The sequence below is a fragment of the Littorina saxatilis genome, linkage group LG2 (genome assembly GCF_037325665.1).
Source record: "Littorina saxatilis isolate snail1 linkage group LG2, US_GU_Lsax_2.0, whole genome shotgun sequence".
In the NCBI taxonomy this organism is placed as follows: Eukaryota; Metazoa; Mollusca; class Gastropoda; order Littorinimorpha; family Littorinidae; genus Littorina; species Littorina saxatilis.
In genome coordinates, this window is record NC_090246.1 from 24,647,436 (window position 1) to 24,719,524 (window position 72,089).

The window sequence follows — 72,089 nt, forward strand, 5'->3', positions numbered from 1 at the left end:
ACGAATTAGGGAGGAGGAGTAGAGCCTAGTACTGGACAATTTTCATGAAACCAGGTTAGAATATGGTTCCCAGAGGCGGTCAAACTTATCTTCTGCTAATCCCCCCTTGTACTTTTCCAATACTTAGGCAAACTTAGCTTTAAAATAACACGCCGTCACATTGTTAAAAGTAAAATGTTGTGAAACAAAACATCCGTCGTTACATTTGTACCTATAGCCATCAATTCGCTTCTCCGTCCACACACAAACATCAACATGTCATGCACGAGGAACCACAATATTTCTGTCAAAGAACTTAAAGCATGACCATTTCAAACCCTGGTTACAATATTGATGGTATCTTGACTTCATAAACGCTTTCATACTTGCAGATGGCACAGTCATTTTGAAATAATCTGCATTTATTTTGCTTCAGAGTACTACTGTCCTTGCTTTATTTTAAGAGCATTTTCTTCATGTATTGTATAGAAACACATGTACAATTGAAATAATATGGGTAATATTTTCAAAACGGAGTCAACACGGATATATTTTAATTTTCTGTGAACAGGTAACAACACCTCTCTTGATCTCACCTCACGACAAGAAGATTGTTTATAGACATGTTCCTCAACTAAATCGTAAATAAATCAAAATTGATTCATTCTGTTCGGTGATACAGATATTATATTTTCCATGAGATCCCTTGGCAAAAGTATATGTAATAAAAGTGTTTTCTCAGTATCACATCACACCTTTTCCGTCTATTTAACTAGGACGTGTGTATTATACTGCTGTAAAAAGGTCCTTTCCCTTCAACAAAAAATATGACTAGAAAAGGCTGTTGGCTTTGTCAGTAAGAAGTCTGTAGAAAAGCCCTATTGTAGCACTGGTATTAAACGACAATATCAAGTTTACGACGATGACCTTTTCGCTGATGTCATGGTTTTGAAAGGCAAATTCAGATAATGAAAGACGTAAACAACACTCAGTTTCAAGTTTAATCTCGCGTGTGAATTCAGGACACTGAATGTCCTCAAGTCTTCGCTTTTTTCTAGGCACTCAAGCAGTCTCGAAAACAGAAGGGTGCTTTTCCTGAGTCTTTGAGGCTCTCAGTCTCGTTAACAGAATTGTTCAAGCACAGCATGTTTCGTGATAAAGAGTATACTTCACATGGTACTTATCGTATCTCATTGACTTGGGTATTCATTGTTGATTGTGCTTTTTTTAGGCTTACGTGATCAAGGAAGACCGTCGCTTTTCTCCACGTATAGATTAATTGTGGCTGTGTTTAGTCTGGTTTGGTTTGTATTGGTTTGGTTTTGTTGCGTATTGTTTAGTTTTGTTTGTGTTGGTTTTGATTGGGTGTTTTTTTCTGTCTGTCTGCCTGTCTGACTGCCCGCTTGATTGCTTGCTTGTTTTTGTTTAGTGCTTGTTTTTATGTTAGTTTGTTAGTTTGTTGGTTTGTTTGTTTGTTTGGTTGTTTGTTTGTTTGGTTGGTTGGTTGTTTGTTTGTTTGTATGTTTGTTTGTTTGGTTGTTTGTTTGTTTGTTTGTTTGGTTGGTTGTTTGTTTGTTTGTTTGTTTGTTTGTTTGTTAGTTTCTTCGTTTTGCCACAATAGCCCGGCGTGTCCAAAATTAGACAGTAAGTCCGTCAGTCAGCCTGTTTGTCAGAAGTCGCTTAATTGCTTGCTTGCTCGGTTGGCAGCTTGATTGTTTTATTCTTCCTTTCCGAAGTCGATTTTCTTGCTTGCTTGTTTGCTTGTTACTTGGCTTACTTACCTGGTAACTACAGCCATTAACAAAAATGATAAACGCAGCAGTGATACCTGATAACCCGCACACTCTTAGACGTAAACTGTCTTGCACATACCCAAAAAGATTACCCTTCTTTTAACAGTCGAATTTTCCTTCTTCAAGGACACAGAGATGCCGTGTTGCCCGTGGTAACCCCACTACCCTACCAGCACCGCATGTGAGCCCCATATCAGTCCCATGCTTTTTTACACATGTCTTCTGGGGCCAAGTTAGCCGATCTGGGTCCTATATGGGTAGCATCTGGGGTAACCACGAATGGAGTGGAGAAATACCGCCCACATTCACCCCATATGTGATCCCCACAGCAGAGCTATACTAGCCAAGCTCCATGAGGATCGGCAGGACTTCAGTGCGAGAAACTGAGACAGCCCAAATTCGTCTCCCGCACCCACACTGGACTGAAGTTGAAACCATAACGAACGCCAAGAAGAATACGACGATATGCAGTCAAATTCGTTAACTGATTTACATGGACAATGATACCGTTCGCCACCTGTATGTTTTCCATAAATCACTGCACACAGGAAGCATTTGCACGTTTGCCAACTTTTCAACCCCCTTTACATTTGTCGTTTCACTGTTGACAAAATGCTTTCCTTTGTCACGCGAATCAACTTGAAGTCTTCACTTCCTTGTGTATGCATGTTTTTCTTCCATTGTGTCTTTTAACAGCAGATGACGGGGTTCGTTGTAAACCACTGAACTGTAGTGGTCTGTAAGTTTCGGGTGCTTTAACAAACAAAAAAAGTATTGCTGCGTCTTACAATTATTTAGAACAATTGTGATGCGCAGTTGTTACCCTACTATTGAAAAGAATATACAAATGTAATAAACAAATGAACGAACGTCGAAAGTGAAAGCAAAACGAAAATTAAAAAAGTACACTACTGCGTCACAAGAGACAGTGCAAACTATAAACTTTCCCAAATCTCTACACTTCGACCCACAGCCACCCTATCCCAACCCTCCGAGTGACCTGTTTCCCTCGCCCTCTCCGCCTCCCAACATGAAGAGACATGGTTCAAGTCAGTTCAGTTGAGTCACTTGACCGGATCGAGGGTCGTTAGCGAGGTGGGCGTGTTTATGGATGAAGGGGCGGGGGGGGGGGGGGGGGAGGGGGAGAGGGGCATTAGTTTGAGGATGTGAGAGAGACTAGAGAGAGAGAGAGAGAGAGAGAGAGAGAGAGAGAGAGAGGGGGGGGTTGGAAAGGGGGAATAAAGCAGCTGCAAATACATTCAACTCCAAAGACTCCTCAATGTAAGACTTTTTTTCTTTTTAGACCTGGATTTTTCAGACTTTCTTTGCGCATGTATAACCTCTGTAAATTCATCTCCATTCTACGACTCCCTCCTTTAGTTTTTAACATTTTTTTTCTGAGAATGTTTAAATGTCTTTGTTAGGGGGTTCCGCTGAATAGACTACTCAGTTGCTGTATCCGGGAGTTTTGACACGCTGAACAAAGAACAAAGAGCCAAGAACAACTTGGCTTTTTCGAGGACATGTGACGATGGTATTGTTTTGACTCACCACATCTGACATCTTAGTTGATGATGTTTACAAGGGCTATAATGTCACTTTGACAATTGAAAGTAAATAACCAGGACAGGGTTGTTGGAGTGGGGTGGGAGGGTTGGATCGGCACGTACCTTATGAGACTGTGGGGGGGAAAAAGCGAAGTTGACACCAAAGAGCCACATGTGTGTGAGTAACAATACACATTTCGCAGTTAGAACAAAGTGCGACTCGTCAGTGCAGAGTCCGCATCTGTCAAATAAATATGACATTTTGATAAACAAATTCAAAATTGTAAGGTCACATGTGAAAATATCAAAACAAAACAAGTATATCTAAAATAGATATTCAATTGTGTCAACAACAAAAAAGCAGGGTTTTTACCATTTATTTTAACGATTTCGACAAATCTTCTTGGACCACAATGACATTTCATGGGACAAACGCAAGCTTCGTACACATTTCCCCCTTTCGTCGACTTGTTCAGAGATGTTTAGAAAATAACGAAGTTTTGAGGAATGATTGGCCAAATGTGTCATTAAACATTTCTGCCCACACTTGTTTGCAATTTATTTAAAATAAAAGTATGGACAGAAACATCGAACAAATATATTCTTGAGAAGAAAATCTCAAACTTTGTAATTCTGAGCCAGTGTTAATGTGTGTTTTTTTGTCCCACTCAAACACAGTCATATTGCATGTTTTGAACTAAATTTTATTAAGTTAATTTGGTGACCGATGATCGAAGAATCCTTCATCCTATTACCGTCGCAGTAAACCTTGTAAATTGATGAATCATTGTCTTCAAGCAGATCGTAATTAAGTGCGGTCCACGATACAACTCTTGGGTCGAAAACTGTGCACATCCCTTCATTCTTTACTGCTATACAGCCAGAGTTTTATAGAAAGCTAAGATACTTTTTTTTTGTTACAAATGTAGTTACTATGCCCAAATAATCAGTTTTTGTTTCAACCAAGTTTGACTCATTTTGTCCTTGGAAGTTTGCGGGTCTCTCTCTCTCTCTCTCTCTCTCTCTCTCTCTCTCTCTGTCTGTCTGTCTGTCTCTCTCTCTCTCTCTCTCTCTCTCTCTCTCTCTCTCTCTCTCTCTCTCTCTCTCTCTCTCTCTCTCCTTCACTCCCACACAGCCAAAAATCCCACCTTTCCAAACCTGCGTGCGTGTTACTGTTACAAAGTCGTGCCGCCAAAGGAGTAAACAGGTATATAGGTATAGCGACCTTTATGTCTCACGGTCGGCGTTACGAATTAGACACAGCAGGAGGGGATAAAGTACAGGTTGACGTAGGGAGCACATGTGACCAACTGCGTCACTAAAATCCCTCACGCTTGTCACAACATCTATGTCATGGAATATGTCACGCTCTCAGTCTCGCGTGCCGCCGTTTTAACACCAAAAGCGTGACTCGGTGCATTCGTATTTCGTTTTATAGTCGTGTTGAAATCGTTTTGTATTGCCACGCAGACAAATTATACTTCGACAGAGAATTGTGTGTATGATTGAAAGACAAAAAATGTTGCACAGATTTAAAACTAAAGTGCGTTCTGTCTCTGTCTCTGTCTGTCTGTCTGTCTGTCTGTCTGTCTGTTTCTCTCTCTCTCTCTCTCTCTCTCTCTCTCTCTCTCTCTCTCTCTCTCTCTCTCTCTCTCTTTTGACTTGAAAGGAAACAGGAGAAAAGTAAAAAGATTGTTGTTCAAATGAAGAGAGAGTAGTACGTATTAGAAGATTGTCAATCCAATAACATGAAGGAGAAAATGATATAAGTGTTCGCGGATTATTAATCAAAGAGAGAAAGGCAGAATAAGAATATCAATAATCAGTCTCGAATTCACAACGACCATGTTTGTTTCTTTTTGTGTGAACCAGTGGTTGTTCGTGTGATTCAGATTTAATATTTTGCCAGTATCAACATGCCTTTAAAGGCACAGTAAGCCTCCCGTAAACCATCACAGATACTGTTAGGCTTTTACACACAGTACAAACACCCTTTCATTTGAACGCTCACCGAACGCTCACCGAACGGGAACATCCTGGCTGATTTCTGTCGAGAGTGAGAAATTTTCAAAGAATTTATTTTTGTGGACCGTCTGTTCTGCAATCAGGCGCCTCGTTTTGGCGCTAGAACTAACTTTTAAAATCTAAATAATAAATTGACAGCTTGTACGTAACACAAACATTCTTAAATCATAAAAGATTTCTTTTTTCAGCAAGACAAGATCAGTACAATTCGAAGTTTTGAAAGTTAAAAAAAAAGATAGGCCGGAAGCAGGGTCACGAAAGGTCGTGTCTCAAAGCAGACGATTTTTCTGCATAGCGCTCGCTTTCTTTGAAGCCAGCCGTCGCCGACAATTTCGTGTGACTCGCAGCCGTTTGTTGTGTTTTAGAATTAGAGGTACACAATAACGTGCTATTGCAGATACAGCCTGTTGCATTGAAATCACAAACTGCCGACTAAATTGTGAAAAAAAGGAAAGTGGATCACACGGGTTCACGATGGCTCAGGGGTTAGATAAACCACGAAATCTGGTGTGTGGCTTAAGCGAGCTAAATAGCAATGCAAACGAACTGTTTCATTTGATGCTATTAAATGCTATTATTGCAAGTGTTAGAACTGCTTTTTTTCATTTGAAGATTTAAATCGTTTTGTAAACCATGTGAGACACACTGGGGCTTTAAAGAGAGATAAACATTGCGCATCCTTGAAAGTACCCGACCACTATGTTTCTTTTTTGTCTGAAGATTTTCAGATTTCTTTCGAGGTATACCAAAACAAGCTACACTGTTTACATGTTGGTTTACTTAGTTGCTGTGCTAAATGCTCCAGGATGCAAACAAGACGGAAGTTTATTGATGTCTTGTGACGATTTTCTAAAGGCCATCGGCGTTTTTTTCCACGCTTTGTGGTTAGCGCACGCAACACCACGTGAACCAAACAAACGCGGATGCTTGCTCACTAAATTCACCCGGAAGGTTTGTTTTGTGCACTTGTTGTTTTGTTGTTGTTATTGTTGCTGTTTATCAAGGAAAGATAGCCGCGGGATAACACTTTCTGGTGTTTAAAAAAACAATGGCCATGAAGTATTTCTAAGTTGTTATTCAGTTACATTAGATGGTAAACTTAGACTGTCACCAGATGTTAAGTTGTTTATTGCGAGTAGCAATTCAAACAGATGTTTGGTTATCGATTTATCTATTTTGATTATTTATTTATAAAACTGTTCATTTACGTATTGATATGATTTGTTATTATTGTTTTTAAATTGACTAATTACTTGATTAATTAGTTAATGTATTTATTTATATATTGACTGGCTGTCTGATTAATTGACTGATTTATCAGTGTATCCTTTATTTAACGGTTAGATTCTTTCTCCCTTTCTTTGTTTTTACCTTCCTTTCAATCGGCCTTCCTTCCTTCTTTCCTTCCTTCCTTCCTTCCTTCCTTCCTTCCTTCCTTCCTTCCTTTGTTTTGACACGAATATTTGACACATCTGTCTAAAATTATCCTATTTATTTTATTGTATGTACTAATTTAATAAACTACAACTTTCAAGGACTTTGCGGCTGTGTGACAGGAAAGCGATTTAATTGTCTAACACTTTGTTGATTTGAAACAATCTTTTTAAAACGTTTTATTTCCTGCATCCTGTATACCATGGGATACTCATGGGATATCTTGTGTGGGGGCCGGGTAGCTCAGGTGGTGGAGCACTGGACTTGTGATCTTAGGGTCACGTGTTCGAATCCCGGGACGGACACGGGTCAACTTGATGTGCAGACTCAGATACGGTATCCATGTCCCATCTCCGTGTCACCACAGTGGCACGTGAAAGACCTCGGTAATTCTGCCGTAACTGAGTAAGTGCAAGTGGCTGATACCACTCTTAACGCACACAACTGCGTATCGAAAGTCGGGGTAACATCCGGGAACTTGACATGCCCCTAACGGTTGCAACGTGAGGACGTAAAACAACAGATATTATCATCTCGTGTGTCTGCATGGAGTACAGAAAAGAACAAGAAAAAAACACAACACACAACCGAGATCACGTCATTATTTTTTTGTAAATGTGAAAAGGCTGATTACAGTCACAGTTTTGGCAAGCAAAGCTAGAGTGGCAAAATAATTATGTACATGATTGTACTTGACAAGTGTTCACGCTAAACATCTCACAAACTGGTCAAAAGTAACCAGCGAAGGACACTTTAACTATGGCATCATCATAAATCAGTCACATGATGTCAGGTAAAGTCAAAACAAGGCAAAACAAAGCAGTTATATTTGCAGGGGAAAAACTGTCAGTTGAAGCAAACAATGGAACACCTTACCTTTTCATTTGCGATATTTTCGTATCTAACCGGTAAAATACCGGACATTTCCGGTGATACAGGCAATCCTCGCAGGTGAATATGCCAGTCACACCTCAACACTGAGTGTGAATTCAGGCTAAAAGCTTGATTCTCTGATAATGTACGTATTATAAGCAAACATTAATATTCCTCTCCTCAAAATATTCAAAGGAAGATTGGGCTTTATGTGTGTCTGTGTGTGTGGGTGGGGGTCGTTCGTCAGCCAGTGTGTGCATGCGTGCGTGCGTGCGTGCGTACGTGCCAGCAGCTCAGTTACCAGCCTACGCGTTTGCCGGTCTTTTCAAGAGCTGAAAGACACTATGGAATGGTACTTTCGATTTTGCGACTACCCGTTTGACAGCTTGGTGTGGTGTTGACACAGCGCCCGTTCTTGACAACTTCTCGAAGTTGGTGAGTGTTAGTTTTGAGTTTGTTACTTAAAGTGAAAGCTTAGTCATTTTTGTTTGTGTCTGAGCCTCATGCGTTCGGGAAGGGGGTGCAATAAGCGACTTAAAAATTAACTTGAAACTGAGCGAATCGGCAGTGCCAGCTTCCATGGTTATATTCCTTGTAGTGAACTACTCGTTGTCATGGTACAGGAGTAGATCGACCAGCGCTTTCATACAAGCTCCTGTGATAGCAATCTACATTTTTATGTTCTGTATTTCTTTAAATTAAGAGAAACATTAAAGTACCAGAGAGTCCAAAAGGCCGATCAATGCAAGCTAAGCTGTGCATATAGATCCTATATATAGGTCATAATTTTTTGTTCACCGTTAATGATAATTGTGTCGGCCTCTTTTAATGAAGATTTTACGGGTAACAAATGACACCGTCTTCCTGGCTCCGACAGGGTAAAAAGAAAGAGCGTGTACACACGGAAGGAGGACATTTCAGGACAATGCCTTTCGCTCATGTGTGTGCCCCCTTCTTTCTTGCAGATAATAATTATGTGTGCGCTATCATACTTTATTGTGGGTCGGTTTGCAGAGTTCAAGGCCGTCGATGCTATCTATTGTGACCCCTGCTACTCCTACTCCATGTTGGAGTGTTACAGTGGAACCCCCCTTTTAAGACCTCCAGAAATCTGTGAAATTCAGGTCTTAAAAAGGAGGGAGTCTTGAAATGGGGGTACATTGACAGAGGCTATGAACAGAAAGTCTGAAAATAGGAAGGTCTTGATTAAAAGAGGGGAGTCTTAAATGGGAGATTCCATTGTATATGGCGCTGTTATCTGTTATGCCTCCTCCTCCTCCTCCTTTACTTTATCCTCCTCCGCCATCCGGGATGTTCCCCCTGACAAGATTTTTAACTTTTGAAAGAGATGAAGATTTTTAAAAAGATTTGAAGTACAAAATGTGAAAGTGATGACGTTTTAGAACTTTCTTTTTACAGTGAAAGACCTGGTTGTAAATTGTTTTTAAGCATCGAAGTTACCATGTGAACTGACACAGGAAACAAACTTGCATCGGTATCGAATAGCATTAACACTGCTGAAGAGACGATAAACAATAATAACCAACCAACCAACCAACCAACCAACCAACCAACCAACAAACCAACCAACCAACTTCCTCCTCCTCCTCCTCCTCCTCCTCCTTCTCCTCTTCCTCTTCCTTCTCCTCCTCCTCCTCCTCCTCCTTCTCCTCCTCCTCCTCCTTCTCCTCCTCCTCCTCCTCCTCCTCCTCCTCCTCCACATCATTCTTTAAAATAATCAACACATTCTGCTCGTGCTTGTCAAGTGTCTGTGTGTCTGTGACTTCTCGCATGTCTGCTTATTCAAGAGTGTGTGGGTGTTAATGTATATACATACAAAATCCTTATTGGGAAACATTTCGCCACATTGTCATTTATCAAACAATGGTCAAGAGTTGTCACACAAGCTATATTGTCAGTACTTGCTGACTTGCATCATTCTTCATTGTTTATGTCGGAAATGAAAATAAGAGCTCAAAATATGATCAATGTTCTCGCTAGTTCATGAAAGGGGTTACATTAAATTGTTCAACGTATGTGTAGGCGTTAGACAAGCACAAGGAGATGATGATTTGAATTGGGTTGGGGGCCGGGGGGGGGGGGGCGGGGTGGAGAGAAAACCAGCAAATTAGTGGAAGGGGAGAGGGGTAGGGGTGGGTTGGTTTGGGGGGGGGGGGGGGGGGGCTGGACGCTGTTGCAGTAATAACTATGAAGCAAATGTTTTGGCCAAATAAAGATTCTGATCTCTGGTCACACACACAAACCAGAAAAAAGTCTTTCTCTTGAACAAAAAACAAAACAATTGTTCGGTGGCTGGATCCTGATGCAGTAGATAATTATGTTGAAACGTATATGCTAACTGATCACAGGTCAAACGCGGAAACCAGAAACCTTCCTGTACGACAAGAAAAGGGAAGGGTGGAGGGGGGGGGGCGGTCGGGGGGGGGGGGGGGGCAGGATGTTGATGAATTCACGATTCTTTCCAACTGATGTAAACCTTTTCGCAAATCACTATTTGTCCAGACTTTTACGTGGCGTTAGAGCGCCCTTATCGATTGTCATTGGAAAATCAAACAATAACGAGACCAAATTGTCAGCTAAACAAGTGGTTGATCAATTGTCAATACGAAAACAATAAACCGGAAAAATCCGGTTCTTTAAAACCATGAAAGTCATTGCCTTTAAAACCACAAAAGTCATTTCCTGTGAACGATGCAAATTCTTGTCTTTATCGATCGCACCAATGGATGCATGACGTTCGTAGTGTTCCAAGCGGCTGACAGTTCAGAACAGATTTACCTGCTGACTCAAGCTGCTGTACTGTCATTATCTCTCTCCACAACGTCAAGACACATACACATGTATGTGCTTAATGTTCAAAGGGGTCCATATCATTTGTCACTTATCTTTTGATACACAGTGCTCATCATTGCAATAGTTGTCCTTAGCTATTCTAACAAACAGTAAAGGATACTTGCATTGCAAGAGTGGATAAACATCAATTTTCTGAACCAAGGTTTCCTCAAGTGCACGTCGTAATGATATTTGAATGATGCAATTTATGATTTCATTTTTGTAAGACATGTTCCTCTGTGACCGGTGATACTGTGACAATCATAGGGAGCATGTCTTATGGGGGGAATATGTATTTTAAAAACTATTCACACACATACACACACACACACACACACACACACACACACACACACACACACACGAACAAACACACACACACACGCACACAAAAAACCACACACACACAAACACACACACGCACACACACACACACACACACACACACACACACACACACACACACACACACACACACACACACACACATACTGCTGGTTCTATACAAAATAAGATAAAAGTCTAGGAAGTCGTGCTAGGGGCAAAAGCGGGAAGTTACTATTCAGAGGGAGTAGGTATTGAGAATAAGGTTCGCGATTGTTTTCACTCGGTGCTTTAGTGAAATCAGTGGAAGCGAAGATGACAAGGAAGCTAAACATACTAATCAATAATCAATGGTCTTGGCCACATGCCAAATGGTTTTCCTCCAACGACTCATATGCCGTGCTGTTTCAGTTTAAAGGGGTTAAGCTTGTGGCAATAAACATTCAGAGAAGCTTTGCGTTGTTAATTTTTTATTTTTTTATTTTTTAAGTGTAGGTCGTGTTTTACTGGTTCTGGCGGGTTACCATGCTCTCGTGGGCAACCTACACACACCGTTATTTTTTTTAAATAAAAAGGTATCCTGTTATTCCCGTGTTCATGATGAACTAGAAAAGAGAAAAACAAAGAAATATTCAGACTGAACGACAGACAACAAACGAACCAGACACTGTCACGCAGATACATGCACGCAGGCACTCACGCACGCAGGCAGGCTGGCACGCACGAACACAAACTGAACACGCACGCATCCATAAGTACACACACACACACTAACACACACACACACACACACACACACACATACACGCAAACACACACACACATACGCATCACAGAACTAAGCTCAAACTGCGAAGCTCCTTTAAATCGCCATTGTCATAATAATGTCCTCGTTTAAATGTATCATCACTTCCGATAAAAGGCACGATCTCTTCCCTTCCAATTTTGGCTTTAGCAGACTAGAATACTTTGATCTGGGCTGCGTATATTTTATCACACTACCAGGAAATACGTACGAGGAAGAAAATCCCATGTTAACTTTTGCAAACGTTCGAACATTTCGAACAAAGTATACATACCAACACATTCAATATCAGATGCAGAAACCAAAGGCAGCAAAACTTAGTAGGGAGACTAGTAGTGTCAGATTTTTGAAGGAAAAGAGTGACAAAAATACAAATAGAACTTCCAGGTAGAACGATGCTTTAATCATAATAATGTGGACCACTTGTAGTGAAAAGGTGACAGATTCCAGTTAAAAAAAAAAAGAACCCGGTGACGGTCGATGAAAATTGAGTAGTATCGTCAGTCTTAAAAGTGAAAAAAAGAATAAGAAAAAAGACGCAAAACATCCTTGGAGAATCTTAATAATGTGGACAACTTGGCGTGAACATGTGACACATTTTCCTGAGAGCGAAGAAGTCTGTGACGATAGGAGAAAATCGAGTATCACTAGCAGTGTCAGAATTTGGAGGACAATAATGACAACAAGAAATTAAAAATCGAAGAAGAATAATGCTTTAATCAAAAATTATGTGGAACCCTTTGTGTGAAAAGAAAAAAAAATCCAGTGAAAAGAAAGACAAAGACAAAGAAGTCTATGACGGTCGCAGAAAATCGAGCTATGGGCAAAACGTGTTCGCCACGATGCGTAACAAGTATGACAAGATGATCAAGCGAAAAAGCAAGCAGCTGACAAGATCCACATCCATGCTCGTCATCTCTCAACAGCGAAAGCAAGTGAGTACAATTAGCATAAATTGTAGCAAAGCAAACACACAAGCCAGCAAGTAAAGAAATAAATGAGCATCAGCGCATCATCAGCATCATTAACATCATCGTTGTCATCATCATTCATGACTGATCATCATCATCATCGTGCATCATCATCATCATCATTATTCATCATCATCATCATCATCATCATCATCATCATCATCATCATCATCATCATCATCATCATCATCATCATCATCGTCGTCGTCGTAGTCGCATATGGTCGTCGTCGCATATGGTCGTCGTCGTCGTCGTCATCATCATCATCATCATCATCATCATCATCATCATCATCATCATCATCATCATCATCATGACTGATCGTCATTGACATCGTCATCATCATCATCATCGTCGTCGTCGTCGTCGTCATCATCATCATCATCATCATCATCATCATCATCATCATCATCATCATCATCATCATCATCATCATCATCATCGTCGTCGTCGTCGTCGACGTCGTCGTCGTCGTCGTCGTCGTCGTCGGCAGCGGCTGCGGTGGTGGCGGCGGCGGCGGAAGCGTAATGATCATAACATTAAAAACAAATATATTTCAACATAAATCTCTTTTGGTGTGTGTGGGTGTGTGTGTGAGTGTGTGGGGGGGGGGGGGGGGCTGTGGAGGTGGTGGTGGGTGATGTGTGTACGCACGGGAGTAGTGAAAGATTCGGCTTAGCTTCGACCTCAAAATGTGCGTTTTTGTGTCCCAGACTAACTAACTAACTAACTAACTAACTAACTAACTAACAATTACTATCAAGATGCAATACTTCAGGGATCTTAGTCGGCACTGTATTATGTAATGACAATTCTCGTCTCTTCTGCACGAAGTTGTAAACATGCATATGTACGAACTGCTCTGATGTTTTGTTTTCAATACTTATTTTCATTTCTCTGTATTTCGTTGTGGTGTTCATTTCGTCGCCTGTGAAGTTTCTTATTTTCTCAATGTGTGAATTACTTGTCTTTTGTGAGCTTCAAAGCCGTACGGGCATGCAGCCGAATACAACTCTTGAAACCTTAAAAATTTACTCTCAGTGCCAGTGGTCGCAGACTACAGGGGACATTTTCTGATAAGGTCACATATTCGATCACCTTCAACTTTAATGAACGACCACGCTATGTAACCATTATTAGCGACACTCATAGACTCATTACGATCGACACTATTTTTGACAATCCTTGATGCGAGCTCCTTGTTACATTAGTTCGGATTGAACCGATTTACCCAAGAGAAATATTCGATGACGCAACAAAAATCAGTGCAGAAGAAAACCTGTTCAGTTGTTTTGACTAAAATCAGAAAAACTATAACACATTCGTGATCGCCCGTTATGTGAAGGATTTTGTTATGTATTGTATGTATGTAAGTTTCTATTTGTGTCCCCAGAATAAGTTTCTATTTGGGACATGAAGTGGTTATGCGCTAAGACTTTGTTATGCCGGCATCGCCCATTATGTAGTCGCCATGCAGTTGCGGGTTTGCCCGTAACGGGTACCAGTGAACGAATTCGCCCCCTACAGCTTAACCCTTACACTGGTGCAATTCTGTAACACATGTTACATAGCCACTGGTGAATGAACAGAGAGAAAAATAACCAAAAACAGTCATATAGGTTTTCGCATCCATGGGAGGTAATCGGAACCGACCAAACAGACTCAGCCAGTAGCGCGACATATGTCGTGACAACCAGGTGACAGTATACGTAGTAAAGTAGCGCGACATATGTCGCGACAACCAGCCTAAGGGTGACGAATTCCGGAAATAACTCTGTCTGGTTTGTCTCGTACGGGCTGTGAAAGAGTGAATACCTTTGCTTTTTATGAGACATACAATCCACGGACCAAAACGTGACACTAGCCGCGAGGGGTGTGTCTGAAATATATATATACCCACGGAGCAAGTGTGGATTATTTGTCCTATTTACTCTTTCACAATACATACAAACCCGACTGAGTTAAACTGAAAAAGAAGCTGTCGTGGCCGGATAAACAATTAAGAAGCCGACACAGGACAGGAAAAATGCTCACATAGATATGCATCAAACAATGTTCTGTGCCTGTGGCGAGAGCCGCTGGGATCAAGTAAGCTGTCAAGTCACAGGACGGACCTCCTCAGTTCCCGTCCTTGTAAACAATTCGGCTCACCATCTCTGACTGCTCTGGCCAGGCTTTTACATGGGATAAGACTATCCAACCCCTTGGACACGTACACAAAATCAACACCCTGTCTCATTTCTCTGCAGAGTGGGATATTTTTTTATGAACTGATTTCTTGTAAGTCACTACTGTGGTTGCCGCTTTTCAAAGAAATAATTTCACTAATTAAAAAAACCCAACTGTTTTGAAGCAGATCTGAGATAGTGATTAGAACTATTTTCACGAGAAGGATTGTGCCATTAAGTCGCGAAATTTCTTAACATAGCTTATTGTCAGTCATCTAAAAGCTTGTGTTAAACCACTTACGCTAACAGATAAGAAGTACTCCGTAGCTGAAATACACTCAGAGCTGCCGTTTGGCAATGCTGAGAACTTTGACCTTCTTAGACTGATTGACCGCCTGTCCTTTTGCGGCTCCTTAGTCCTTCCTGGTCTGATTGACCGCCTGTCCTTTTGCGGCTCCTTAGTCCTTCCTGGTCTGATTGACCGCCTGCCCTTTTGCGGCTCCTTAGTCCTTCCTGGTCTGATTGACCGCCTGTCCTTTTGCGGCTCCTTAGTCCTTCCTGGTCTGATTGACCGCCTGTCCTTTTGCGGCTCCTTAGTCCTTCCTGGTCTGATTGACCGCCTGTCCTTTTGCGGCTCCTTAGTCCTTCCTGGTCTGATTGACTGCCTGTCCTTTTGCGGCTCCTTAGTCCTTCCTGGTCTGATTGACCGCCTGTCCTTTTGCGGCTCCTTAGTCCTTCCTGGTCTGATTGACCGCCTCCCCTTTTGCGGCTCCTTAGTCCTTCCTGGTCTGGGATAGACCTCTTTACATTGCATTGGCTGTCATGCTGCGAATACTGAAGTATGTGTATAATATATAAATATGTATAAGGACTCGGTGGGCGAGTGGTAACGCACTTGCGCTCGGAAGCGAGAGGTTGCGAGTTCGACCCTGGGTCAGGGCGTTAGCAATTTTCTCCCCCCTTTGCTAACCTAGGTGGTGGGCTCAAGTGCTAGTCTTTCGGATGAGACAAAAAACCGAGGTCCCTTCGTGTACACTTATTGGGGTGTGCACGTTAAAGATCCCACGATTGACAAAAGGGTCTTTCCTGGCAAAATCAGTTGTTAGGCATAGAAAAAAATTTCCACCAAAATACCCGTGTAACTTGGAATAATAGGCCGTGAAAAGTAGGATGTGCGCCGAAATGGCTGCGATCTGCTGGTCGATGTGAATGCGTGATGTATATATTGTGTAAAAAAATTCCATCTCACACGGCATAAATAGATAAGACTTCATATAACATAACATGTTATAGCACCCTTTATCCCGCATACTCAGTGAGAGACAAAGATCAACTAAGACTACTGAATCTCAGTATATCTACGCTACGGTAGTCTGATAAGCGTACGACTCATCGCAAGACGTCTTCAGTCTGCGCTTCCCGCTGTTCTCCTGAGATGACTCAGTGTAATTACCAAGGCGAGTGAACTGCCAAGAACTTATTCGTCAGTTGTGTGGTTGTTAGGAAACGCTACCGTTGCTGAGCTTTGGTTCAGTTTTGTGTGTTGCATGTAGTTGACTTATTTGTACTTTGTGGGAAGGTACCGATATTATATTTTGTAAACACAATATTTATGCTTGGACGAGAATGCAGGTGAACTTTCTAGTCCTGTCAAAACAAGTTGTTTACCATGCTGTTTTAGTGTGAGTTCGTGGCGTTCGATCGGATTAAGGGCGTCGGCACCTTTTGATGTACGTCACAGAGAACGTCACCATTCTAGTCCATGGGCGGTTCGCATATAATGTAGTTGTATCATGTTCGGTCTGGAATATTCTCGAGATTGAGTATTTACTATATATGCCAGCGCGATTTGAATGTTAAAAAAGCTTCTATTTGAGTTCTGCTACGATGTGCAGTTGTATGTATGGAATGCTAAATAAATCCTCGAACTTGTTTTCTGTTGCTGCGAAGACGGGCGACGTAGAATAAAAGAACACAACTATACGACGTTTGAGAACTTGTGGCAATCTCAAGTGTCGTGTAACAATTGGGGGCCAAGCCAAGGATCTACGTTTAACGCCAAGGGTTTTCCAGCAACAAGGACCAGTGTCAAGACAGTCACAGGAGGTAGCCATCAATCGGGTGTATCCTGAGGGATCAGTATTGAGACTACGGAACCGTGGATTCGGTGTGACTGGTGAAGAGTTTGGTAATCGCCGCAGCTCGGTACGGTGAGCGACGCCGGAGTGTATCGGGATTACAGAGGTTAGCTGCCGTTTGGACGAGACGGACTTCGTCGCGGAGCTAGTGCATTAATACTACGAAATACGACTGAGGTACGTCGTGTACGTATCGTGAGCAGAGTGCGCCGTCACGTTAGACGAGGAGGGTGGCAGCCTGCGTCCACGAAGGTGAACAGCGACAAAAGAAGCATCGGAGGTGCAGTAGAGACTGTGTTCTTTTAGAAGACTACATTCGTCTACGTTCGTGGCTGTGACAGAATACAGACGAACGCACCGGAAAAGACCAGAATGGCTGAGTTCTGGGCAAAAGGAGTTGAACTGGGACTGAAAGGCAAGCAGCTGACGGAGTTCGTCGAGTCCCAGACACGACTGCTGGCGCAGCGTGAAGAAAGACAAGCGCAGCGTGAGCGTGAAGAAAGACAAGCGCAGCGTGAAGAAAGACAAGCGCAGCGTGAAGATAAAGAAAGACAAGCGCAGCGTGAAGAAAGAGAAAGAGAAGCACAGCGTGAAGAAAGGCAAATTGAGCTGAAACGCTTAGAGCTCCAGATAGAAATGGAGACGAAACGCTTAGAGCTTCAGACAGAAATGGTGCGTGTTCAAAGTGAGCACGAGGCACCACGCCAAAGAGATAACCAGCAGCAAATGTTACACAGGGCACCGAAACTTCCAGCATTCGCTGACGGGAAGGACCAGATCGACTGCTACCTTGCAAGATTTGAGAGGTTCGCTGAGAGTGCTAGATGGCAGCGCGACGACTGGGCGATTCAACTCAGCGCACATTTGACTGGGGCAGCACTTGAGGTCTACACTAGACTCTCAAATGATGACGCCAGAGACTATGATGTACTGAAGGAAGCTCTGTTGCGTTGCTACAACTTCACTGAAAGGGGCTACCGTCAACGCTTCCGCGAATGCCAGCCATTGTCTGGAGAAACACCGAGCCAGTTTGTGGAGCGCCTGTCGTCATACCTGCAGAAGTGGGTGGAGTTATCAGGTGAAGAGCAGTCATACGAGAGTCTGCGGGACTTGATCGTGAAGGAGCAGTTCCTTAATGCCTGCCCGAAGGACCTGGCGACCCGCTTGGAAGAGCAAAAACTGCGGGGTTTGAAGGACATTACTGATGCTGCTGAGCGTTATCTCATTGCTCATGGAAGGACCCTGGGGACGTCAAAGTCATCGAAACCTTTCCAGAAGAGTGGGAACCAGGGAAACCAACCTGCCAAGGGACAAACTGAGTCCGCACCATCATCCAATGAAGGGCAGAACATAACGTGTTTCCATTGCAATGCCAAGGGCCACCGAGTCGCCAACTGTCCCCAAAAGAAAAATAACGGACATGTCAATGACAAAGCGCAAGAACATCGACGGAGATATTACGACAACAAGAGGCAAACGAGTGGCTCGAACCAACAAGTATGTGCGAGCAGCGTCATACTCCTAAGGGCTGCCGAGCAAGTGGATACACCATCGGACGTGGAAGAATGTATATCTGATGGCCAGCTTCTACTCGCCAATGGCAGGTCAATCTCTGTCGTCGCCAGCGCAGCTGTGTCAGTGTCGAACATGCCCGTGTCGAAGGGATTTGTTGAGAAGCAGGAAGTGACTGTTCTCAGAGATTCGGGCTGCAATGGAGTCATTGTCAAAGAGGATCTGGTGCCAACAGAGAAATTCACTGGTGACTTCAAGTGGACGCTCATGGCTGACAGCAAATGCGTGAAGGCACCAGTGGTAAAAATCCAGATCGATACTCCATACTTCACCGGTGAAGTTGAGGCCGTCTGCCTGAAGAAGCCCTTGTACGATCTACTAATTGGGAACATTGGGGGTGCGAGACGTCCTGATGACCCTGATGTCGAATGGAGAATGGGCGCAGCTCAGCCTGCTGTTGAGGAGGAAGACCCACTGCCATTCGCGAATGAAGATATCAGCGAACTGTTACGAGATGACAGAGCAACTGTGCATCGCCGCGACCAGCCGCAGGTTGTAAGCGCTGTGACGACCAGAGCCCAGGCGAAGAAGGACAAAACAACTACGCCACTCAGGGTCACCAACAGTTCTGCAACTGCTGTCGTGGACAGGGATCAGCTGATTCAGCTACAGGAAGCTGATTTGACCTTGACAAAGTACAGGAGTCGTCCTGTCAAGGTGATGACTAAGGGCGAAGGCACTGTGCACTTTGAAGTAAAGGCCAAGATCCTGTACAGAGTGTTCCAGCACCCGAGAGTCAACGGTGGGAAGCCATTACGTCAAGTTCTGGTGCCTCAACCACTTAGGCGCCAGGTGATGGAGGTGGCCCACGACTCTATTATGGGAGGTCACCTGGGGGTCAAGAAGACATCGGACAGAATCCAGGCTGCGTTTTACTGGCCAGGACTGCATGCAGATGTGACTCGATTCTGCCGATCGTGTGATATTTGCCAGAAAACCATACCTCGAGGAAGGGTCCCGAAAGTGCCGTTGCAGAAGATGCCTTTGATCGACCGACCTTTCAAGAGGGTGGCCATTGACCTCATCGGCGAGATCAAACCGCCAAGTGAAGCGGGTCATCGTTGGGTACTGACCCTGGTAGACTATGCAACCAGGTACCCAGAAGCCGTGCCTCTGAAGAAAATTGACACCGAGACTGTAGCCGAGGCACTTGTGGACATTTTCAGCAGAATTGGGGTTCCTGAAGAGATCCTCACAGACCTGGGGACACAGTTTGTCTCTGAATGCATGGAAGAGGTCAACAGGCTGCTGAGCATTCGTCACTTGACTACGACACCCTATCACCCGATGTGCAATGGGCTGGTAGAAAAATTCAATGCGACGCTGAAGTCCATGCTGAAGAAACTATGCAGTGAGCAGCCAAAGCAGTGGCATCGCTACATCAATGCCTTGCTGTTTGCATACAGGGAGGTGCCACAAGAGTCCACTGGATTCTCCCCGTTCGAGCTGATGTACGGGCGGACCGTGAGAGGCCCGATGCAAATACTAAAGGAATTGTGGACGAAAGATGTGGACACACCTGAAGTGAAGAACAGTTACCAGTACGTGTTCGAGTTGCGAGAGAAACTGGAGGAGACTCTCGAGATTGCGAGAGAAAACTTGAGAAAGTCTCAGGATAGTGGAAAGCACTACTACGACCGCAAGGCCGTAAACAGGAAGTTTACACCAGGTAACAAAGTGCTGATACTGCTTCCCACTGATCACAACAAACTACTGATGCAGTGGAAAGGCCCATACGAGGTTGAGGCCGTGGTAGGGATCAACGACTACAAGGTGAATGTCGGCAAGAAGTCCAAGATCTACCACGCTAACCTCCTGAAACTGTATGTGGAGAGACCTCCGGAAGCAGTACAGGTCGCAGCAAGTGCGGAAGAACCAGCCGAACTAGACGAGTTCGATGGTGAGGAACTACTGGAGTTGGGAGACCTCCACAAGAAAGAGGGAGTGGATGATGTCAAGCTAGGACCTGACCTGACAGAAGATCAGCAGAAGGAGCTGCATGATTTTATGGGCGACTTCACCCATAGGTTCTCTGATGTTCCAGGCTCTACGTCCTTGGTCGAACATGAAGTCCACCTCACATCTGACGTTCCTGTTCGGTCAAAACCATACCCTATCCCGTTTCAGGCTCGGGAATCCTTGAAGAAGGACATCGACAACATGTTGAAGATGGGGGTCATCCGTGAGTCATCATCCCCTTACTCATCTCCCGTTGTTGTTGTCAAGAAGAAAGACGGTACAAACAGGGTATGCATTGACTTCAGGAAAGTGAATAAGATCACCGTGTTTGACCCTGAACCAATGCCGACGGCGGCTGATCTGTTCCGACGGTTGACTGGCAGTAAGATCTTCTCGAAGATCGATCTCAGCAAGGGATATTGGCAGATTCCTGTGCGCGGAGAGGACATACCAAAGACCGCCTTTGCAACTCCAGACGGAACGTATGAGTGCCTGCGGATGCCTTTTGGCATGGTGAACAGTGGTGCTACCCTGAAGAGGGGAATGCGAAAAATGCTCAAAGAAATGAAGAATGTTGTGTACTACTGGGATGATCTGCTAGTCCACACGGAGACCTTTGCGGAGCATCTGGAGACTTTGAGGGAACTGTTTTCCCGCCTGACAAAAGCTAATCTGACCGTGAGACCCAGCAAGTGCATTTTGGGGACCGACAACGTTGACTTCATAGGTCATTCACTGAAGGAAGGTCAAAAGGGGCTTTTGTTGGAAAACGTCACCAAGATCCTCAATGCGCAACGTCCTGAAACCAAGAAGCAGGTGCGATCCTTCCTTGGATTGGCTGGGTACTACAGAGAGTTCATTCCAAACTTCGCCGCCATAACGGCTCCTTTGTCGGACATGACCCGAAAAGGATGCCCCAACCGAATACTCTGGGGACCAGCTCAGGAGAAGGCATACCAGACCGTGCGCGACCTGATGTCACGAGACCCGGTGCTACGCCTTCCTGATACCGCCAAAGAGTTCATCTTGCGTACAGACGCATCGGACGAAGGGATCGGCGCCATGCTGATGCAAGAGCATGGAGGTAAACCGTTTCCGGTCAGCTATGCCAGCAAGAAGCTGTCAGGAGCCGAGAAGAACTACTCGACCATGGAGAAAGAGTGTTTAGCCATCGTATGGGGAATCAAGAAATTTGAACTCTACCTCCAAGGGGTGAAATTCGTGCTTCAGACTGATCACAAACCCCTCACCTACCTGAACTCTGCGAAGTTTGTGAATAATCGTATCATGCGGTGGGTGATGTACTTGCAGAACTTTGATATGCGAGTGGAATCGATTAAGGGTTCAGACAATGTTGGAGCAGATTTTCTCAGCCGAGTATGTGATTAAAACTGTGTTCATTCTCCAATAGACTAATGTACATACCTGGATTTCAATCTGTTATGTATACATAACATGTGTACAGGTAGCGTTTCAATGATTGAAAGAAATTAGGTAAATTTCTTCTGGTGTTGGGGGTAATGTTAGGAAACGCTACCGTTGCTGAGCTTTGGTTCAGTTTTGTGTGTTGCATGTAGTTGACTTATTTGTACTTTGTGGGAAGGTACCGATATTATATTTTGTAAACACAATATTTATGCTTGGACGAGAATGCAGGTGAACTTTCTAGTCCTGTCAAAACAAGTTGTTTACCATGCTGTTTTAGTGTGAGTTCGTGGCGTTCGATCGGATTAAGGGCGTCGGCACCTTTTGATGTACGTCACAGAGAACGTCACCATTCTAGTCCATGGGCGGTTCGCATATAATGTAGTTGTATCATGTTCGGTCTGGAATATTCTCGAGATTGAGTATTTACTATATATGCCAGCGCGATTTGAATGTTAAAAAAGCTTCTATTTGAGTTCTGCTACGATGTGCAGTTGTATGTATGGAATGCTAAATAAATCCTCGAACTCAATTTGACGAGTTGTTTTCTGTTGCTGCGAAGACGGGCGACGTAGAATAAAAGAACACAACTATACGACGTTTGAGAACTTGTGGCAATCTCAAGTGTCGTGTAACAGTGGTGAACAGAACAACTGCCAGTTTAGTTACTCTGATTGAGCGTACTGATCTGAGAATGTCAGCACCGTAATGCATGACTGGCCTCAGTATATGTTTTTCTCCAAGGAGAACGGCAGGAGTGGCGCGCGCGCGCGCGTGTATGTGTGTGTGTGTGTGTGTGTGTGTTGTGTCATTGGAAACAAATAATTATTTTTGTTTGGCCACAATGATCTAAACATCTAAACGGCGCATCCCATTCATTCTTATTCTGTATACGTTTCCGGCGAAGCACTTGTATCAAATCAGTAACATATTTTTTACTTTCTTATTACTATGTAAACGACTCGTAGCTTATAGTGTTTATCATCAGTCGATGTTACACCCGAGACTATACATATCACAGCTGTACGTCTGGGCCGGGCGGCATATGTGACCCTTGGAAATGTATGTAGCCCTTCACACTAATGTGTAGGCTATACCATGTCTATTATGACTTCAGTCTGCCAAAGTGTTACCCATATGGTATCGGACATACAGCGGCTCCTTTAGTGTACACGTAAGAGGGCGAATCTTATAATTATATCCCACTTACTACCAGGAAGTACAGTACAGCGCATTGCATTACCATGGCACAGTCTGTCTATAGGCTATCAATGGACTGCTTGAATAAAGGAGGGTGTAGGCCTATGTGTGTGTGTATGGGGGGGGGGGGGGGGGGGGGAGAAAAACAGAAAGACGGAAGGAAAGAAAAACCCAGTGTGAAAAGCTACGGTCCGAAACCGGGAAAGTCTGTCTTTCTCACTTTGAGAGGCACCGTGGCACGGCACCTCTGGTAGTAAGATGTGAAGGGTGGGGGTCTGGCCGCATCTTCATGTAAGCTTTAGGACATACAGCGGAACATCTCAACAACTCATCATTTAAACCTCTTTTGCTATGTTAATTAGTCCTAACTAGCTCTCTCTCCTTCTCATTCTTTTTCATTCTCGCAAATTTTCATGATCAGCTTTTGTCGGATCTCTCACTTTCTCTCTCGGTCTAGTCTCTGTCTGCTCTCACTTTCTGTCTTTCTCAGACTGAATCTCTCTCGCGGTGTCTCTCCGCCGGTCTGTAGTCTCTGTCTCACCGGGTCCCTCCCTCCCTACCCCCCCCCCCCCCCCCACTTCTCTCTCTCTCTCCCGCCAGCTCTGTGTGAAGTCCCCCTCGTATCTCTCGATGACGAGTCTCTCGCAACTGAGCCGGTGTACCCCCGGGTCCTGCGGTAGCCGCCACTACCACTGTGGTGAAGGGGGAGGGGGGTGGGGGTGGGGAGGGGGTCTTGAGCAAAACAGTATCTTTGTTATCTGAGTTTGACAGGTCTCAATCTGGCCCGACAGCATTGTGTCTTTTTCTGGTCCCTGAATTTAAGTTTATTTCTCCAAAACAAGTGTCATGTGCCTGTTGTTCGGTCACAGTGATAGTCCAGGACTGATGAGCCACGGTTTTTAGTTTACGGATCTAGAAAAGAGGAAGACTATTGTTGTTTTTCTATGTCCATGTTTACTCCTCAGACACGGAAGAATATTCAAGGTTTGGGGGGCAGTCACACACATCTGTGTCCACATGAACCACCAGTGGCAGTGTATCTGTGTACGTGTGGGAATAGCCCATGTGCTATAATTAGCTGTGATTATATTCGCTTTTTCATTGGTTACGCTTGTGCTGTTAAATGTGTCCCACACTCTGATTGGTTGGTGTCGAAACCTACTTCTAACTTATGACAGAAATCAAGCAGACGACACAGATGTGGTTGGTGTGTCAACAACACAATTTTGGAGTTTACTTTCTCATGGTGTAAAAGCGCGGGCTTGATTTGATTACGTTTTGATGTCACATCACCAGGGTAAGTTCAGTCACACTATTTGTTTGGATTTTTGCTTCACTGACACAGAAAAAGAGACTTTCAGGAGGGCGAGAGGTAAGGGGGGCAGTCATTGTGTCCGAGAGATCTATGCGGGGGAATTTGGTGAGTCAGTCAGCGCGTCTTGTGCAAGCAGCTGATTCAGCCATGAAGATCAAGTCGCGGCAGCTTGTTGCTGGCTCGTGAATGAAGAAATTGGCCAGTTGTTGAGAGGCGTTGGGATCGTGAAGACAGAAGTTTGTCCCCAAAAAGCGTGTAGTTGTTTTGTCATTATCATAAGGATAAACGCTTCCAGAATTAAGATAATCAGGGCAAGTTCTTTGCGAATGGTCAGCAATTGAGAAGGCAGGGCTGTGCAAATCGCAACGGGGTAAGTCAACGTTTCGATTACAGACGAAGATAAGCTTTGTTTTGACTTTGTGGATAGACTCGATCAGTTTGGGTGAACGAAACTCGTAAAACTTCCTTGTGAGATGAGAGGAGAAGAACCGGTGGCATGCGACACGATTTTTTTCTTCTCCGAACCCCTTTGAAGCAGGGGGCGGCCTCCTGCGTGTTTGACTTCAGCCCTCAAAGGGACTCGTCGTCACGCGCTGTTGCTTTGTCAGCTCGCCGGCTTGTTTGGGAGTGCAGGTGGGTAAACAGAAGCAAAGGAGAGAAGCTATGCTGTAAAGTAGGGGACTGGTAAAGAGAATCCAGGAAGGAAAAGACAGTCTTCGGAAAAGGGATTACGTTTGTCTGCTCATCAGTCTACAGGTATTTTAGACATGCCGTTTAGGATCAGTTTGTGTGTCCATGCTGGGGGAGGGGCAGTACATGTGTGTGACCTCCGCTGAAAACTTCGATCATCTTAGAGAAAAAAAGCAAATAAGTTCTATCGACATATTTTCACAAACGATTATAATCATCAATCACCTGAGTAAGGAAAAAGTGATTGAATGAAAATGTGATAATGTCGGCGTGTGTAATAATTAAGCACTTCTCCACATGCTATGTATCTTAATGTTTTTACAAAAGAATTAATCACCTGAGTAAGTAGGAAAAAGTGATTAACTGGGAAATTACTGAAAATGTCAATCATGCACTTTTCCCTCAGGTGTTCTCTTTTTAATCATTTTTCCCTCAGGCTAATTAACTTGTGAGTCGAGTGTACTATAAATAGATTCATTAAATGCTTTTGTTGGTTATGAAGTATGTTATGAAATAAGTTCTGAAAGGGAAACCAAACTAACATAAAACATGCAGTAACTTGAGTGTAATTAATGTTGGGACTCGAAAGAAGCAGTACTCATGGTTCAATATCCTAACATTATCATGACACATACAGCTTTAAGAGTCAGCGGCAGCCTGTTATGTGTGATTCTGACAATCTTGCTAACAGTTTGACTTCTTTACTTGCAGCATTTCAAGTCACAGAGCATAATGGGTGTACGGAGCGAAACAGCCCAGAGCAATGCCATCGCCTTCATCCATGCCCCCGACGGCGAGTCCTGGGCCAGGTTTCTGCAAACCAAACTATCGAGTGATGCCTACAGGATAGGGTCTTTTTCCCAGCCCCCTCACCTGGAGGACATTTCTTCGTTGATTGCCAGTGCTCAGACCTGTGCTGTACTTGTGTCTCCTGGGCTGCTGGATCAAGAACACAACTCATTCTGGGATCGTTGTGTGGAACACTTCCACCACCGCACTGTGATTCTTTTACTGGGAACAAACACAGATGACATGAGGCAAAACCTTGGCATACCCCTTTGCAGGAGAGTGCTTTCTAATCGGTGGCTGGAAGTCGACGGTTCGAAAGAAGCTGTCACTAGCGCTTTGGTTCAACTTATACAAGCGTATGAGTCTGTAGAAGGTCCTTCTGTGGAGAGGTTGTATGAGGATAGTGCGGCAACAGGAGTTGAACTTGAAGAGCAGGGGGACAAGTCTAAAGATGACGAGGATATTTATGACTATCCTCCTCCTGCCCGCCAACACAACAGGATACTGAGGGTCATACCAACAGTGCTCTATGAGGTATGCCTACAGAGAAGTCTAGTGCTAGAATAGAAACAAATGTTGCTTGTCAATATTTTCACATTCAGTAATGATGTTGATAAGCACACTTTTTTGAAAAGTTCTATTAAAGATCAAGTCATTGAAATGTATCGTTTTATTATTCATTCAATTTCAAGCTGGGAAAAAAATTAGAAAAGATATGAACTGATGAAGAGATCATATGAGGAGATCATTAACTACTTGAAATAATGTGTTAAATGATTAAGTCAAGTATAGTCAAGGACTATAGTAATAATTAACTGTTTTCGTGCAATCATTTCAGTCCGTGATTAAGTTCATAAGCGCAATTTGTGTTTTTGATCCTGTGGTGATAGTCTGATTGATCATTTTACTTTTTTTTAGACACTTGAAAGAGAGCCTAGATGTTGTACATTTTTAAGTGTTTTTTTTTTCAGAGGCAGGGCTGACACTTCTACAATTATTCAGTACAACAAATACAATTACAAAATGTTGAGACTGGTAATCAATCATAATTTATATAATATATATATCCCTTTTCTCTTCATTTCTTTTTTCTTGCCCAACTATATATTAAGGCTGTTTTAGTCATGCATGTAGTATCAAGGATGTTGCAAAATTAAGTTATTGATAATTGATTATAATTAATCTGTTTCAGCACAACAATCGGGAAGTGCTAATACTGACAGAGAGAGATGCTGAAGAACCAGTGATCATGGTGACAGAAAGTGGCTGTTTTCCTTCAAGGCACATCTCAACAGAGCATATCACCTCTTCTGCTTATGTTGCCAAAATCCCTGGTAAGTGTTTGCATGACACTGTCACTGTGCATTGACATTATGATTAAGAGAAGGTAATACAACTTTAATGTCCATTTTGGTTATTGCATAAAGATGGACATTTTTTTCTCAGCACCGAATCACATCAATCGTGGGGACATGCACAGTACACAAGCAACAATAAACAGTTTGTATCCTACATCTGATGTCTCAGAAATGTGTCTCATTCGTCAGCGTGGTCAACTATTCAAGCAGAACCTTGAATGTCTTGAAATGGAAGCATGTGGAGCCAAGAGCTAAAGCGATTAATGAAAAGAAAAGAACCCATCAACTTTTGATGCATGATAAATTGTGTGGTTTACTGCTGTGCTAGTTTATACGTCAGTCTTATAATAAGTATACTCTCCACGTTAACCATAGATTCATATGAGATTATAAAATGCATCCTGATTCCTATTGGAAGTTTGTGGTCTTTAGCATTAGTGTTTATTCTTTTATATGACAGGTTCATGAAATTGTGTCGTGTTAACGCTAGTTTCATGTATATGACTATTTATTCATGTTAGACTTTTGTCATATATATATTTTGCTGTTTTGCAGACAATCTTCATGGAGAAATCAAGTTTACCTTGTTGGCTGGAGAACATAACTTAGGTCACGCTTCCTTGTGTGTTTACTCACGCACGGACCAGCTGCAGCACATTCTGAAAGCAGAAACAAGTCCCCTTGCGTTGCTCTCTAACTCTTTGGGACTTCCAGGTGATTCCAAAGTGGCGGAGCTGGATTCCGTGCTGGCTCAACGTTTGAAAAATTGTAATTTCCCTGCAGACCTCATGACTGTCCTGACTTCCGAAGATCAGACAACAGCAGGTTAGTTGCATAATTCAGCCTGTAACCCCTTCCAGTTCCACTGTCCGTTTTTGTAGCCACCGGCTATTTATAGCCCGGCTGGGCGGGGATGTAGCTCAGTCGGTAGCGCGCTGGATTTGTATCCAGTTGGCCGCTGTCAGCGTGAGTTCGTCCCCACGTTCAGCGAGAGATTTATTTCTCCGAGTCAACTTTGTGTGCAGACTCTCCTCGGTGTCCGAACACCCCCGTGTGTACACGCAAGCACAAGACCAAGTGCGCACGAAAAAGATCCTGTAATCCATGTCAGAGTTCGGTGGGTTATAGCAACACGAAAATACCCAGCATGCTTCCTCCGAAAACGGCGTATGGCTGCCTAAATGGCGGGGTAAAAAACGGTCATACACGTAAAATTCCACTCGTGCAAAAAACACGAGTGTACGTGGGAGTGTCAGCCCACGAACGCAGAAGAAGAAGAATAGCCCGGCTATACTTGTGGTTGTTTGGTTGTTTAGTTGATTGTCCAGTGAAGAATGGGGACTGTATCTCTGGTACTCTGGTTTTGCTAGATTTATGCTTCCTTTCCTGTTAATTTGTGTTAAGATAATAGTGACTTTCAATTAAAAAAAATCTTGAAAGACTCCTTTTTATATTTAGTCAAGTTTTGACTAAATATTTTAACATCGAGGGGGAATCGAAACGAGGGTCGTGGTGTATGTGCGTGTGTCTGTGTGTGTGTCTGTGTGTGTGTGTGTGTAGAGCGATTCAGACTAAACTACTGGACCGATCTTTATGAAATTTGACATGAGAGTTCCTGGGTATGAAATCCCCGAACGTTTTTTTCATTTTTTTGATAAATGTCTTTGATGACGTCATATCCGGCTTTTCGTGAAAGTTGAGGCGGCACTGTCACGCCCTCATTTTTCAACCAAATTGGTTGAAATTTTGGTCAAGTAATCTTCGACGAAGCCCGGACTTTGGTATTGCATTTCAGCTTGGTGGCTTAAAAATTAATTAATGACTTTGGTCATTAAAAATCTGAAAATTGTAAAAAAAAATAAAAATTTATAAAACGATCCAAATTTACGTTTATCTTATTCTCCATCATTTGCTGATTCCAAAAACATATAAATATGTTATATTCGGATTAAAAACAAGCTCTGAAAATTAAATATATAAAAATTATTATCAAAATTAAATTTTTGAAATCAATTTAAAAACACTTTCATCTTATTCCTTGTCGGTTCCTGATTCCAAAAACATATAGATATGATATGTTTGGATTAAAAACACGCTCAGAAAGTTAAAACAAAGAGAGGTACAGAAAAGCGTGCTATCCTTCTTAGCGCAACTACTACCCCGCTCTTCTTGTCAATTTCACTGCCTTTGCCATGAGCGGTGGACTGACGATGTTACGAGTATACGGTCTTGCTGAAAAATGGCATTGCGTTCGGTTTCATTCTGTGACTTCGACAGCTACTTGACTAAATATTGTATTTTCGCCTAACGCGACTTGTTGTTGATGCCCTACAAATTTAGAACAATAACAGACCTTTAAAGAAGGAAGCATCTTAAAGTGGAGTTAAATTACAGACATCATGAACAGGAAACCTGTGAATGAAGATGGAAGTCTTCCACTAGAGGGTGACTTCTTGGATGGGGTGGGGCATTGTGATAGTTTATCTTTACCACTGTATCTATCGCAAGGATATATATATATTTCTTGAGACTCATAGTTCTGGAACAGCATGCTTAATTTAACAAAAAAACTAACTAAAATGTCCAGCAGAGTCAGCGAACGTCCAGTGGCCAACGCTGCTACACTTCGCTGCCGAGTTCAACATGGCAAAGGTGTGCGAGGAGCTGCTTCGGTTCCCAGGAATGATCCACGCGGCATGCATGGAAAACAAGGAGGGGCGGTTTCCTTGTCAGCTAGCTGAGAAGAACGGGTACCGCGACCTGCAGAAGCATCTTGTGCAATATGTCGAAGATACGAGTGAGTTGTTTAGTTTTTTATAATCAGAATATATATATACCGTATCAAGGGGTTGCGCAGGGTTGTGCATAAAGTATTGCATTTTTTAGGTGCTGTATGCATTTTAGCCATATGGCTGTGCAAAATAGGACATGTATGTTTTGCATCAGCCAATGCCAAACACTCAGATTCAGCTGGACCCATGAAGTCTCATTGATTAGGCGGATGGCTCACAGTGTTTTATTCAATGTCTAGTACTATAGACATTTAGTTGTGGAATTTTGGAGCAATTTGGAAATGACAAGAGGCTTTTTTTCATAGCTGGTTCAGTTATGTTTTACAGTGGTCTGAAACGTTTTGGCAGCTAGCATCTGCTGAAGGGACATTAAAACCCAAAAACCAACCAACTGAAACGTTTTGGTCTCCTCTTGTGTGGGATTTTTTTGGACTGAGATTTTACATGATAATATTTGGCAAAGCAACAATATCAAAGCTAGTATAAGTTGACTAACTTATCCCTCAGTTCATACCCATTCTTGTTTTCTGGTAATTTTGTTTTACACCTTTCATTGTATTGTCATTTCCTTGCACTATTTTCTACTCATTTTGTTTAATCTGTTTCTTTTTTTCCTCTTTTTTTTCTTTCTTTCATATATCTCTTTTTTTCATTTTTTTCTCCCTTTTTACATTTAGTCAAGTTTTGACTAAATGTTTTAATATAGAGGGGGAATCGAGACGAGGGTCGTGGTGTGTGTGTGTGTGTCTGTGCGTGTGTGTGTGTAGAGCGATTCAGAGTAAACTACTGGACCGATCTTTATGAAATTTTTCCTGGGTATAATATCCCCAGACGTTTTTTAATTTTATGGATAAATGTCTTTGATGACGTCATATCCGGCTTTTTGTAAAAGTTGAGGCAGCACTGTCACACCCTCATCTTTCAATCAAATTGATTGAAATTTTGGCAAAGCAATCTTTGACAAAGGCCGGACTTTGGTATTGCATTTCAGCTTGGAGGCTTAAAAATTAATTAATGACTTTTGTCATTAAAAATCTGAAAATTGTAATTAAAATTATTTTTTTATAAAATGATCCAAAATTACGTTAATCTTATTCTTCATCATTTTCTGATTCCAAAAACATGTAAATATGTTATAATCGGATTAAAAACAAGCTCTGAAAATTAAAAATATAAAAATTATGATTAAAATAAAATTTCCGAAATCGATTTAAAAACAATTTCATCTTATTCCTTGTCGGTTCCTGATTCCAAAAACATATAGATATGATATGTTTGGATTAAAAACACGCTCAGAAAGTTAAAACGAAGAGAGGTACAGAAAAGCGTGCTATGCAGCACAGCGCAACCACTACCGCGCTAAACAGGCTCGTTAATTTCACTGCCTTTTGCACGAGCGGCGGACTACGGTCATTGTGAAAAAATGCAGTGCGTTCAGTTTCATTCTGTGAGTTTCACAGCATGACTAAATGTAGTAATTTCGCCTTATGCGACTTGTTAATTTTTGTTCTTTTCTTTTGGCTGTTAAGTTTCAGCTTAAAGCGGATCATAGTTAGAACTCTTTGTTAATCTGTTGGACAGGATTGCGTCGCAGTGCAGCAGACAGTGGCATTTCATTTTCAGAAAACATGCCTCCCCCTCAACGACACCGTTCCAGCAGCTTCAGTCACTACTACGTCAATTCCAGTGTGTCTGAAGATGACAATGGAACTTTCGACAATGATTACATCGACATGAGCAGCTGTGTCTGTGAGTATTCTGAGTGACTGTTAATCTTGGCAGGAAAATGGTTGAAATTAAGTGATCAGGGCATTACGGTATTAGTCTGAGCTTTGAGAGTGTGGATTGACTTTTACTTGTGTTACGCAATGCTGTAGACTTTGCCTTTTCTTCACTTCTGCTTCCTGTTTTGCAGTGGTCTGAACTTGGACATGGTTATGGTAATATAATTATATGAGATAAAATGTTGGCAAGTTTAATGACTGATATAATTTACGATAAATTTGAATGCTAGCGCTTCTTCTTATCTAACATTTAATTCTGTAAAGTAAATGTTGACAAATAGGAACAAAACAGACTGGAGCAGTTACTGAACTTGCAGTTAAATTACTATGCAACCAAGGGGCAAAATTATCATTCGCATACATTTGTGTTTTCAAAACGTTAACTGTATTATTGTTGCCTTTTTGTGCTTCAACTGCTAAGGATCATGTAAAGCTGTACAAAGTGATCAAGATATGGTGCAATTTAGACTTTATCAGTATTACCATTTTAGTTATCATTCATTGATTAGTAAGAGTTTGCTTCACTGATTTACCATGAACCCTTGTGGTCACGTGTTCTGCTGTATTCTGCTTTTCTTTGATTTACTTGTCTCACTTCAAGGTGGACATGGTGTACTTTGCTTTTCTTTCAACTGCTCATGGCAATTAAGTTACTAATAGTACATTATGCTGCTTCATTACAGTGAGCTACTTTAGTGAAATGCAGTTCACTCTAATCTGCAGTTAGCAGTCTCATATTTGTGGCGAAACCCCTTCTCTCCACTCCAGTTATGGTTTTTGTTCTCAAGTTTTAACAGATCTGAGTGTAACTTAGGCTGAAGGGGTCTATATCGATCAAAAGAGTGGTATTCCCTGTAGATAGAGTTCCTGTAGGCATTTTCCCTGTATACAGGGAATCCCCACGGGTGGAGTTCCTGTAGGAAAGTATGATACCGCTCAATCTCGTGCCAAGCGTTGACTGCCCTAAACTGATTTGAATTACCTTAGCTTCATGGGTGCAACCTGGAAAATTCCAAAAACTGGCAAAAGTTGGGGTCCAGCTTTTTTAGTATTTAAAATGCCAAAAAAAAACTCTCCTGGAACAAAAACATCGGCAGCCGATGAAACCAAAAACCGGCTGCCGGCGTGTAGCCGGCAGAGTTGCACCCATGTAGCTTTACTTCCCCTTCCAAAATGGCGGTTGGACAGGACAATAATATTATGTTAGAATTCCTGAATTCGCATGCGGCATTCAGCCAACCAAACATGCTTCGGCAAGAACAACGTATAACTCGAAAGGATTTGGTTAAGGCAACATCGCTCCATCAGAATGCCTGGAACTCTCGTTCATTGAATCACTTTCACTTTCACATTCGTCAGCTTGAAGTAACTCTATGGCTTCAAACGGAAGTGAAATGACTATTGAACGCTTTGCAGTATAAATGTCGTTATTGTGAGTAATTTATTTGAGCTGCGTTTTCTGTTAATGTTATTGAATGAAACTTTTTTTCAATAACAATTGCAAAACAGAATCAAATTTCTAAGAAATACCCCAAAAGATTTAAAAAAACAAAACATCACATTCTACCGATGTCGCTAAGCATCACGTGAATTTCAACCAAAATCAGCAAAATACTACAGTACTGGAACTCCACCCGTGGGGATTCCCTGTATGCAGGGAAAACGCCTACATGAACTCTACCTATAGGGAATTTCACTCTTTTGGTCGAAATAGATCCCTTCAGCATAACTTAGCTGTATATCATATAATCATGTCTCGAAATCCAACTAATATCCAAAGCAGAACTCAGAAGACATTGGTCGTAGGCCAGCAAGCTGCAAAACAATCTGCCCGATACATACTGTAGAATCAGAAATCTGAAAATTAAAAGTAAAACAGATTAATAAAAGATGACTGCTTAAACTTAAAGCAGGTGTTGTAGGTTTTAGTTCTGGCTTCAACAAATATTAATATATATGTCACGGTAGAACCAGCGATCTGGCAGAATCGCCCATTCTACCAGTAGAAAGTCCGATCGCTGGTTCTACCGTGATATATATATTCAACTTTCTGCTTTTTCAGTGTTATTGCGCTTTAGATATTTTTATGTCTAAGCTTTATATTGCTTTGCTATTAGTATTAGTTATCTTTCTTGCTCTCAGCTTCTCCCAGAGGGGGTCTAGGGGAGATGCAGACGCTATCAACTTGCCGTGAAATATCTGACTCAGAGGACACATTCACTGTAGAGCAGTCAGATCACCCTGTGTCTCCACCACCACCAGTTTGTCATGCAAAACTTCATGGTAAGGCTGCGGAGACGAGCCTGTGCACGTTGTGGTATAACTGCTCAGATAATCTAATAAAAGTTTTACAGCAAAAGGACATTTTTTTAATCTCATTTGTGTTTTTGGCTAGATATCATGTCAGAAGGCTTGTTTTTCTAGTTTAAATTTTCTCTTGCTGGAATATATTTACTGCTTTGCTTAAAATGTAGCTGCACACACACACACACACACACATACACACACACACACACACACACACACACACACACACACACACACACACACACACACACACACACACACACACACACACACACACACACACACACTAAATTGGTAATCATATATATATGATTATTCTTTTTTTATCACCAATAATAACTGTTGAAACAGTTGTGGTGTCCATTGTTCATGTACTGATGTAGTAATATTATCTAGGAATACTTTGACATTGATGATGATTTCTTCTTCACACTGTCGAAGTTAAACCGCAGTAGCAGACACTTCTGCGAAGGTGTTAAAATTATGCATCAACATTTTACAAACTAGCAATGAACAACAGAGCTTGTGTTGGCATCCTTTATTCCAAAATCAGAATGTGTTTCAGATGGGTATGCCAAACCACGTTCAAACTCTGAGGGTTGCATCAAAATCCCATTTTCAGCAAGAACACCTTTAGGTAAGTTATACAGTGCAATTTAATGGGAGGTAAAATATTGTGTATAAGCAATTCTAAATCATTAGAGTACTTTTTGAAGATAAATCCTATGCTGCATGCAGTAAGAGATAATTATCATTGTGCTGGTTGCTACGAAGTCTAGTTTTGTGTGTGTTCAGGGGAGATAAAAGCACATCATTTAGCAGTCATGTTAGGCTTCAGAGGGGTTGGTGAGGTTTTAGATATTGTTGGTGTGTGTGTGTGTGTGTGTGTGTGTGTGTGTGTGTGTGTGTGTGTGTGTGTGTGTGTGTGTGTGTTGAATTTGTGTGTGAAGATTTATTCTGGTAGATAATCGATAATATAAGTAGCTAGCTTGCAGTAAGTTAACTTTTGGTTACGTAAAAGTTGAGATTATTTTCTTTCATTCAATAATTTGTTTGTTAGTTACTTGGGGTATGTGAACAGCTGACTGCAAGAAGGAGGATGAAGAGTACGTGAAGGAGACAAAAAGCAGTCTTCATGCTACATTCATTTGATTTATTCTTAATCTTATTCTTCCATTCCAGGCGAAAAAATCCCTGAAGAGGAGGTTGACAGCAGTGAGCCACCGCCACTCCAGCCCAAAAGATCCAAATCATTAGCCAGCGAATGCATTTCATCCAACTTTGTTCCACCTGTTAAACGACGACCAGATTCAGGTGACTCGCAGAAATCTAATTCCGGAGATAAGGAGGCGTCAGAAAATTCCAGCAATCCTTCTCCGAATTCTGTATCCAGATTGAGTGCAGCTGGAGGGGCAGAGGAGAAAGTGGAGGCTGTGTCGCGGGAAAGTGGGTGGCAGCTTGGCCCTCAGTCAAACAGCCGACCAACATCCAATGCTTCCTCGTCATCGTCGCAGTCAGATTATTTGTTACCCGCGGTGACAGTGCCGCCTCCTATTCAGCCTGAGGTAAGTTTGTGCAAAAGTTAAAAAAAACCAAAAAAGATTAAGTCTATCGTACGTTTCATTTTATTCAAAATGAAACATACACAAGAATGTATGGCAAAGAAATTATTTGGTTTCCGGAACATGTAGCTGCATACTCTTTGAATTTCACTCTCTTACAGCTTTGTTAGCTTTCATAAGGCCTAAAAAAAAATAGGTGTGGTTACGGTAACCCGACCTACCCTATTTTTAGGGGCCGATCCTATAACTTTTTATTACATTTGTCAAAACAAAAACAAAAAAACAAAAAAAACGAGTGCAAAAAACGCAATGAAAGCGAAAGCGCCCGAGTCGCACACTTATTTCCCTGTCAAGTAGGTTTAATTTGTACACATTAGAAAAAAAAGTTTAAAAAAAAAAAAGTGATTGCCTACCTACCTACCCTATTTTTTTGGGCTATGTTACCGTAACCACACCTATTTTTGTTTTTTTGGCCTAAGGTAAACAAAAAAATAGTTGAGTGGTGTTAAGACTCGCCCAAACAATAGCAGAATTTGGTGAATATTGTGTTTTTTTAAAAATCCAAATGATTGTTTGTGGAAGATTTGCCTGAATGAATGAAGAGAGAATTATACAACTGACAGCAGCTGTGGAAAATAGTTTCTTCATTGCAATTTGTAACTTTTTGTTCCAGGATTCGCCAAGGATGCGAACCAAGGAAGGCAAGCGAAGGATGTCTGTGCAAGACAAGATCTCTCACTTCTTCAGCAAAATCAAGTCGTCTTCAAAACGACACCAATCTGCAAGTGATGGAGATTTGCCTTCTACCAGCAAGGGACACAAGGTACATATGGAGCAATTCTGCTAAGCTGGGGGTAAAGCATGTTGTTATAGGACTTAAAGATGCCAGTTATGGTAAAAGTAGCTGAGCTTTCAAAGTTGGCCACGCCATGCAGCGTGTGCGCTTCTCAAACAAAGGTCAGCACTGCAATGCGCTTGTGGTTGTTATCATCGTCGGCAATTTGCTAAATATTTAACTAAGGGTTGAATCTCCAGCAGAAGCACTTGTAGTTCCACACTTTTGGATTTCTTCAGGCCGACAAGCCCCTAGCTATGCTTCCTCAAACTGTTTGCTCTTTCATTTGTTTCCTCTGATAGTGATGGTATTCACCTGTATTTTATTTTCAATATGTGAAACATGTACCTGCACTTTCTGATTCAAAAATCATCCTCGCACATGAAACAAACTCCCTGATCCTCAAATACTGCATTTGAACTATAAGGCAAGGGAGAGAGAATACCAGTTAACTTGTCATGATTTTCTCCCCTCTAACTGTTCTATCATTTGCAGATTTTATGAAGTAAGAATCTGAGAAAGCAGGGTGTGAGACAAAGGGGGGTGGGGGTGGAGTGTCTATCGAACTCACAACGCACGTGTTCGATGGTATGGGTTTATTAGCAAGCAGCCATGACAGAGAGAGAGAGCAAGGGAAGCAATCCCATTAACAAGACATTGGTTATTTCCCTTAGACCATACTGACAGTGTCTGTCTAAATTTAGGTGTCTGAAAAGGGGGCTCCCTCTATTCAAAGACTTGACATGGAGTTTGTATTTGCGTGTTTTTATCCAGAAACCCATCGTATACACCAGACAGTCGACAGTGTCCACAACAAGCGATCCTTCAGGCTACCAGTCCTCAAGCTTGAGTAAGTCCGCTTAGAAAATTCTTATGCTGCAAAAATGTTTTAGTATTACAGTAGTACCTGCAATGTGAGACCCCTCCCGTGACAGGACACCTTGTTTTGCTCCTGAGAGGACACCTGCACTGTAGGGACACTTTTGGCTGGGCCCAAGGGTGTCCTTTCATCGCAGGAACCACTGTACTTGTTTTGAAATAGATTGAAATGTTGAAGATGAAAGTTGCTTGTTTGTTTTAATGCTTGTTAATTATTCCCTCAGGTGCCAGGAGATTGGTTGGCATAACTCTCATTTATTCTTGTTGCACATGTCGGCTACATATAGAGCGCTTAAATCCTTTTATATGTTAGATATTATTTGACATAGCACAGGTCCTAGGAATAATTATACAGTTTCATTTTTGAAGCAATGGTTTGTTTTGTAGTGTAACTGTAAAGCCTGTCCTTAACTGGGCGAAGTCGACTACACGAAGTATACTTGGCGAAGCTGGCCGCACAGAACTTAAGCACTGCGTTTTTGGTAAGAAGACTTGGCAAAGTCTTTGCGTAGTCGACTTGGGGCTCAATTAAGGACAGGCTTAAGGGTACAGGTATCTGGAAATAGTAAATTATGAACCAGAAGAAAATAACCTTGATTCATCTGTAAAGTCAACTGGGTCATAAGAAATAGTTATTAGTAATAGCTAGAGTATTAGTAAACACCCACGTCCGGTTTATCGCTGAATTCACCAAATTGCAGCTCGTGAAGAACACCTCACTTTCTCATACAGCTTGCTTGCTCTTGTTTTACACAAAGTATCCCCAATCTCCCCCCTGCCTCCCCCCCCCCCCCCCCCCCCCCCCCCCGAGACTACCTTTGCACTCTCACCACCCACCCCCACCCCTTCCTCGCCCATTTGATGTGCAGCAGTGCACAAAGAATAATGTTTGACTTTGACTGTTTGTTGCAGGGCTTAAATCTCAGTCGTCATTTGGAGAGAGCGAGCGAGACAGCGGTGCTGTGTGTGATGAACCGGGCTCACCAGTGAGTACCTGTTGTTGTGTTTGCTCACTTGGCATGGATGTTTGCACTGGATCTAGCAATGGGCTGTTCTCCTAAAGTCTGTTTACTCAGAGTGTCAGTTTGCTTTCAGAACACAGTGTTTATGCAGGTTTCAACTGTGTTCAAACACAGCTGCAACCTTGTTTGGGTTTCCTTCTTCTTCATAATCTGAACATAGTTGTCAAACCTATTATTTTGGCAATAGAGCAGAAAGGATTCGTCCACATTTTCAAACAGATTTTTTTTTAAAGTTGAACATTGATGTGAAAGAGAGGACAAGTAAAACAGAGATAGTGAAAAGTTAAAAGTCAGTATATGCATCAAAACCACCTTCTACTCTGCTTTAAAAATATATTAATTCTGATATGTACGGTGCATGTTGTTAACCTTTAGATGGAGAACAGCCCATTGTAGTTGATCTTGCTATAACATTTTGCTTGTAGCTAGTTATGGTTTGTTGCAAAGAGTGTTTGGTTTGAAACTGCTTGACACATCATACTAACAATAACATTGTGTGGAGCTTAATTCAGTCTAGGCACCTTTCTTTGGACGGTGTGTGTTTGCATTCTTTGTTATTTGCTTGTTTGTCTGTTGACCTGTTTCGTCTATGCCAGTTTACACAGAGATATCATAAATAACAGCAGATTTGATTTGAGGGGAATGTGCCGTATATTGTTTTTAATTGTTTCTGCAAGAGTTTCATAGTTCTGTAAAGTTTTGGTAAGGCACTAATTTATCTGTGTTGGATTATTGTATCTGTGTTGTTCATGATATGTAAACGCTGATTTATCTAGTTTGCCAACACAGAGATACCATACACTCTAAATACAGGTCCCTGGAGATACTAACCTAACAGTGAAAATGATTTTAAGAAACTTGCTTGAAATGTGTAAGCACTTTGGTTTGGCTGTATGCATTTATTACTTGTAGCCTCTATAACAGTTTTTCTTGCCAGTAGTACACTTTTTCATGCAATTATAGCCTGTTTGTATATATTAAAAAAACCAGTTGTTCAGTGATGTTTTTTGGACCCCTCTCTATATATTCCATTTCTTCTCTCTTTTCTCCCTGCAATGTAGTGATTTAATTAGATAAATGCTTAGAGATCATCGCTTTTGATTAGAGCACATACCATTCTATCCCTACAGGTCTTATTGCGTGGCAAAAGCAAGAATTCCAGCACGCCACGAAGCTCGGGTAAAAGGAATGGTGCATCCCTGGTATGCATGTTCTTCCTTTTCTTTAAGTATCTTTCATGGTTTTCCTGCTCTGCTTCACATGTAGCTGCATTTCTGTACAGCTCCTTAAATTTAAAGATATTTAACTTCCTTCCCATGTTGTGTAAACCACAACAGATTTGTCCAGGCTTTTATACAATGGATAAGAACATCCTACCACATAGACAAACAATCTACATCCTGCCCTGATCGTTGTGCAGAGTGAAAAATTGTTGCTGAATTGATTCCGCAAAATGAAGTAGGTGTGGAGTATAAATTTAATTCAGAAAAAAATCCCACTCTGTATGAACACAGACTTTATTTTTCGCATGTGTCAAATTCTTCTTCTTCAGTGTTCCAGAATTTTTTTCTGGTTACGTATGAGCTCGTTTGCCCATTTGGGTTCCCCACACTATACTCTGAGAGCATGGTCAGCTCACTCCACTTTCGTTGAGTGGGCATGCTGGGTATGTTCGTGTTTCCATAACCCACCGAACTCCGACATGGATTACAGGATCTTTTCCGTGCGTACTTGGTCTTGTGCTTGCGTGTACACACAAAGGGGGGTAATTTTAAGTCACTAGCAGGTCTGCACATAAGTTGACCTGGGAGATCGGAAAAATCTCCACTTAACCCACCAGGCGGCAGCGACCGGGATTCGAACTCATGACCTCCCAATTAGGAGGCAGACATCTTACCACCACGCCACTTCGCCCGTCACGCATGTGTCGAAGTGGAAGGATGCTCTTGTAATGTTACTTTTGGAAAATTGTCGGCATCCAACACAGCTGTTTTTGTTATGTGTGTGTTCCCTTTGTATAAAAGCCATAAGGTACAATTTCCCCTGTGGTTATATTCAGGAACAACCTGAGCCCTTGCTTTTGGCAGTTTAGGCTGCACATTCATCCGACCAAGTAATCTGTACACTTAAATGATCTGGTAGTACAAAAGGGTACAAAAAGGTATAGATGATAAGAGTTGCATTTGAAGGTATTTCTTGTGTACATTCATGCACATAGATACTTACTCTCTTACTTTCTTATTCTTTCAGTCTCTGCATGTATCTCTCTGTCTCTCAATCTGTCACCCATCTGTCAATCACTCTCTCTTTCTCTATCTCTAACTCACGCACATACACACACACACACACACCACACACACACACACACACACACACACACACACACACACACACACACACACACACACACACAGTCGCCATTTAAGACATGGAGGAGGTAAGAGTGCACATGCATTACTAAAAACAGAACAGGAAATATCCTAAATAGCAGTTTCCTCATATCCTGCGTGATTGAATTATCTGAGACTGTGAGTGCACCCTAATCAACGCATTTGCTACGTTTTTTGCGCCCTTCCCCCTCCCCTTCCTCTGCCCTCCCAACCCATACCCCTATAGTTGCTCCAGCATTTTCCTGTCACTTGTTTAATTTATATTACAAGAAGTGAAACACTACTTTTAAGAAACCCCTCCCCACCACAACCCTTATAATTAAGACCCATTCAACTTCCACAGATTGTTTTGTTCATCAAATCTGTAAAATTATCTTGATTTTAGGAGTCACCCTCTCTTTAAATGACTTGACTTTCTCTGATTTCTGGTGAGTTAAAAAAAAAAGGTTCCAGTCTGTCCCTTCAGTTTCTTGCTTTTACTACTATAGTTTACATTTTGTTTAACCCAAATAAACACGTGTATATATTGCTATCCTCCAACACCTATGCTTACAATTGTTGTTACACCCTGTAAATTAAGCTGAATGACATGGGCTTGAGCATGACAGCAGATTTGATTCTCTTTGAATAGTTCAAATCATTTTGCATTGATAGTTTGTGTAAATGGTAGTAAGCTTTTTTTCCCCCTGTAAATACATGTACTTTTGTTGAAGTGGTTAATTAAGCTGTGTCAATCTCAATATCACGTAAAAACCTCCCGTATTCAGTCAATCACAAAAAGTCCTCATCCAGGAGGTACGGTCATGATCTGTTGCATAAATTCCCTTTTGTTGAAGTGGTTAGTTAAGCTGTGTCAATCTCAATATCACGTAAAAACCTCCCGTATACAAAATAATACTTTCGGTGTTGCCCGACTGAACATGTTTGGAAATTTGTAAATGTACTTTGTGGAGTCTTGTTTTTAACCTTCTGTCTAAGTTAGGTATTTTCATAAAAGAAAACGTTTAACTTTAAAAGTTTAACTACTTTAAAGAGTTTTAAAAAGTTAAAGACAAATATATGGCATGCAGTGTCATTCAGGTACAATTGTGATTTAAAGCTATGGTAGTTGGTGCTGACATATTTAAACTAAGAGGCTGAGAGGCAGAAGAGGATATTACTGTCAGTTAAGAATAGATCCCCCCTGGACCCCCCCCCCCCCCCCCCCCAACAAAAAAACACAAAAAACTGAAAAGAAAAAAGAACAATACAAAAAACAAAACAAAATTACAAAACAAAACCCAAACCTGAAACATTTTTGACTGTTACTGTTAGGTGAGCTGACTGTGATGCATGAACAGATCTCAGTTTCAAATGATTAAGATATCATCTTTTAATTAAATGCAGACTCTGTAAAATGATATTCATCAAACATATTCAGATTAAAGCAAAGTATTTGTATTATTTTACCACTTAACTTATAAAAGTCTTTTATCTGTTTTCTGTTACAGCAAAGACGCTTGTCCGTGCGCGTGCAGCTAGCCAAAAAAGAAGACTTGAGCGAAACGCCTACTCTGCCGCCCCGGGGCAGTTCCGATTCTAAGGGATCATTTGTCAGCCATATCAAGTGAAGTCGAAATTTTGAGTAGGCTTTAGAGGCCGGGAATTTGCCAAATCGGTGTCACCCATTGACATGTTTTGTTCTTAAAAGAACATGGATGTATCTCATAATGCAGTGCAGCGCTGGTCCTGCTTTGACAGCAATCATTCAACACATTTTGACAAGTGAAATATCAGTTTGAATGTTGATCAAGCTTAGTCATGGTTTCATTCAGAAACTTTGGTGCTGTGGAGATTGCTCTGTAATATGTTGAATTTACAATGTATGAGCTTGGTAAGCATTTTGTTCTGATCATTGCAATGCAGTCTAGCTTCCACCCTTTTCAGGGATTAAGCTTGAGCGTTTAGAGTTTACGTGATACAAACGAATGCATGCAATTCTGTCAGTAAGACCTGTTTTTGTTTCGACCACTCCATCAAAAGCACGAGTGTTTACATGACACTATAAATCGGTACGCGATATGACTTTGGTTTGAACTATATGAGCTGGCTTCCAGTAACAGTTTGAGATGTAACAATCGACATGACACGAAGGAATTCATCTGTCACTATATGTCTTGTTTTCATGTTGAACCCCAAAAGTCAAGTGAGCTAGTTTTCATCAAAAGCTTGAATGTTTACAGTTGAGCAACACACATACAGATGCATCTGTTGGTCTGACTTGTTTTCATTTTAAATTGTTATGACTGTGATGTCACGAGAATTGTTTACAGCCCATGTGATGCTGATGTGGTATGTTATTGGACAGTGATACCCCAGTTACACCTTTTCCCTGATGTAAGCAAGAGAGGAGAGAGATGCATGAATTTTATATTTTTGTTTTTTGTTGAGTTCCTTTCAGTGAATGAAGGTATCTTAACAGCACTGTCAATGCACATCTGCAGTTTTTACCCAGTGTTGATGTATTTTACTTACTTTGCTTATTTTATAACAGTAGAGCCAATTCTCTTCTTGAATCGCAGTGAGAGTCATGCATGCAGACTACTGGGGTTTGTTTGTACAGTCATTAAAGACGTGTTTACTTATTTATACTTTTCTGTGAGTTCTTCCAAAAAAGACGATTTTGTGATAATTGTATTAACTGACTTCACAAGAATGTATGTGTTTGAGCGTTCAAGCTCATATTCCTCTGATGACTGTAATCCTTAGGGTTATTATGCATTTTGTCGCTCTAAATCGTTGAGCTCTCATACTGAGTATTATAATAGGAGGCATTTGGATTTAAGAAATCTCCTTAATGTATATACATGTATTAGTATGTTAAATTGTGCCCGTATGAATAGTGATGATTTGGATCAATTACTATTCTTTTTTCACCCATTGTTTCCCTTTCTGATTGCTACAGATGTAAACTATACTTGAATCAAGAACATATTTACCTGTATGTGATTCTAAAACTGTACCGTGGTATTTTGAAGCAAAATGTGATTGTTATCACTTTTACAGACAAGGAGAGGTGGTAATTAATGCTATGAAGCCATCTTTTATTACAGTTTATACTCTGTTTAGTGACACATGCTTACATTATAATTATATTTCTGTAGACTGTTGCACTTTTGAGTGTGCTTCAAGTTATCTAGCATATCTAACTTTTTACCCAAAAGTTTATATTATACATGATGTCAAGCTTAAAGTGTTACACAAATATGAATACGTTTGTTTCTATGACAGCCGCATATTCAATAAAGCAGCAATCCCTTTTAACTTTTAATCATTGACAGCAGCATGTTTAGACTGGAATGTATGATGCTGTGATTCATTCATGTGACACATTTATTTTATTTGTTGTTTATGGCTATATTATTGGTATGAGAGATCAAGCTGTTTAAATATTGTAAGTGTACATAAATTCTTGACCTGGTTTAACAAATGTATTAATTTTTACAACATGAAATGTCGACAACACTGTGTTAACCAATCTCCTTCTCTCTGTCTTTTTTCAACAAGATTTTTGTACAGTTTTCTTCAGGTAAATCTGAAGGGCATTAGCATTCAGAGGCTCATACTGTCCAAGCTGCTTGCATCCCTGTTTGTTTTGTTTTTGTCATGTGTGTGTTTTCAGTATTGTGTGTTTTTCACCAAACTCTTCTTTTTTAGCCTCTTACTCATGGAGTTGTTGTTCTGAAGATTTCTTTTTTTTTTCTGCAGAATTTTTGGGTTTGACTGCTACTTTAAAGTTGTACTTGCGAAAAATAATCTTTCCCTTAGCTTTTGTGCCGAATGCCCTCATCTGCCTGTGTTCATTTTGATGACTGCCACTGAAAGTCTTGTACACTTGACAAATATTATTTATGATCAGGTGACTGAATACAGAGGAGATACATTGCAGTGAGCTATTGGAATTGAAGTTTCCTTGATGATTGTGAATTGAGATGTGCTGTACTTTTGTGTAAAAAAAAGAAGCATGAGTCATTGTGGTCAATTCGCAGCAATTGAACTAACATTAATGAAATGGTTAATTCAAAAAGCATTGCAGAAAAGCTGCTGATAGATGCTGTGGTTCTCGTTGAAACATTTGATGTACACACCAAAAAAAGCAGCTAGCATGTGTGTGTGTGTGTGTTTGTATACACGACTGGAGTGATTCAGATAGAAGAGTTTCTGTTTACAAAGAAGAAATGAAACATTTTTCAACAAGCTTTTTTTTTGGGGTTGGAAAGTTTCTGTCAGTCTCTGGTGCTACACGTAGTTGAGACAGCCCTTTGTACAGAGACAACAAGAATAAGTTTACATTTTGTTAAAAGAAAATACAACCAGTTGTATGCACCTAAGTTTGCAGCTGAAAGAAGGGTACGTTGGTATTGTTTCTCAATGTTTTGATCATGTTTACACATAGATCGAGTGTTATCTTTCACCTTCCCCCAGTCACTCCCAATTTTGTGACCATTTTGAGCATGTGTGTCTGTGTGTGTGTTGGTGTGTGTGTGTGTGCATGTGAATGTGCGTGAATGTACGAGAGAGAAAGAGAGAGAGCGCGCGAGCAAAGGCATTTCTTGGCACATGTGCAATTGGTCTAGAGAGAAAAAGATGCGCATTGATGCACATGGTGAGAAGGAATATAGCACAACATAATGCACTTTGTAATGATGTGCCAAATGCTCAATAAGTTACTGTACAGTACATATATCAATCATAGTCATATGACATGTTTTTGAATTTTGAATTAAAAAAAAAGAAGAATTTCACTCTTGTGTTTTGCTCTTCGCCTCACATGAATTTAGCAGTGATACTGATGCGTTTCTATCAACTTTTAACATTGTCAACTACTGCTTTTTACATTTAGTCAAGTTATGACTAAATGTTTTAACATAGAGGGGGGAATCGAGACGAGGGTTGTGGTGTATGTGTGTGTGTGTGTGTGCGTGCGTGCGTGTAGAGCGATTCAGACCAAACTACTGGACCGATCTTTATGAAATTTGACATGAGAGTTCCTGGGTATGATATCCCCATACGTGTTTTTCATTTTTTTGATAAATGTCTTTGATGACGTCATATCCGGCTTTTCTAGAAAGTTGAGGCAGCACTGTCACGCCCTCATTTTTCAACCAAATTGGTTGAAATTTTGGTAAAGTAATCTTCGACGAAGCCCGGACTTCGGTATTGCATTTCAGCTTGGTGGCTTAAAAATTAATTAATGACTTTGGTCATTAAAAATCTGAAAATTGTAAAAAAAATATTACTTTTATAAAACGATCCAAATTTACGTTCATCTTATTCTCCATCATTTGCTGATTCCAAAAACATATAAATATGTTATATTTGGATTAAAAACAAGCTCTGAAAATTAAATATATAAAAATTATTATCAAAATTTTTTTTCGAAATCAATTTAAAAACACTTTCATCTTATTCCTTGTCGGTTCCTGATTCCAAAAACATATAGATATGATATGTTTGGATTAAAAACACGCTCAGAAAGTTAAAACGAAGAGAGGTACAGAAAAGCGTGCTATCCTTCTCAGCGCAACGAATTATACACCCCGCTCTTCTTGTCAATTCCACTGGCACCACAGAACTTATATTAGATATACGTTCTGTGACTGGCACTGCCTTTGCCACGGGCGGTGGAGTGACGATGCTACGAGTTTTCGGTTTTGCTGCGTTGCGTTGCGTTCAGTTTCATTCTGTGAGTTCGACAGCTACTTGACTAAATGTTGTATTTTCGCCTTACGCGACTTGTCTGTCTTTGTCTTTATTTATTTATTTATTTATTAAGGAGATTTCTATAACACATAACTAAAAGCACTATGCGCTTTACAATATCACTAGGTATAAGCACACGCAGACATACTCTGATTAAATAGAACTTAGCCTAGCAAGACTCTATTTACCCCCCCCCCCCCCCCACCCACCCACCATTCCCCCTCACACACACTCTCTCTCTCTCCCTCTCTCTCTCTCTCTCTCTCTCTCTCCGTCACTGTCTCTTTCTAAAAGAAATAATCTACCACACAAACAGCACTCACAGGTCAAACTAAGAAACACAACAAAGACCGAGACTATCATTTAAAAACCTTGCACAGAAACTTAATTCCTATCTCAGTTTGTCTCTTCCGTGAACTCGAACCCTTGTTGGTCGTGGAAATAACCTCAGCCAGCCATGATGATCAACCGAAAATCGATTGGACAGATGAGCGCTGATAAACGCAATGAATATTTTAGCAAGGAACTAGTCCTTTTTGCGCCCAGCCTGTCACTTCTTGGGAGAAACAAGGGCAAATATGCTATAGCACGTGAGACCCGTGACGCCGTTTTGGCCCAGGAGCGCACCACGCTGTGCATTTTAATCATAATTGTTCGCAGCGCTTGTTTTTATGTTGACATTTGACCTTGTCATTGGAAGAAAAAGGTTTGAGCGAGAGATATCGACTCGGAATGCTAAAAAGCTGTGAAGTTGTGGGTTTGTTGTTGTTTCAGAACCAGCAACACTATTGTAGTAGAAGGAACAAATATTGCTGAAGAAAGATGAATAAGGTGTTGCCTGATTAGGACACTATAACGGGTCCTGGGCACGTGTTTGTCCTACTATACTTGAGTTTATTCTCTCTCACACTCGGGGGGGGGGGGGGGGGGGGGAGGGGAGTTTATTCTCTCTCACACTCGGGGGGGGGGGGGGGGGGGAGTTTATTCTCTCTCACACTCGGGGGGGGGGGGGGGGGTGGGGCACACCAGACAAAACACACAGACAGATAGACGACCGGATGGTCAGAGCAAGAGACAGACAAACATCATATACGTACAAAAAAAACGAATGACACAAATGAATGTCGCTCATCATACAGTTTATTGAACTTTCTTTCTTTCTTTCTTTATTTGGTGTTTAACGTCGTTTTCAACCACGAAGGTTATATCGCGACGGGGAAAGGGGGGAGATGGGATAGAGCCACTTGTCAACCGCCTCCTGTCCACAAAAGCACTAATCAAAAATTCGCTCCAGGGGCCTGCAACGTAGTACAATGTATTACCTTGGAGAATGCAAGTTTCCAGTACAAAGGACCCAACACCTCCTACCAAAATCCTTACAAAAACCGACTATATTCTATACAAGAAACACTTAACAAGGGCAACAAGAGAAACAGAATCCGTTAGTCGCCTCTTACGACATGCTGGGGAGCATCGGGTAAATTCTTCCCCCTAACCCGCGGGGGGTAGTTTATTGAACGTATACATAAATACCTCATGACGTCATCAGAAAATGTCAAATAGCGCAGACAATGTAAGCTTGTTTACTTCAAAGGGATTGTCGTTTGACGGCAATTTTGCATCACATCATTTATTACGAGACATTCAAAAGGTCAATTTATTTTCAGGGACAAATTAACTCTAGAAAAAAACACCCCACTGAAACCGAGAAAAAATATGCAGCTTCTAAACGAGTTTTGAACAAACCTTTTTACACTGATTGGCGTGTGAACACTGCTAATCAAAGCAGGTAAGAAGAACAATGTTTCAAGGAATAATGAGAGCATGACGTCACTGACCTCCAAAATATCCAAATCATAAATCCAACGGAAAATGGATACACTGATGCCATTAAGTCAACGGAAATACGTTTTCCAGACAGACTAATCTTCATTTGTTCGTTTGGCCTTTAATTTTCGATTTTTTGTTTTGTTTATTATATTTTTGGAAGAGATCTAAGAGTGAAGAAAATAATGCTTACAGGCACAGTAAGCCTCCCGTAAACCATCACAGAGCTCCCCGAGCGTCTACATACAGTACAAGCATACTTCCATTTAAACGCTCACCGAACGGGAACATCCTGGCTGCTTTCTGTCGAGCGTGAGACATTTTCAAAGAATTTATTTTCGTGGACTTGGCCCTTTACAACAATGGTGCCTCGTTTTGGTGCTGGACGGCTGTTATGAATATCCCGGAAATCACGCCCGGACAGTAAGCCTCCCGTAAACCATCACAGATACTGTCAGGCTTTTATACACAGTACAAACACCCTTCCATTTGAACGCTCACCAAACGGGAACATCCTAGGTGCCCTACGTAAAGAGCGAGCAATTTTTAAAGAATTAATTTTGCAGATTGTCTCGAACACTTTTTGAACCCATCCTGAACTCAGGTCAAAAATGAGTTACTTCCCTTAAACTGGCGATAGCCGTGGATCGATGATTATCAGAATGTTTTTGGACCGTGGTGCGTTTTTGCGCTAGACCTAACTTTTAAAATCTAAATAATAAATTGACAGCTTGTTACACAAACATTCTTTAATCATAAAAGAATTCTTTTTTCATCAAGACAAGATCAGTGCAATTCGAAGTTGTGAAAGTTTGAAAAAAGAAAAGCCCGGAAGCAGGGTCACGCAAGGGTCGTAGCAGACGACGGTTTATGCGGCATATCGCCGTTCCTCTCAACAGTCAAAAGCCATCGCTAGAGTTCTTGTGAACCACAGCCGTTTGTTTCGTGCATAAAAACGTGCTATTGTAGATAAGCTCACATCGAGTCGCATTCAAATGACAAACTGACGACTACATTGTGAAAAAGGGAAACTGGATCACACGGGTTCACGATGGCTCAGGGGTAAGATAAACCACGCAAAAATAAATTCTTTGAAAATTGTTCGCTCTTTACGGAGGGCACCTAGGATGTTCTCAATCGGTGAGTGTTTAAATGAAAGGGTGTTTGTACTGTGTGTAAAAGCCTGACCGTATCTGTGATGGTTTACGGGAGGCTTACTGTGCCTTTAACTAGCTGGGATGAGTTTTCATCAAATCGAACACCACGCTGACAACATTGCTGCAGCTCAAACTCTTCATATATATGGGGACCACAAAGGTTAAAAATTTTGAATTTAACTTTTGAATTTAAAAAACCAACATTTTTGACAACCGTCGTCAGAAGAAAAAAAACCATCAACTATTAACAACAAAACAAAACAAAACAAAACTCAAACAAGATGAAAGCACCAATCAACTGCTTGCGAAATCCTATCCTGCCCGTGCGGTAAGCAAGACAGGCGTGCACAGGTGCATGTTATTGATTTATTGATCTCTATTTCACTTCAACACAGCTTGTCTTTTATTTTCATTTTTTTCTATGTTTGTTTCTCAGCTCTTGGGGACAAAAGTAAAACCTAACAAAATGTCATATCCGTGAACGGCATATACAGCATTAAAATGTGTCACTTTGAGATCATAGATAAAGAAAAGAAAAACAGTTTTGGTATCTGGGATATTGACGACATTCGGCATTTTGAAGAACTGAATGAACAAACAAAAATCTTGCCGGAAAAGCTTTTTGTCGTTCTAAATCAAAAGCATTCCATGAGCGTTTAAAGAACAAAATACATTTTTAAAATCCGTCTCAGAGACAAGGTTTCTCTGTGTACAGTACCAAAAAAACAACAGCACACAGAAAAAATAGCACACACAAAAACAAAAACAACATCACCCCCCCCCCCCCCCCCAACACACACACACACACCCCACACACACACGTCATTTGCATTTTCCGAAGGGAGGAATCAAGGAAATTGAAAGAAAGCCTTTAGGGATTGTATTTTTACAAACCACAGGCTTGCCACAAATTAACTGTCTCTTCTCAGTTGTCCGTTGTTTCTTGCGTTCCCCTTTGTTTGCATAGCTGAGCCCAGCAAAATCCATTGAAAACGACAAACTGCATGCAAGGGAACTATTAGAGAGTCCAACCGAGTAGAATTCGCTGTTACTCTTCACGATAATTGCCTTCAGTTTGGGTCCTAAGAATCGAACAATGTTCTCGTCCGGGAGAGACAATGAAGTAAATTCACTTTGTAAAACGGCGAAGATCATGTATCTCAAGAATAGTTGTATTCATGAGCACTTTAATGCACAGTACACTTACGTTTCATGTAACGGAGTTCTTTGTGCATGTATATATGTCAGGTCAGGGTGTCGTTTGGCGTCGGCAGTTGGGAAACGCTGAAACATATTTAAAATCGCCGAAAACTTTGACTTCATTTCGGTAGAATTGCCAAACTCTTTCACGGCGGGAGAGAAGACCCCAAGGATTGCCCAACTGACTTGAACTGATATTAGGGTATTAAGTCTGATTCAGAGACACATCAGCTGCTAAAAACAAAACAATCTTGCCGCGCACCTGCAGATAAGTTAGAAAGGGTCTGGACTGAAAGGGTACCGCCACAGTATATATTATTATTGTTAGCAATAATGGCTGCAGCCTGCGGGCAAGTTTCCAGTAACTGTCCATCATCATCAGCGACGTTACAGCCATCTAGCCAGGACCATGGTACACTTTAATTCAGTACAAGAACGAGAAATGGCAGACCGATTTTGTGAGGTGACTTTTGGAAAATATTATGCCATGCCGCCAGTGTCTGCTAAATGAGAATATGCATGTCTCAAACAGTAATATCCTCACCAAGTTGCCTATGTGACATGTCACGTTGGAAACTTGAATTTGTCCGACTCTGCTAAATGGTGTACTCAGCTGTAGTGAACAAATTAATGCTCCCTCCTCACTGAATTCACACGCCTTTGATTGAAACTGGTCGACAACGCACTAGTAAAGCGGATACAACTTCAAGTACAGTAGCAACACAAGAGCATTACAGAGTTGTGTTTATTTTCCACACCTGACACATCCTTACTTCAATATGTACTAAATTTCTAAAAGGAAATTTCCAGAGGACACACACATATTGTGTAAAACTCTGACGTCGTCACCTCATCACAGTAACTTCCATGAACATGACGAGACACTAATAAATTATAGGTTCTCGGCAAGATTCTCTTCTTTAGACCACACACACAAACACAGACAGCCGGAGAAGATCAGGGTCAGGCACAAATTCAACAGGGAGACTTGGCTGTACAGTACATTCTTGTGGTATATATCTCTAATGACTGCCTGTCAGTTCCTGCTGGACTTTGAAACACAGACAAATGTGGGGGAGAAATCTAGGCTACTGATACACTGAGGGCAGTGATGATTGGTTGGTTGGTTGTTGGTTCAGTTTTAACTTCCCTTCAACCTATTTGGCTAGGGACCAATTTTGTTTCCTTTCAATTCCTCTGGAATATCTCCGGCTGTTTCAGATGGACTCGAGCGTAACTCATGTCTGAGCAGGCTATCGACGACGTTGAGGTAACAGGACGCGAGTCAATCTGCCCAACAACCTTAGTGTCGACTTGACAGAGATTGAAGGGCGCATTTTGCTTTCCTAGATGGTGTATGTAACAGTCGTTGTTTCTCTCGCTGGACCCAATGCTTATCTGCTGCCAATTCTTCGTCCACAGCTGGGGTATTTTTGAGACTTCGCAAAACGCAAACGTCACATGCACAATTTAGCAATTGGATCGTGTTGGTGGAGTACGGAAACGTCATGAAACAATCAAGAAAGGCACGTTTTCTTCTGGAGAAAAATCGTTTTTGGTCACTGCAGTGCATAATTTAGTAATACAGAGATCACAGCCTACTCCGTCTGTCTTCGTCAAACGGGCGGAGGTGATTGGCTACTGTCCTGACGCTCTTGTTCCAACGTTTTGTAATACTGTGACAAAAACAGTTCCGTCCCTCGATCTTGTTGCGGGACACGAGGAGGGGGAACGGGGATCGGGTACTGCTTTGGAACAACATCTGCTGGCACGTAGGACTGGTAGTCCTGAAATTCTGTCAAGGGAGGCGACTGCGGAGACGGCAAGGGAGGCGATTGCCATCTCGGAATAGCAGGAGACGGTCTTTCCGGTGGCAAGGGAGGCGACCGCAACTTCGGGACGGGAGATGGCTGCACATCCGGCAAGGGAAGCAACTCCACCACCTCGAAGTTTTCGTCGTTTCCGGTCAGTACACTGCATACAGTGGTTGTGTCCCCTGCCACCGACGTCAGTTCCGCGCTGGTTGTCTCCCCTGCGTCAGAGGCGGCATCTGGTGGAAGAAGCCAACAAAAACACTATTAGAGAAGTTAATGCATAGAAGGCAGTACAAGAATAATGAAGATCTCGAAGCGTGCATCTTCTGAAGAGGGTTCTAAGGAAATAACGCGAGGAAAAAGAACGATAAAGACAGCTGAATAACAAGAGCTAACCGAAGAGAACAGTGGGACAATGTATTTGGGGGAAGACGAACAAAAACACTATTAGAGAAAGTCACGAAGTTACATAGAAGGAAGTACTTTAGTGCTTTCAGCATCTTCTCAAGCTGATCCTGAATTATTGAAAACAGAAAGCAATGCGGGTGGAAGGGTCAGTGGTGGACATAAAATAGTGGGAGGGAAGAGAATGTTGGGGAGGAACTCAGTACCCGCTTAGGCAACGGCACAAAAGCCTAAACAGGACTTAAAAACTAACAGACGGCTTCTGAAACGAGAAGGATTTAGCTGTTGCTGACTGACGAGACAGCTTTGGATTGAGGGACACATTCAAAATCATTCGTGGCAAATCTGTATTTGACGAGAATTGAGGCAGGAAATGAGAATGAGGGATAGAAGAGATGGTGGAGGCGTGAGTGAGTGTAAGTGTGTGAGTGTGTGTGTGTGTGGTGGGGGGGGGGGGGGGGGGGGGTTGCGGAAGGATGGGGGCAGGGATTGGTACCTGTTCACGAGCAGAAGAAAAGTTAAATGCACTTATGAGATGAGAGATTAAAACTGACGAACCGCGATCGCTACGTCGTTGAGGAAATAACCTGTGATGACGAAGGCAAAAGTCTGGATTGGAGACTTAAAGCATGTTCGACCTAGCTAAAAGGGAGGAATCGGGCCAGGGAGGGAGAAACCCCGGGAAGTAATCGAAACTTGAGAATGAAAGTACTGCTTCAGCAATAATCGCGTGTGAGGAAAAAAAAAAGAAAAAACAAGTCGCGTAAGGCGAAAATACAATATTTAGTCAAGTAGCTGCCATTTTTCAGCAAGACCGTATACTCGTAGCATCGTCAGTCCACCGCTCATGGCAAAGGCAGTGAAATTGACAAGAAGAGCGGGGTAGTAGTTGCGCTAAGAAGGATAGCACGCTTTTCTGTACCTCTCTTTGTTTTAACTTTCTGAGCGTGTTTTTAATCCAAACATATCATATCTATATGTTTTTGGAATCAGGAACCGACAAGGAATAAGATGAAAGTGTTTTTAAATTGATTTGGACAATTTAATTTTGATAATAATTTTTATATATTTAATTTTCAGAGCTTGTTTTTAATCCGAATATAACATATTTATATGTTTTTGGAATCAGCAAATGATGGAGAATACGATAAACGTAAATTTGGATCGTTTTATAAATTTTTATTTTTTTTTACAATTTTCAGATTTTTAATGACCAAAGTCATTAATTAATTTTTAAGCCACCAAGCTGAAATGCAATACCGAACCCCGGGCTTCGTCGAAGATTACTTGACCAAAATTTCAACCAATTTGGTTGAAAAATGAGGGCGTGACAGTGCCGCCTCAACTTTCACGAAAAGCCGGATATGACGTCATCAAAGACATTTATCAAAAAAATGAAAAAAACGTATGGGGATTTCATATCCAGGAACTCTCATGTCAAATTTCATAAAGATCGGTCCAGTAGTTTAGTCTGAATCGCTCTACACACACACACACACACACACACACGCACACACGCACGCACGCACGCACACACACACGCACATACACCACGACCCTCGTTTCGATTCCCCCTCGATGTTAAAATATTTAGTCAAAACTTGACTAAATATAAAAAAGAGCAACAGACACGTAAGGAAAAGTCGCCAATCCCGGAACAGTCGGCCAACTTGGAACACCTCAATATGCGATCAACGGGGAACAATTCATGAACAATTGTTTTGCAGAAATGTCTAGTGACATTCCTTGATATTATTCCAGCAAAAAAAATGACTACCGCGGCAAAAAAAAAAAAAAAAAAAATGGTACGTTATTTTAAACTTTTCTTCTTCTTCTTCTTATTTCTACCGTCTACAATTCGTATTATTACTCTTTATCTATATACGTTCACGTAAAATGTTGAATGCTGTGATAAACCTTCATAGATTTGCAATAACTCGAACGGAAAAAAAGATTTGAAACGTCACGTGTATCCAACAGAAAAACGCGAAATCCATGTAGATGCCATGCGGCAATGATGGAACACATAAGAGAGGCAAACATGGAACAGTGTTCCAGCTTTGCCGCATTCTGTTCCATCTTACCCTCATCAAACAATAAACAGAACACTGCTGTTTTATTCACGTATTCAATTCTCTTTTCGGTTTTGTTGTGTTTTTCCTTTCTATAAGTTTTATTGAATGATTGATTGATTTGTTTGACAGTATTATGAGACCCGAACGGCGGTTTTTACCAGAATAAATGTGCTGCGCTTTGTCGGCAGTGAAAAACGGAGATATGGGTTTGCGTTGCGCATCAAGAGCATATGGTGTTACTGTCACAACTCTTAAAAGTCATTTAGAAGGAAACAAACAAATTTGCAAAAGAAGAAGTAAAGTTCACAGGAAGACCTTCTACATTAACACCAGAGATAGAACTAATCAATAGCATTCTTGAAGCTGAAATAAATTTGCCAACGTCACCCCCCATCGTTGTTTTGTACACTGTACATGGAGATTCTGGTCATTATGCTTGATGTCAGCAGCAAATGTAAGCTTACCTGCTGCTGATGTCCTGCAACGCACAACCACAAGCTCGTCGAAGAGATCATCACCAAAAAAACCAATCTTCTCCTAACAAACAAAAGCTGGAGATTTCACTTGCAAAAAGGCGTGCAGGTCAACAGCAAAGAGGAAAGAATGAAGCTACAAAATCTTCTGCTCAGAAAAACAAGAGGGGAATATCTTCTGATCAGAGGGAAAAAATGAGAACATTCTCGACGATGCGTTCTATCCCGGGGGAAAGCACTTGGTACTGCTTCATGTGTGGCACCAACTCCCATGAGAACATGATACAGTGCCAGAGGTGCACACAGTGGGCACACGAGGACTGCGCTGACAGCAGCGGACAAAAGGACTTCGAAATCTGTACTTAGCAATTTTTGTGTGTCTACAAAATCAGTTCTTAAATCTGTTCTTAGTTATGTGCTTTGAGACTTTATGCGTAATGATTTTTACATTTAGTCAATTGGGCAGGTAGCCCTTTTATATCTATTTGTCAACAGAAGAGGGGTACAAATGAAGCAGCAAAATTTCGTGGTACTGCTTCATGTGTGGCACCAACTCCCCTGAGGATATGTTATAGTGCCAGAAGTGCACACAGTAATCACACGATGACTGCGCTGACAGTAGAAGACAAAGGACATTGTCTGCGAAATCGGTTCTTTGCCTATTTTTTCCTTTTTTTTTAAGGTTTTGTTTTTCAGTCCTTTTTAGACCTAGCCCTTATATATCTTTTTGTTTTACACTTAAGGCTTAAATTTTTATCCGATTTGTTATTTCCTTGGTAAAAAACAAAATAGGATGTTGAAAAAAAGACATTTACATAAAATGGCTTAATCAAAATGTTATGACTTATTTATTTATCTTGTGTGTGTGGCAATGTGTGCTTGTTTGTGTGTGAATGAGAGTGTGTGGATGTGTATGTGTGTGTGTGAGACACAGACATAGCTAGACAGAGAGTCAGGGTGTGTTTGTATGTGTTCCGAGTTTGACAACACAGTGTTCCACTTTACACACCCATGCGTCCAACCTGGAACAAATACAGACATTTTTATTATGATCAGTCTGATGAGTTGCGTGACTTTTATTTTATTTTATGTGGTTCGTTTATTTACTGATAGAGTCTAGTATGTGACAATATAAAGAACGCTTTGCAATATCCATTGTTTTGTCTGGTACGGCTGTTTCTCCTAAACTGTTCCAGGTTTAGCGACTTTCCCCTACAGCACTTAGGCGGATAAAACCTTTGCGTGAAGGACGGTGGAAGGAATTAAAATGTGCCTGTATTTTCGTTTCCCTTGATTTATTATTTATTCTACTCAAATCAGCGGCACGCAACAGTTCTTGAATGGAATCCCTGTTTGTCCATATGCGTATTCATTGAAAGTGAAGCTTCAGAACTTTTTCTGTTGATCTACCAATCGATTCTTGAAGTCACTAAGCTTATTCCCTTTCTTTCTTTACGGCCTATAACTTGGATGGCAAGATAATCTTACACACACACACACACACACACACACACATACACACACTCACACACACACACACCACACACACATGCATGCACACACACACATACACACACAAACACACACAAACACACACACACACACACACACACAACTTCCACACACACACACACACGCACACATACACACACACATACACGAATCTACCCACACTCCAGCAGTGGGGACCAATCTGCCACATAACATCGGTCAATTCTGCCGCCATTCTCTCCCTCTCTAACCCCCCCCCCCCCCCTCAACTCAACAGTCTTACAAACACAATCCCTCACAGAAAAACACAAAAAAGTAAATTCCCCCAGAGACACAGGGGGATGGAAACAGACGCGCTAAAGCACGTACTTGAGAACTGCAAGCCGAGAGAGCGTGAAAGAGAGGGGCTTCTTTTGATCGGCCCTGCAGCATGGGGACTTTCGGATGTGACGCCAAACAAAAAGAAAAACTTCCAGCCTGACAGCTCTCACACACTTCTAATGACACAGGTCGGACGTCGACAAGACGGGGAGAAAATAAACAGTGAATCGAGCAGGCGCGCAGGAAGATTTTCAAAGAAGGTTTGGCCAGCTTTCACCACAGCGAAAAATGCGAGTTTGGGGGGGAGGGGGGGGGGGGGGGGGGGAAGAGAAAGGACAGATGCCAGTTATCAAAGCTATATCATTTTTTTAATTTTTTTTTTATAAAGTCTTCACGAAGAAAAGACTTCATCAAAATTGACAGAAACTTGTCAAGTTCTTGTTCTATGCTCTTAGAATTTTGTTTTCATCACAAAAAGGAGGTATGGCCGAAACATACTATATCTATACAGTGAAAAAAGGGGAGTAACCATTGGCCTTAGCTGCAACCACCCCTCCTTCCCTCCCCCCTGTTCCTACGCCACTGAAATCGAGGGCCTATAACTAGATATAGTGTAGTGTGGTGTGATGTGTGCTCAGTGCGGTCTGCCACTGAGCAAATTATATGAACGCTCGTTAATTTTCTTAGCCCTGGAGGGTTTCGCCGTTTTTGCGTCTCAGTGGTTGTTTTCTTGTATGTTTCCATGTAAACTTGAAATGGTGGACTTTCATTTGCTTTTGAGCTGTAGGAAAAGTTCGACGTGGTACACACTGAGAATCAGACAGAGAGAGAGGGGGGGGGGGGACAGAGAATGAGAGAGAGAGCCGAGAGAGAGAGAGAGAGAGAGAGAGAGAGAGAGAGAGAGAGAGAGAGAGAGAGAGAGAGAGAGAGAGAGAGAGAGAGAGAGAGAGAGAGAGAGAGAGAGAAGAAACAGAACAGACACGTTTCAAGGACACGTTGGTGTTCCAATCAGGCAACAGCAATACTGATTGCTCCTACTACTACTCTACTACAACTAGTGTCGCTGCTTCTGAAACAACAATAGTAACAACAACAAAGCAAACTATTTCACAGCGTAATGGCATTCCTAGCCGTTACCCAGTCCCTCACAAAAAAGTTTCCTCATATGACAAGGTCAAACAATATACATAAAAACAAGCGCTGAGAATAATTATTAAAATGGACAGCGTAGTGCGCTCCTTGGCCAAGAGGGCGTTACGGGTCACACGTGCTATATTGCCTGCTCTTGTTCTCCCATGAAGAAGTGACAGGCTGGGCGCAAAAAGCACACACATGCACACGCACATACACACAGACAGACAGACAGACACACACACACACACACACACACACACATACACACACACATACGTGCGGACGTCGAGACAACAAGCCGGTAATCAACAGTTTCATCGAGGATCTATAACTGGAAAGAGTCGTGTGGTGTGTTCAGCATTGTGCGGTCTGCTACGATGGAATTTGACGCACACTTCTGTTTCTCGTGAAGATATTGAGCTATTCCTTTGTATGGTATATTTCCCTGTGATTTCTACAACGCACGATTTCCCGATCAGATGCTTGAGTAGCCTAACTGTTTTACATTTTAAGCTGAGTGAGTGTCTGTTGAATCAATCGAAAATGTTCGTTTTATAGAGATTAAGAAAGCTGGGTGTAGCCACCACAGTGTGAGCGTCTGGCTTATAATCCACTGTTGGTATGTGTTCGCACTTGGAACAAAACTAGTTTTCTCCAAAAGAATGATGTTCCATAACTTTTCTTCACCCATTACTAACGTGTCCTTCTTCTTCTTCTTCTTGTCGTTCGCTGTTAGATCGTCAGTCCGGACTGCAGGGCGAAACGTGCTGTCCTCTCCAAGTCCTCTCTGGGGCCGTATAGCTTCTTTTGTAGCGCTGTCTCCTCTGGCCAGGTGGTGTCCCTCAGAGCACTGTGGTATGGACAAGCCTGCAGGATGTGCTCTGCTGTCTGATTCTTGCCACACGGACATAGGGGGGAGGGAACTAGCTTCAGCTTTGTGGCCATATGATGGTTTAGTCTGTTATGTCCAGTGCGGAGTCTGAGTAGGACGACTTGTTCTTCACGTTGGAGCAGGTGGTAGTCATCTTTCTCCGCTCTGGTTTTCCTCTTGTTTTTGATGATTGTCTTTTTTTCCTTGTACTGCAGCTGGGACGTGAACTGTTCCTTTGAGGCACCTTCCTTGGCAAGTTTGTCTGCAGCCTCGTTTCCTGCTATGTCACAATGAGCTGGCACCCACTGAAGCACGACCCTTCGGTTCTGAGCAACCTGTTGGAGGGCGTTGTTGAGCTCAGTTTCTTTGTTGGCAGACAGAGCTTGGAGTGCTGACATTGCGTCTGTCAGAAAGACGACCTGAGGACATTCATGGTCTGATCCGTCAACTATTGTGGCTGCTGTCCTCAAGGCCTGTACTTCTGCACTATAGTTGGTGCAGTGCAAACCTGTGGGAATGCTCGCTGTTTGTGCCTCTCCCTCTGGGTACCGAACTAGAACGCCGGCTCCTCCATCTCTCACAGCATCAGTGGCTGACCCATCAGTGTAGGCGTGGATCCACGCTTCTTCAGGGTAGTGGTCTGCAATCATGGCCAGGGTAAGCGCCTTCTTACTGGTGTCACTCATGTCCCGTGATGTCACGCCTTTCACAGTTGTGTTGATCTCGAGGACCCTCTGGTTGGCTTCCCAAGGTGTTGGGCATGTTCCTGTGGCATCGAGCGGCAGAGTGCTTTCCGGCAGGTGGGGTAGGTACTGTCGCTTGAGGCTTCTGCTTTGGTGCACAAAGCTTGAGCGTTTCAGCCTGTTCCTGATAGGTTTTTCCATTCTGCTGTTCATTGGGTGCTTTGGTAGGCTTTTGTATTTCTCTGCTTGGATGAGTGTCTTTGTGTCTCTTCGAGTGATCAACGGTTGGACTCCTGTCAGGGACTCCATGGTCTTGATTGGAGTTGACCTCATTGCTCCTGTCAGGATACGGAGTGCTTGATTCTGGACTTTGTCCAGGGCTTGCAGGTTGGATTTGCAAGCGCTTGACCAGGCTGGGGCTCCGTATTCAAGTTGGGGTCTCACCGTGCCTTCATACAGTGTCTTCAGGGTCTTCTCACTGGCACCCCAGTTTGTTCCAGCCAGCTTTCTCAAGATTGCCAATTTGCGTCTGGCTTTGTTTTCTGCTTTCTGGATCTGTGGTTTCCAGGTCAGTCGTTTGTCGAATGTGACACCGAGGTACGTTGGTTCGTCATCATTCCTGAGTGGTGTGTCGCCAAGTTTGATGACTCCTGGCTTTTGTTTTGGGGACAAGGTGAAGAGTGTGGTCGTGGATTTCTCTAGATTGATCTTGACACACCAGTCGTCTGCCCAGGCTGCAAGTTTGTCAGCTGCCAGCTGCAGGCGGTATGTTGCTGTGGTTGAATGTTCTTCGGTGCACCACATTACCAGATCGTCAGCATATAAAGCAGCTTTGACTCCCTTTGGCAGTTCAGGCAGCAGATCGTTGATGAAGATCAAAAAGAGAGTTGGCGAGATCACTCCGCCTTGTGGGACACCGTGTCGTATCAAAACCCTCCTGCTCAATCGGCTGCTGACTGTGACCCTCGATCTGCGGTTGTGCAGGAAGGATCGTATCCAAGACAGCATCTTTCCACTGACTCCACATCTCTGTGTCTTCACCAGAAGGCCATCTGTCCACACTCTATCAAACGCCTTCTGTAGGTCTATCCAGGCTGCAAAGACCATCTTCTGATTCTGGAAGGCATCCTCAATCTCCTGAGACAGGTAGGTGGCCTGGTCTTCTGTGCTCTGGAACTGGCGGAAGCCTGCTTGCTCTGGTGCAAGGATGTCTTCTTTCTCCAGATACCAAAGAAGGCGTTGATTCACCATCCTTTCCATGGTCTTGACAACACAGCTCGTGAGGCTGATTGGACGGTAGCTTGGGGCTTTCTTCTTGTCTTTTCCTTTCTTGTGTATAGGGATTATTGTAGCCTCTTTCCAAACTTGTGGGACTTGGCCTTCTTTCCAGCTGAGGTTGAAGATGTCGAGAAGCTTGCCAACAGCAGCACTTCCCAGATGGTTCAGCATTTCGTTGGATATCCCATCGGGCCCTGGCGACTTCTTGTTTTTCAGCTTGCGTAGTGCCTGGCGTAGTTCCTGATGAGTGAAGGGTGCTTCCATGGCTTCTGGGCTAGCTTTGTTGTTTCTCCTCTCTCTTTGTTCCTTTCTTGCCTCCCTCTGTTTCTCTGCTCCAACATTGAGGTGGCTTTCGCTTGCATAGCTGTTGGCAAAGTGATCGGCGGCTTGCTTTCCAGTAAGGATTTCGCCTCTGTCTTCGATGGTGATGTTGGCTCCTCTCACTTCCTCATCGCTCAGCTGTTTGGTAAGTTTCCATAACTTTTCTCCATCTTTCTCCAAGTTAAGTGAGGCTGTCTTCTCTCTCCAGCTTCTACGGATAGCTTGCAGCTTTTCTTTCAGGAATCTGGCCTTGGCTTTTTGGAGGCAGTTGTGGTTCTCTTGTGAGGGGATCTCCTCCGCGTTCTTCCTGGCAGCCTCAAGATCATCTTGGAGTTCTTGTAGTAGGTTGCTCCAGTATGGCTTGTATTCTCTACGGGCTCCACGTGGGATGGTCTCTCTGGCTGCCTGTAGGACACAGGAGTTGAATTCCTTTGTGACAGTGTTGATGGCCCTGCCCTCTACCCGGACGCTCCGTGTGAGCTCACAGGTCCTGTGTCTGAAGAGCGCCCAGTTGGCCTTCTTGTAATTCCACCTCGCGTGGAGTGGCTGCATCCTCATACAATGCTTGTCGATTGTATGGTAGATTGGACGGTGGTCGCTTCCACCAAGTTGCTCTCCCACCTCTCTCTGCATGCTTCCATGCAGATCTTCCGTGCAGAAGGCAAGGTCTGGGGTAGATGTGCTTTTCCAGTGTCTAGAGTAGAAGGTGTGGGAATCATGTGGCTTGTTCACCAATTGTAGCTGATGATCGTCCTGCCAATTCTCGACCTCCTCCCCTCGTCTGTCCATGTGATCGTACCCCCAGCTCTGGGAGTGACTGTTGAAATCCCCGAGCACAAGGAAGTGGGAGTCGTCGGTTGGAATGGTGTCGAGAGAAAGAGGCCGATCACTGGGGCAGTAGTAGTTCAGGATGTTCATTTCCACTGAGCCACTCTTGATCCTCAGCTTCTGGTACTCTGCTCCTTCCATGAAAACCTCTGTCTGGCAGGCACTGATGTTGTTTCTCACCAGGGTCAGTATGCCCCCTTTGTGCCTATTCTCTCGGTCAGACCTGAAGGTCTGATAGCCTCTGATCTTGAAGGCTTTGTTGCTCTGCAGGTGTGTCTCTTGTATGCAGCATACACTCACTTTCTTGTCAAACAGTGTGTGCTCTAATTCAGTCTTTTTATTGAAGACTCCTTCGGCGTTCCACTGCATGGCAATCAGCGGTTGCTGTCGTTTGATGTTTCGGCCAGTTGCTTTCCCCCGCTGTCCCCTGGCTCCACGAGACAGCTGGGAGGGACCACCAGTAGCTGAGGTTGGGCTCCTTTGAGGCATGGAGCCCGGCGCTGCACCTGCCTGGCGGGACTTCACAGGGCGAGCACCATCGCGTGCATTTCGGACTGTCGACATTTCATTTTGCGTTTTTGCGTGGATCTGTGGTTGGTTAAGGTACGCCTATTGGCCCAGATCCTCCGACTTCAGCCCTTAGGTTTCTTTCGGGGTTACCCCGCCCTTAGTTCCTGGCTCAAAAACCTAACCCTGGGAACACATGGGGGATTTCTTACCGGGGGTCCCACCCCGGGGCTAGAGCTTTTAATGCGGCTCTTACCCGCATGGTGTAACCGTCATCGGACACGTAGGGCATTTATAGGGTAGTCAGTGCCATCTGCCAACCCACCCCGTCCTGGTAGAGACACCGCTAGTTGGTCCGGGACTGCTTATTCTATATTCGCAGCTGGCCCCCATATCTGGGGGCCGTTCCCCTATCCGCCACCTGGGGACCCGCCGGGTTGAGGATAGTCGCCCCCCTACTGAATTGGAAGTAGTCTGTTCCCGGACTAACGTGTCCCAAAGCATATCACGTGACAAAACAGCCTTTTAGCTAAAATCTTATACTTTTAAAAAGCCAGTATAGCGTATGGTTGGATGATTTGCATGCTTTCATTAGCAATTTTCTCAAATGACTGTGAGCGTGATGCCTGTACGAGTATCAAAGGAAATGTTCGTGCGTCTGAGCTTTTGTGGAATAATCCTAGGATTTACTCTGAATACAATGTTCTCCCTTCTTCCTTCTCCCACACAGACTCCCTCCCCCTCATCCCCCACCCCCTCCCATCCACTCGTTCAAATCACCAAAATGTGTAACTCACGGTGTCGCCACATGCCGCTGAAATTATCGCTGAAGTCATCACAGCGCCGTTTGAAAGGTGACAGAGAATTTGTGTTGTAAGGGGGACAACTCGTGTTGGCGCCCGGAGAGGGAGGCAACTCTATCTCCGACAACGCGTCATGCGCAGGAGACGGATGTGACGTCGTATGATTCATTTCCTGTTCAGACTGCAACTCCATTTCGTACTTGCAGCTTTCCGATAAATCGTCTGCGAACAAAATGGAAAAGAGGATGTTCAAGCAGGGAATTTGTAAGAGAAATTCAATCAAATGCGTTATCACTGGGGGTAAAAGTTGAGACACCTCTTACCGACTGACTCTGATAACAAATAGGAATACCCTAATGGAACCATTAGACTGTCTGTTGGTTTTGCAATAAATCATGTCCCCTTGGTTGGCATAGATGGCAAATACAGTACAGAGTACTTCTTTTTCACACAAGAATCAATACGACTGAAATAGCAAAAGAAAGAAAGGAAACGTGAAAGAAATGAAAACAAGTCGCGTAAGGCGAAAATACAATATTTAGTCAAGTAGCTGTCGAACTCACAGAATGAAACTGAACGCAATGCAATTTTTCAGCAAGACCGTATACTCATAGCATCGTCAGTCCACCGTTCAGGCAGTGAAATTGACAAGAAGAGCGGTTTAGTAGTTGCGCTGAGAAGGATAGCACGCTTTTCTATACCTCTCTTCGTTTTAACTTTCTGAGCGTGCTTTTAATCCAAACATATCATATCTATATGTTTTTGGAATCAGGAACCGACAAGGAATAAGATGAAAGTGTTTTAAATTGATTTGGAAAATTTAATTTTGATAATAATTTTTATATTTTTAATTTTCAGAGCTTGTTTTTAATTCAAATATAACATATTTATATGTTTTTGGAATCAGAAAATAATGGAGAATAAGATAAACGTAAATTTGGATCGTTTTATAATTTTTTATTTTTTTTTACAATTTTCAGATTTTTAATGACCAAAGTCATTAATTAATGTTTAAGTCATCACGCTGAAATGCAATACCGAAGTCCGGGCTTCGTCGAAGACTACTTGACCAAAATTTGAACCAATTTGGTTGAAAAATGAGAGCGTGACAGTGCCGCCTCAACTTTCACGAAAAGCCGGATATGACGTCATCAAAGACATTTATCGAAAAAAGGAGAAAAACGTTCGGGGATATCAATCCCAGGAACTCTCATGTAAAATTTCATAAAGATCGGCCCAGTAGTTTGGTCTGAATCGCTCTACACGCACGCACGCACGCACGCACGCACGCACGCACGCACACACACACACACACACACACACACATACACCACGACCCTCGTTTCGATTCCCCCTCGATGTTAAAATATTTAGTCAAAACTTGACTAAATATAAAAAGGAAAAGGAGACAGATGTAAAAACACCATAGGCTTCAACAACGACTGCTTTTTTAAGCTAATACTGTATTAGAACAAACATTGAAAAAGAAAGATTACGAGAGAAAGAAAAACACACAGGGAAAGGGTGGGGGGACATGCTCTAGCATTTGCCTGATGTATTCTTAGACAAGAACTCGAGCTCTTCCTCACCGCCCCAAGCCTCCGCCTAACCCACCAACCACTACCCCCTTCCTTTTACAATTGCTGGTGCCATCCCGTTCCTGCGACCCAACCAACCTGCTTCCACCAAAAGCCATTTAAATGCATTTGCCGGAAACACCCAGACGCTGTTAGCGATCCATGAAGTATTTACTTCTCTACTTACAAAGTTTTGCACTGACCTTTTGGGGTTTTCAAGTTTTTTTGTCGATCGACTGCGGAAATCTGATTAAAACTTTGAAGCTACTTTCAAAAGTGATTCCCACTTCCTGATACCTCTGGTAATTGTGGAGTCTTTTACAACTACAGCTGTCTTGTATCAATAGATAATTATGCAGGGTAAAGGGATGCAATGTGCAGGTGTCAACCCCTAGCAATCAGATCAAATCGTTTAACTTTGAAAGCGACCCACACTTCCTGATACTTCTGGTGATTGGTAATCAAGGGGGATAAAGGAAGTAATATACAGGTTAGACAGATCTAATATGCTACCGTAAACGTAAAGCTATTCCATATAATAGTGCATGCAAGTTCAAAAACAGAAAGGTTATTAAATACTTGTATCGCTACGGTCAAAGCAAAGTCAAAGCAGAGTGCATTGGCCAGTTTCCCATTCGATTTTTCACCAGCATTGGGAAACTAATAGTAATACTGACAAGAACACACTCCGCTTTGTCTGTTTTACACATATACATGCAGATGCAGAAACGGACATGCACACAGACACATATAGGCAGACAGGCAGACATACACACACACGCACACACACACACACGCACACACCCATACGTGAAAGTTAGCTCTCTCTCTCTCTCTCTCTCTCTCTCTCTCTCTCTCTCTCTCTCTCTCTCTCTCTCTCTCTCTCTCTCTCTCTCTCTTTCTCTCTCTCTCTCTCTCTCTCTCTCTCTCGCTCTCTCTCTAATCCTCTCCTCCTTTCTCGTTTTCTTCTCTCTACAATGTTCTCTGCCGTGACACATACATTCATGTGCACGTAGATGGCTTCAACTGAACAGCTGCATAATATATGAACATCGATACAAAAGGAAGCCAAAGTCAACGATAGCGGAGAACGAGGGATAATCACGCACAGCAATGGCTGGCAGGGCAGAAGTTAATGGGGTAGACATTAAAAGAGATTCTTTGGGATGCAAAGATTCCAGATTAGCTCGACGGGCAAATTTCTCATCCATTGACATTACAGGAAATAGCTTTCGCCCCGTTCTGGATTTTGGGTTTTGAGACTTTCCAAAGAATGGCACTCTTTTTTGTACTTTTGTGAGAAATCTGTCCTACATTTTTAATGTCCTAGCTTGTCTCATATATTATACACGGTCATTGCTAAATAAAAGCGCCTTTAGGCACTTTAAAACACATAAACTAACCAGGGAAGACGGTTTTTTTCTCAAGAAATGCAGTCACATTCAAGGGGTATATGTGTGTCCTGTTACTGCGTCGTTAGCAATGTTTCGCCCACTCAAAAACTACTTAAACAAAATGAGTAGCTTTGGGATGTTTACTATATCGATTTGCAAGGAAGCAGAAAATCAGAAAAACGCAGAAAGAAAGCGAGAAGAATACACATGAACGTAAATAGAACAGGAACGTTTACAACATCTATTTAATGACGGTGCTATCACGATGAATTGCGACATATAAGCTTACCACATCTTAAACATACTCTTTCTTATCTTGTCAAAGAGCTAGGGGTCCTAGGTCTACATTGTGTCCAAACATGAAACTGAAAATCGTTGGATCCCTGAACCCGAACATGTTTTGTTGAACGTTTTGAAACATAGAGCTAAGATTGTGGGTCTGACCGGAAATTATGTTTTAAACTTTTTTTTCGTCCCACAACGGAAGTCACGAATTAACCGGAAATGAACTAGCCCTGCAATTCTGAAGTTACCGCTGTGTTTCCTTGAAATCTCTCTCTCCCCCCCCCCCCCCCCCCCAACCCACGCCATTTTGTCCTCGTTTCCTTCTGCTTTGCTGGACAACCATTACGCAACTCCTCCTAACAACGATGCCCCCTTACCCCCAATTCTCTCTTACCCTTTTTCTGCATGCATGTTTGACCTGACTTGTCAACGCAGCCTATTCTTCCCTTCTGGTTTTTCTCTTTCTGGGTATCTCTACTTCTCTGCAACACCATTATGCAACAGTTACTCCTTCTACTTGCCCCTTTCGCCAAAATATTCTCTTTTCCTCCTTCCCCCGGATTTTGTTTTTACCGGACTAGTCGGAGCAACCCAAGGAGGGAAAATAAGCAGACAAGGAAACAAAGCAAACGGTAAAACAATTCTTCTTCTTCTACCTAATTATATAACTATTAGTAGGCAACTCCTCTACATATTAATGCTGTTCCCCTCGCTTTTTGGTCTTCTTCTGCGGCGTGTTCTACCTGACTTGTCGGCGCAGCCCATTCTTCTCATCCAGGCCCTGTAGAAGAAGCGGATACAGCAGGAACCGAAGAGGATGCTCAGGCTGATCAATAGTGCTTTTCCAAAGGCGATCAGCACTGTCATCACCCAAGAACTGCAAAACAAACATATACACGTGCGGCATGGAATAGGTTGTTGTCTTCCGTATTTGTCGGGTGTACTTTGGTATGGCAGCAGACTTTAAAGGCACAGCACTTTCCGTGTACACGATTCGGGTCACCATCTTCGATCTGGCCAGGCGTTCGCATGGAATAAGAAAATCCATTCACTTGGACAAATATCAAACAATCGTTAGCCTGGCTGCTTTCTGTGCATTGTAGACATGTTTGCTGAATTAATTCTTGCAGATGGACACAGATGTCACTCACAAAATTCATTCGGCCAAAAATTGCCTCTCTTCACAGAAAGTAGCCAGACTGTTGACTTTCGGCATGTGTCTAAGTTAATGAATGTTCATATCATATGTATATATATACACGCCTGGCCAGTCTGGGCTGGTGTGCATGATCGCTAGCACGAGAACAAATTTGCCTCAAACCTTGGTTGGGGTTTATTTGCGTCAGTGCATATTGTGATAAGAAGCTTTTTGTAACAAGCGTATGGGCAGTTAAAATTGCTACAAACTACTGTGAACTAAAACCACACATCAACACGGCTAACATATCTAAAACAGACAGACAAGACAGACACACACACACACACACAGACACATACGTATTCATACACACATTCAGAGAGGGTACACACAGTATAAGCAAGCAAACAAATAATTAGAGGCAGTCAGAAAAAAACATCCAGGACCACAAGATCTTTGGTCAGATATATTTGCACATACTATAATACTTTTTGTAAGGTGATTTTTCCATTTTAACCCCAGAACAGGTGTTCGAAATCCTTTTCTTCAAATCTTGTCAAAGGCTTATCCAAGAAGGTAATATGTGTGATATTTGCACTCGCGTACATTATATGCACGAGCTCGCGCACATAATGTGCACATGCGTGCGCACGTACGCGTGTGTGAGCGCGTGCACATGCGTACGTGCGTGCCTGCGTGTGTACGTCGATATGTGTGCCTGCGTGTCTGTGTGCGCGTAAGCGTACATGCTTTTATGGTTTTATGCTCGTGTGTACGAGTGACAGCGTGGTCGTTTGTGCGTTGACCTGCCCAGTGTGATCAAGTGCAATAGCGGAAGACGTCACAAGACCCTACACTCCAACACTTAGTTTGTCTTTTTTCATGCATTCCGATTGATTAATCAGGCAACAGGCTAATCCCCCCCCCCCCCCCCCCCCCCCCGTTTTGATGGTCCATTCATTAGTCAGATCGATCCCCAAGAAAGCAACGATAGGGAAACACATCAACATGTCTCGCTAAACCATTCCTGCGTCAAGCTGTCTTTATGTGTGTGTGTGTGTGTGTGTGTGTGTGTGTGTGTGTGTGTGTGCGCGCGTGCGTGCGTGCGTGCGTGCGTGCGTACGTGCATGCGTGCGTGTGTGCGTGTGTAGCTTAGTTTGGTTCAAGGGATTCTACTGAGGGTGTTAATAAATGATGTCTTGTTTGGTTTACCCTAGCAAGTCTATGTGAATGCTTTGCAATCTATGTGGCTTAACACAAAAAGAAAACAAGACAAACATCAACAGCATCTTCAACAGCAACACACATTTACAGCTTGTTGGCTTCTGTCTGGTACATTGGTATTGCCTTTGCGGATCAGATCATCACTAGTGGACAAAGTTCATGACCAGGTGGGATACATGCTTGATCCATTAACTATTGTTTCCAAAAGAGGCAAGACCAAAGGTAAATTAACAATTGTAAGACATCTTCTTTTCTGTGAAAACGAGTATGTACACCACAGGAGATCTATCCAGGAATTGGCATGGGATAGGAGCACAGGGCCGGACCAAATGAGTTGTAAGGGGGGGGGGGGTCCTCCTTTTTTGGGGGGGCAAATCGGCGAAGCAAAGCAGGCGCGCGAACTAGGGGGGTCCGGGGGCATGCTCCCCCGGAAAATGTTTGAAAAACGGTTAAAATCTGTGCAATCTGGTGCATTCTGGGCCTTGTTTTGAGGGTTAAGAGCAGCATTGTTTTGGTGCTAAAGCTAGTAAAAGTCAAAGCAAGGTACATGCTTTTTCCAGGGGTGGGGTTCCGGAACCCCTGGAACCCCCCCTGGGTCCGGCCCTGGAGCATCCTTTACCTTGTTCACATTGCAAAAGTCTGCCTGCTTTCTGCGCAGAGTGAAATGTTTCAGTTCAATGAGTTTTGCAAACTGACAGAGGCGTTAAGCCTGATCTTAATTGGACAAACTTGACTTCGCGAAGTCTTCTCCACGAAGCTAGCTGCGTGAAGTGTTGACACAACATTTTCGGTAAAAAGACTTTGCGAGGACTCTTTGGGCTCAATTAAGGACTGTCTTTAGTTTCACAATGTGATTTAGCAACAAATTCCTTCTTTGCACAGAAAGCAACCAGAGTATCTTTCGGTTTTTGCTTTTATGTATTCAAGCTCATATTCAATGAAAAAGCCTGGACGATTTACGAAATGGTTTACACGGACAGTGAATGAATGACGTATCTTTAAAAACTATGCACAATAAACCTAAACAAGAAGGAACACCAGAAAACAAAACAAACAACTTACCTCATACTAACAAACGGCGCTGTCCACACCGCAACTGAGCGACCAGCCTCCAGTACCACAGTGCGAAGATGAAAGTACCGTCAGGCAGGCAAGACAGCACGGGCGACCCGTTCAGACGAAAAACGACAGTGAAGAGTTGATACAACGTGCCAGGCAGCACTTCTTGTCACTCACTTTTGTCACCTGACCGTAGGAGTCCTTTCCACCGTCGCTGTCACCCCGTCGACAGTTCTTTTTCTTCCTTGCCACTTTGTCTGCACGCTTTTCTCTCTCCTGTCCCGGCCTCATTCTAACTTATCACACAATTCCTGGAGCTTTCTATTACTAGCTCTCTCTTTCTCTGACTTTTTTTTTGCACTTCCCCAATTTCCCTTCTGCTGTGGGCCCAGAAAATGGTCTATTCCTTCCCCTTTTTTCTGGTTCTCTCTCTCTCTCTCTCTCGCACTTCCTCAGTTGTCCTTCTTTTGTGGGGTCAGCAGACTGTCACTTCCGTCCACATTTGTTGGTACTGCTCCTCTCCTCCCCTGCCTCTCAGTCGTTCCTCCTGTTTGTGACTTTACTGTCTCTTTCCCTTTTTGATGAGAGTCGCGGTGGGTTTTTGTCTGGATAGTAACGGCTCATTCAGGCTCGCCCCATCTCTTCGATTTTCGTAGTTGAAAGGCGAATCAGTCAAACGTCGGGCAGGAGGACTGTCTTTGCTGAACCCTTTATCGAACAAATGAAAGAAATGACTGAAATCTTGGGCGGCAAGACTGAGTGGGGTCAATGACTACTGCCTAATTAACCTTTCTACTATCCCTGGGGTGGAACATTTCGCACTGACAGTATAGAAGGATCAGTACAACGGGATGCCTTGTTAAGCTCAGTTTTGTGCTCTTAGATGTGTTGATCTTGTTCTTTGACAACACCACCACCACCACCACCACCAACAACAACAACAACAACAACAACAACAACAACAACAACAACAACAACAACAACAACAACAACAACAACAACACAGATTTTCAGCGAAGTTACTTTGCAAAATCGATCATAAGTACGTTGTATACCAGTTAAAAAAAAGTACGATGTGAAATGGCATCTTTCATTTTCCCCCTCTTGAATAGCACATTGATCAGAATTAAAACCAATGTCAGGCCAAATGCAAGGATGACCAGGATATAGTTTTCAGTGTACACTCACTGCATTGTCTCCATAGCATTGCAAAATCATTAGTTGGTTCTACTGAAAAACGTGCATTGTTAAATTTCAACTTCGATTTTATTTTACTTATCGTGAATATAACATGGAACTAAATAAAACACAGTACCGTGACTAATCTGTTACTAGAACAAAAGCAAGAATTTAACCACACAAGGCTAAACTCCACGGTATTACCTACAGTCAGAAGTAATTCTTTACCAACAGCAAGCAAGTATAATGAGTGTCACATCGAGTTGTTCACTGGAGTCGCTCGTGTAGTTTGATAAATGAAAAATCTATAAATGGTACTAGCTCTGAGTCTACCGCATACACACAATCTCTCTTAGCAGAACATGTTACAAGATGATTCAACCTTTCGGTCTTATCTTAGACCAAGAAGCTATCAAGCTGGGTGGGAAAGGACATGTTGCTTGAAGAGACCGACAATTTGTTTAACTTCAGAACTGACCTCGAAGGCGCCAATCATAACTGGTGCATGGATTAT

General features: G+C 42.5%; 1 protein-coding gene across 7 annotated transcripts; it reads left to right on the plus strand.

The window, feature by feature from the left end:
* The first annotated feature begins 11,888 nt into the window (after positions 1 to 11,888).
* Positions 11,889 to 45,573, plus strand: LOC138958556 (phosphoinositide 3-kinase adapter protein 1-like). 7 transcript variants are annotated; one of them, XM_070329754.1, is made up of 14 exons: positions 11,889 to 12,568; positions 25,783 to 26,394; positions 27,053 to 27,194; positions 27,774 to 28,043; positions 29,806 to 30,015; positions 31,592 to 31,759; positions 33,937 to 34,077; positions 34,667 to 34,738; positions 35,284 to 35,666; positions 36,337 to 36,486; positions 37,273 to 37,348; positions 38,290 to 38,363; positions 39,530 to 39,601; positions 42,280 to 45,573. In XM_070329754.1, exons 1-14 carry the CDS (start codon positions 12,362 to 12,364, stop codon positions 42,397 to 42,399), a joined length of 2,697 nt encoding a protein of 898 aa, XP_070185855.1. In that variant the 5' UTR covers positions 11,889 to 12,361; the 3' UTR covers positions 42,400 to 45,573. The 7 variants fall into 7 exon arrangements, with proteins under 7 accessions (XP_070185855.1, XP_070185857.1, XP_070185856.1 ...); XM_070329756.1 differs by having other exon boundaries at positions 39,530 to 39,578; XM_070329755.1 differs by having other exon boundaries at positions 29,809 to 30,015.
* The last annotated feature ends 26,516 nt before the right edge of the window (positions 45,574 to 72,089 follow it).

Excerpts from the sequence above, each read along its gene's own strand:
- LOC138958556 (XM_070329754.1), top strand. The coding sequence starts at position 12,362 with ATGTGGAACCCTTTGTGTGAAAAGAAAAAAAAATCCAGTGAAAAGAAA. Across the intron at positions 34,078-34,666 it reads TTGTCATGCAAAACTTCATG|ATGGGTATGCCAAACCACGT; the intron begins GTAAGGCTGCGG and ends AATGTGTTTCAG. Across the intron at positions 35,667-36,336 it reads CGCCTCCTATTCAGCCTGAG|GATTCGCCAAGGATGCGAAC; the intron begins GTAAGTTTGTGC and ends TTTTTGTTCCAG.